Source organism: Hyla sarda, chromosome 3, assembly GCF_029499605.1.
Source record: "Hyla sarda isolate aHylSar1 chromosome 3, aHylSar1.hap1, whole genome shotgun sequence".
Taxonomy (NCBI): domain Eukaryota; kingdom Metazoa; phylum Chordata; class Amphibia; order Anura; family Hylidae; genus Hyla; species Hyla sarda.
Genome location: NC_079191.1, coordinates 48,384,910 through 48,456,998, shown reverse-complemented (window position 1 = coordinate 48,456,998; position 72,089 = coordinate 48,384,910). Strand labels below are relative to the sequence as shown.

Genomic DNA, 72,089 nt, shown 5'->3' with positions numbered 1-72,089 from the left:
TATATATATATCTCACACACACACACACACACACACACATACCATATTGTACAGTCATGGCCGTAAATGTTGGCACCCCTGAAAATTTTTCAAGAAAATGAATTATTTCTCACAGAAAAGGATTGCAGTAACACATGTTTTGCTATACACATGTTTTTTCCCTTTGTGTGTATTGGAACTAAACCAAAAAAGGAGGAAAAAAAGCAAATTAAACATAATAATTAAAGGGGTATTACAGGAAAAAACGTTTTATAAATCAACTGGCTCCAGAAAGTTAAATAGATTTGTAAATGACTTCTATTAAAAAATCTTAATCCTTTCAATAATTATCAGCTGCTGAAGTTGAGTTGTTTTCTGTCTGGCAACAGTGCTCTCTGCTGACATCTCTGCTTGTCTCGGGAACTGCACAGAATAGAAGAGGTTTGCTATGGGAATTTGCTTCTAAACTGGGCGGTTCCCGAGACGGGTGTCATCAGAGAGCACTTAAACAGAAAAGAACAACTCAACTTCAGAAGCTCATAAGTACTGAAAGGATGAAGATGTTTTAATTGAAGTAATTTACAAATCTTTTTAACTTTCTGGAGCCAGTTGATATATATAAAAAAGTTTTTTCCTGGATAACCCCTTTAATGGTATGGAGAGGAATGTGCCCCTCACTGGTTCAGATCACAATTCTGCGCTTCAAGGTAGCTGCCTGTCACAGATGCATGGAGGGCAGCAAAGGTATATCCAACGGGTTTATAAGGAATAAAAGCATGAAAGGACAACGCGTTTCGCAAGGAACCCCTTGGCTTGTCAGGTCTGAAGTGTTATGACAAAAGGAGGGATTTAAATATTTTAAAAAGCTTGGGAGTGCTCAAATGGGTGGTGATGTCATGAACAGATCGGGAGACATGCGCATTGTCATATGAAATAAAAAGCAGATAAAAATATGCATTTTCATTTATTTTTAATATGGTAAAATACAATAAAATTAATTGTAAACATCTACAAATAAACATTTGAAGTGATGTTTTTCACAGAGGTTATAGTTGTAAGGATATGCGATGTCACACCAAACTCCAAAAATGGTCTGGACAAAATTATTGCCACCCTTAAATTATTTGGTTACACACACTTAAAATAACTGAAATCAGTCACTTCCTATAACCATCAATAAGCTTCTTACACCTCTCAGCCAGAATGTTGGACCACTCTTCCTTTGCAAACTGCTCCAGGTCTCTCTTATTGGAAGGGCGCCTTTATCCAACAGCAATTTTAAGATCTCTCCACAGGTGTTCAATGGGATTTAGATCTGGACTCATTGCTGTCACTTCAGAACTCTCCAGCGCTTTGTTGCCATCCATTTCTGGGGGCTTGACGTATGCTTGGGAAGACCCAAGATCTCAGACGCAAACCCAGCTTTCTGACACTGGGCTGTACAGTGCGACCCAAAATCCATTGGTAATTCTCAGATTTCATGATGCCTTGTACACATTCAAGACACCCAGTGCCAAAGGCTGCGAAACAACCCCAAAACATCATTCTTTGCAGGCCTCATTCCGTTTTTGGTAAACAGTAGAATGATGTGATTTACCAAAAAGCTCTATCTTGGACTCATCTGTCCACAAGACGTTTTCTCAGAAGGATTTTGGTTACTCAAGTTCATTTTAGCAAAATGTAGTCTTGCTTTTTTATGTCTCTGTGTCAGCAGTGGGGTCCTCCTGGGTCTCCTGCCATAGCGTTTCATTTAATTTAAATGTCGATGGATAGTTTGCGCTGACACTGATGCTCCCTGAGCCTGTAGGACAGCTTGAATATCTTTGGAACTTGTTTGGGGCTGCTTATCCACCATCCGGACTATCCTGCGTTGATACCTTTCTTCAATTTTTCTCTTCTGTCCACGCCCAGGGAGATTACCTACAGTGCCATGGGTTGCAAACTTCTTAATAAAGTTGCGCACTGTGGACAAAGGCAAATCTAGATTTCTGGAGATGGACTTGTAACCTTGAGATTGTTGATATTTTTCCACCATTTTGGTTCTCAAGTCCCCAGACAGTTCTCTTCTTCTCTTTCTGTTGTCCATGCTTAGTGCGGCACACACAGACACATAATGCAAAGACTAAGTGAACTTCTCTCCTTTTTATCTGTTTTCAGGTGTGATTTTTATATTGCCCACACCTGTTACTTGCTCCAGGTGAGTTTAAAGAAGCATCACATGCTTGAAACAATCTTATTTTTTCACAATTTTGAAAGGGTGCCAATAATTTTGTCCAGACCATGTTTGGAGTTTGGTGACATTATGTCCAATTTGCTTTTTTTCCCCCTCCTTTTTTGGTTTAGTTCCAATACACACAAAGGGAATAAACATGTGTATAGCAAAACATGTTACTGCAATCCTTTTCTGTGAGACATACTTCATTTTCTAGAAAAATGTCAGGGGTGCCAACATTTACGGCCATGACTGTATATGGTATTTTTTCAGTACTGTATACCCAAGGTAATTTGCAGTTTGGGAGGTGGGATGCCATTCTGCAATTACATTTAGTAATGATTCAGTCCTATGATTATGGCCTTTATTGTGTTGCCAAGCAAGTTAATGGGAACACGGTGCATAAACGTAACTATGACAAGGCTCCACTGGAAAACATTTTCTTTTAATCAACTGGTGCCAGAAAGTTAAACAGATTTGTAAATTACTTTTATTTAAAAAAAAATCTTAATCCTTCCAGTACTTATCAGCTGCCATTTGATCCACAGGAAGTTCTTTTCTTTTTGGATTTCCTTTTTGTCTGTCCACAGTGCTCTCTGCTGACACCTCTGTCCATGTCAGGGACTGTCCAGAGTAGGAGCAAATCCCCATAGCAAACCTCTCCTGCTCTGGACAGTTCCTGACATAGACAGAGGTGTCAGCAGAGAGCACTGTGGTCAGACAGAAAGGAAATAAAAAAAGAACTTCATGTGGAGCAAATAGCAGCTGATAAGTACTGGAAGGATTAAGATTTTTTTAAATAGAAGTAATTTACAAATCTGTTTAACTTTCTGGCACCAGTTAATTTTAAGAATTTTTTTTCCAGCAGAGTACCCCTTTAAAACACTTTAGATGTCATGTGTACATACCTCTATGACAGTGTGACAGCTTTTGCAGTAGTACTTGCATTCATCACTGATCCCCCAGTTAACTTCTGAACATTGAGGACATGGTTCCTTATAAGAGCTCTAAAACAGAGAGATTTTATAATAGATTATAATTCCATTGCATTACTTAGGATAGAGGAAAGTTCATTATATTCTGTCCTATTAGTAGAGAGACCTGGCAGGGCCACTCATACAGCAGAGACATATGGGGGGGATTTATCAAAACCTGTCCAGAGGAAAAGTTGCTGAGTTGCCAATAGCAACCAATCAGATCGCTTCTTTCATTTTTAAAGAGGCCTGTGCAAAATGAAAGAAGCAATCTGATTGGTTGCTATGGGCAACTTTTCCTCTAGGCAGGTTTTGATAAATCTCCCCAATAGTTTCTACTGACATTTTGCAGAAAAAGAAATGCGGCCTATTGAGTATCCAGGAAAAAACTTAGATGAAAAACTTTTTATTTTTTTTAAATCAACTGGTGGCAGTTAAACAGATTTGTAAATTACTTCTATTAAAAAATCTTAATCCTTCCAGTACTTATTAGCTGCTGAATACTACAGAGGAAATTATTTTCTTTTTGGAACCCAGAGCTCTCTGCTGACATCACAAGCACAGTGCTCTCTGCTGACATCTCTGTCCAGAGTAGGAGAAAATCCCCATAGCAAACATATGCTGCGCTGGACAGTTCCTAAAAAGGACAGAGATGTCAGCAGAGAGCACTGTGCTTGTGATGTCAGCAGAGAGCACTGTGTTCCAAAAGGAAAAGAATTTCCTCTGTAGCATTCAGAAGCTAATAAGTACTATAAGGATTAAGATTTTTTAAAAGAAGTAATTTACAAATCTGTTTAACTTTCTGCCACCAGTTGATTTAAAAAAAAAAAATTTATATATATATATATATATATATATATATATATATATATATATATATATATATATATAAGTTTTCCACCGGAGTACCCCTTTAAACAGATTTGTAAATTACTTCTATTAAAAAGTCTTAATCCTTTCAGTACTTATGAGCTGCTGAAGTTGAGTTCTTTTCTGTCTAAGTGCTCTCAGGTGACACCTGTCTCTGGAACTGTTTAGAGTAGAAGCAAATCCCCATAACAAACCTCTTCTACGCTGTGCAGTTCCCGAGGCAGACAGAGGTGTCAGAAGAGCACTGTTGCCAGACTGAAAAGGAAAACTCAACTTCAGCAGCTAATAATTATTAGAAGGATTAAGATTTTTTTAATAGAAGTAATTTACAAACCTGTGTAACTTTCTGGAGCCAGTTGAAATTTTTCCCTGGAATACCCCTTTAATGATACGTTCACACGGCGGATCCACGGCGTACTTTGCGCTGCGGATCTGCCACTGAAGGACCATTTGTATTCTGCCTTCACATGCGCCTGCAAACACACTGAAACGATATGCGAGTCGCCGCGCATGCGCGGTGTACTCGCACTCATCGCGGCCGCTCCCCCTGCTCAATGAGCTAGGCCAAGAGCTGCCGCGATGTGAGAGCATGCTGGGAGTTGTAGTTTTGCAACAGCTGGAGGCAGCTCGGTTGGGAAACACTGCATTACACCATCAGTCATTCATTTCAATGTAATATTCCATTTCCGCTGTGGTGGTCGTACAGCCCATGGGAACTTTTCCCAGTATAGTTTTTTTTAAGACAATCCCTATACACAAAGAAAAAAAACAAAATGAGCATGTAGAACCGGCCTAGCACAATAAGTTAAAACTTCTTTAACTTTATTAATGATAATATCAGAACTGTAATAGTGTGTAAGTAATATCCACAACCCTGTGCCAAGAGTAACACAATGATTAACTGAGGACACTGATGGGATAACAACACATAACATCAGAACTGCTGTGGCCAAAAGTTTGGTTTCCATGGTTACTGAAGAACAATCGAAAGCGTTTCCGAAGTCTTTACGTTTTTATTGAGAAATCATGTCTATGGAATGGCTCGATATTCACATTGGTGATCTTTTTGTTTTCAAGATTTCTGAAGATAAAGGGGTGATCCGCCCCTAGACATCATATCCCCTATCCAAAGGAAACAGTATAAGAGGTCTGATCGTGGGGGTAGAGCTGCTGGGGACCCCAGAGATCTCTCCTGCTGCACCTCCGTACATCAGCAGCCCGGATCTATGTTTGCTCCGCGGGTAATGACTGGCGATACAGGGGACGGGGTATCGTGATGTCACGGCCCTGTCCACTCAATGCAAGTCCGTGGGAGGGGGCGTGACGGCCGGCACCATACCCCGTCCCCTGTATCGCCCGTCATTAGCCGCGGAGCAAACGTAGATCCGGGCTGCTGATGTACGGAGGTGCAGCAGGAGAGATCTCGGGGATAAGATGTCTAGGGGCGGAGTACCCCTTTAACCCTGGCATGCTGGATATGAGTGTGTGTGGTCATTATCCTGGATGATGGCAACCCATTTATGCTTCACACTCTTTATAGGGGGGGGGGTGCGCTCTACGCCTCACACTCTTCATAGGGGGGCGCTATACACCTCACACTCTTTGTGGGAGGGGGGGGCGCTCTACGCCTCACCCTCTTTGTGGGAGGGGGGGGGGCGCTCTACGCCTCACCCTCTTTGTGGGAGGGGGGGGAGCTCTACGCCTCACCCTCTTTGTGGGAGGGGGGGGCGCTCTACGCCTCACCCTCTTTGTGGGAGGGGGGCGCTCTACGCCTCACCCTCTTTGTGGGAGGGGGGCGCTCTACGCCTCACCCTCTTTGTGGGAGGGGGGGCTCTACGCCTCACCCTCTTTGTGGGAGGGGGGCTCTACGCCTCACCCTCTTTGTGGGAGGGGGGCTCTACGCCTCACACTCTTTGTGGGAGGGGGGCTCTACGCCTCACCCTCTTTGTGGGAGGGGGGCTCTACGCCTCACACTCTTCTAAGGGGGCGCTCTAAGCCTCACACTCTTCATGGTGGGTTCACTACACATCACACTCTTCTAGGGGGGCGCTCCATGCCTCACACTTCATGGGGGGGGGGCGCTCTACGCCTCACACTCCTTGTGGGGGGGGGGGGGCGCTCTACGCCTCACAATCTTTGTGGGGGGGGGCGCTCTACGCCTCACACTCTTTGTGGGGGGGGGCGCTCTACGCCTCACACTCGTCGGAGGGGGGGGGGCGCTCTACGCCTCACACTCTTTGTGGGGGGGGGGGGCTCTCTACGCCTCACACTTTGTGGGGGGGGCGCTCTACGTCTCACACTTCATGGGGCCTGGGGGGGGCCGCGCTCTACACCTTACACTTCATGGGAGGGCGCTCTACACTTCAATTTTCAATGGGGGGCGCTCTAAGCCAAACACTCTTCATGGGGGGGGGGGGGGCGGCGCTCTACGCCTCACACTCTTCATGGGGGGGGGGGGGGGCTGCGCTCTACGCCTTACACTTCATGGGGGGGGGCGCTCTACACTTCAATTTTCAATGGGGGGCGCTCTAAGCCAAACACTTGATGGGGGGGGGGGCGCTCTAAGCCAAACACTTCATGGGGGGGCGCTCTACGCCTCACTCTCTTATTAGGGGGGGGGGCACTCTAGATCTATATGACATTGCCAGTATTCCAGGCTGTGCACAGCAACCACGCTACCACGTGACTTAAGACATGGCGCGCATCTATGACGTCACTACGCGAAACTCACTGTTTGCTCTTCGTCCATAATGCACCGCGCCTGTATCCGGGGACTTCTCCAGCTTTATCCTAGAGATACGCGCGCACTGTCCGCTACCTACATCACCGAATAACCGGCTCCGCAGCAATCTGTCGCCTATAATAATGCGTCACATCCGCCCGGCAGATATAGACACGTGACACCGGATAGCGGCTGCTCGGGGTCACGAGGTCAGCCATGTTGTGGAGTGCAGTGTAGCGGTGATTCTTCCTGAACAGCAAACTGTGGCTTCCCAGTTCTGGCAAAACTACAACTCCCAGCATGCCTTGGAAACACTCTCCTATTGCTAAACCCAGGATAAGGATGCAGAACTACAACTCCCAGAATGCCTGAACAGCCAATGGGTTTCCTGGGCATGCTGGGAGTTGTAGTTTTGCAACAGCTGTAGGCACACTGGTTAGGAAACACTGCCCTATTGACAAATCCAGGATAAGTGTGAAAACTACAACTCCCAGCATACCAGGACAGGCTTTGGCGGTCTGTGCATGCTCGGAGTTGTAGTTTTGCAACAGCTGGAGGCACACTGGTTAGGAAACACTGCCCTATTGACAAATCCAGGATAAGTGTGAAAACTACAACTCCCAGCATACCAGGACAGGCTTTGGCGGTCTGTGCATGCTCGGAGTTGTAGTTTTGCAACAGCTGGAGGCACCGTGATTGGGAAAAAGTGCCCTATTGCAAAACCTAGAATAAGGTTGTGTGAAAGGAGTACTCCAGCGAACACTAGCTTATCTGCTATCCACAGAATAGGGGATAAGTATCTGATTGTGGGGGTCCAACCTCTGGGATCCCCCACAATCTCTGGGAGGGGACCCCAGCTCTCTCAGTGAGGAGCGCGTGTTCTCTACGGTAGATGGCACACCCTCTATTGAATTCTGTGGGAGCTCCGATGATGTCCGAGTACTGTACTCTTTTTCGGTGCTCCCATAGAAATGAACGGCGCGCATGCAGGGTCCCGTCCTGGAGATCGCGGGGGGCCATAGTGGTCGGACCCCCTCCCCCCCCCCCACAATCAGCTACTTATCCCCTATCCTGTGCTTAGGGGATAAGTTAATGTTTGCCATAGTTCTCCTTTAATACACAGCAGATTTTCTGCAGAAATATTTGGGAACCCAGCAGTCGGACCTCGGCGATCAGCTACTTATCCATTCTGTGGATAGGGGATAAGTTTACTTTTGCCAGAATTCCCCTTTAAGCTAAAAACAGCTCTCAGTAGATAGAGTCTGAGTATACAGTACGCAGACTGTAAAATGGAGACCACAGTAGATCAAAGCATGTACACAGTCAATTGACTACAACCCTCAATAGATGAGGTCTCTGTATGCAGATCATTACGTGCAGACCACAGTAGATAGGTTCTTAGTATGAATACTGTCCATGACATGTAGCCCACAGTATATAGAGTCTTAGTGTGCATGCATACATTTAAATACTGACCGTAGTAGATGGAATCTCAGTATGCATACAGTCTATTAAATGCAACCCTAAGTAAATATAGTTTTATACAATCCTCAATAGATTGAGTGTTAGAATGGACAGTCGAATACATTTGGCTCTCGGTAGATAGGGTCTCAGTATACACACTGTCCACTGAATGCAGCCCTGCATAGATAGCATCTGTCACTGCTGCCACCCTCCCTCCTGCTGCACCTCCTGTCACTGCTGCCACCCTCCCTCCTGCTGCAGCTCCTGTCACTGCTGTCACCCTCCTTACTGCTGCACCTCCAGTCACCCTCCTTCCTGCTACACCTCCAGTCACCCTCCTTCCTGCTACACCTCCTGTCACCCTCTCTCCTGCTGCACCTCCAGTCACCCTCCCTCCTGCTACACCTCCAGTCACCCTCCCTCCTGCTGAACCTCCAGTCACCCTCCTTCATTCTGCATATCTAGTCACCCTCCTTCCTGCTACATCTCCAGTCACCCTCCTTCATTCTGCATATCTAGTCACCCTCCTTCCTGCTGCACCTCCGGTCACCCTCCTTCCTGCTGCACCTCCAGTCACTCTTCTTCCTGCTGCATCTCCTGTCACCCTCCTTCCTGCTGCACCTCCAGTCACTCTTCTTCCTGCTGCATCTCCTGTCACCCTCCTTCCTGCTGCACCACCAGTCACTCTTCTTCCTGCTGCATCTCCTGTCACCCTCCTTCCTGCTGCATCTCCTGTCACGCTTCTTCCTACTGCACCTCCAGTCACTCTTCTTCCTGCTGCTTCTCCTGTCACCCTCCTTCCTGCTGCACCTCCAGTCACTCTTCTTCCTGCCGCACCTCCAGTCACTCTTCTTCCTGCTGCTTCTCCTGTCACCCTCCTTCCTGCTGCACCTCCAGTCACTCTTCTTCCTTCTGCATCTCCTGTCACCCTCCGTCCTGCTGCACCTCCAGTCACCCTCCTTCCTGCTGCTTCTCCAGTCACTCTTCTTCCTGCTGCTTCTCCAGTCACTCTTCTTCCTGCTGCACCTCCAGTCACCCTCCTTCCTGCTGCACCTCCAGTCACCCTCCTTCCTGCTGCACCTCCGGTCACCCTCCTTCCTGCTGCACCACCAGTCACTCTTCTTCCTGCTGCATCTCCTGTCACCCTCCTTCCTGCTGCACCACCAGTCACTCTTCTTCCTGCTGCATCTCCTGTCACCCTCCTTCCTGTTGCACCTCCAGTCACTCTTCTTCCTTCTGCATCTCCTGTCACCCTCCTTCCTGCTGCACCTCCAGTCACCCTCCTTCCTGCTGCTCCTCCAGTCACTCTTCTTCCTGCTGCTTCTCCAGTCACTCTTCTTCCTGCTGCACCTCCAGTCACCCTCCTTCCTGCTGCACCTCCAGTCACCCTCCTTCCTGCTGCACCTCCAGTCACTCTTCTTCCTGCTGCACCTCCAGTCACCCTCCTTCCTGCTGCACCTCAAGTCAATCTTCTTCGGGCTGCTTCTCCAGTCACTCTTCTTCTTGCAGCATCTCCTGTCACCCTCCTTCCTGCTGCACCTCCAGTCACTCTTCTTCCTGCTGCTTCTTCAGTCACTCTTCTTCCTGCTGCTTCTCCTGTCACCCTCCTTCCTGCTGCACCTCCAGTCACTCTTCTTCCTGCTGCATCTCCTGTCATCCTCCTTCCTGCTGCACCTCCAGTCACCCTCCTTCCTGCTACACCTCCAGTCACCCTCCTTCCTGCTACACCTCCTGTCACCCTCTCTCCTGCTGCACCTCCAGTCACCCTACCTCCTGCTACACCTCCAGTCACCCTCCCTCCTGCTGAACCTCCAGTCACCCTCCTTCATTCTGCATATCTAGTCACCCTCCTTCCTGCTACATCTCCAGTCACCCTCCTTCATTCTGCATATCTAGTCACCCTCCTTCCTGCTGCACCTCCGGTCACCCTCCTTCCTGCTGCACCTCCAGTCACTCTTCTTCCTGCTGCATCTCCTGTCACCCTCCTTCCTGCTGCACCTCCAGTCACTCTTCTTCCTGCTGCATCTCCTGTCACCCTCCTTCCTGCTGCACCACCAGTCACTCTTCTTCCTGCTGCATCTCCTGTCACCCTCCTTCCTGCTGCATCTCCTGTCACTCTTCTTCCTACTGCACCTCCAGTCACTCTTCTTCCTGCTGCTTCTCCTGTCACCCTCCTTCCTGCTGCACCTCCAGTCACTCTTCTTCCTGCCGCACCTCCAGTCACTCTTCTTCCTGCTGCTTCTCCTGTCACCCTCCTTCCTGCTGCACCTCCAGTCACTCTTCTTCCTTCTGCATCTCCTGTCACCCTCCTTCCTGCTGCACCTCCAGTCACTCTTCTTCCTGCTGCATCTCCTGTCATCCTCCTTCCTGCTGCACCTCCAGTCACCCTCCTTCCTGCTGCACCTCCAGTCACTCTTCTTCCTGCTGCACCTCCAGTCACTCTTCTTCCTGCTGCACCTCCAGTCACCCTCCTTCCTGCTGCACCTCAAGTCGATCTTCTTCGGGCTGCTTCTCCAGTCACTCTTCTTCTTGCAGCATCTCCTGTCACCCTCCTTCCTGCTGCACCTCCAGTCACCCTCCTTCCTGCTGCACCTCCAGTCACTCTTCTTCCTGCTGCTTCTCCAGTCACTCTTCTTCCTGCTGCACCTCCAGTCAGCCTCCTTCCTGCTGCACCTCCAGTCACCCTCCTTCCTGCTGCACCTCCAGTCACCCTCCTTCCTGCTGCACCTCCAGTCACCCTCCTTCCTGCTGCACCTCCAGTCACCCTCCTTCCTGCTGCACCTCCAGTCACCCTCCTTCCTGCTGCACCTCCGGTCACCCTCCTTCCTGCTGCACCACCAGTCACTCATCTTCCTGCTGCATCTCCTGTCACCCTTCTTCCTGCTGCACCACCAGTCACTCTTCTTCCTGCTGCATCTCCTGTCACCCTCCTTCCTGCTGCACCTCCAGTCACTCTTCTTCCTGCTGCATCTCCTGTCACCCTCCTTCCTGCTGCACCTCCAGTCACCCTCCTTTCTGCTGCTCCTCCAGTCACTATTCTTCCTGCTGCTTCTCCAGTCACTCTTCTTCCTGCTGTACCTCCAGTCACCCTCCTTCCTGCTGCACCTCCAGTCACCCTCCTTCCTGCTGCACCTCCAGTCACTCTTCTTCCGGCTGCTTCTCCAGTCACTCTTCTTCCTGCTGCTTCTCCTGTCACCCTCCTTCCTGCTGCACCTCCAGTCACTCTTCTTCCTGCTGCATTTCCTGTCATCCTCCTTCCTGCTGCACCTCCAGTGACCCTACTTCCTGCTGCACCTCCAGTCACCCTACTTCCTGCTGCACCTCCATTCACTCTTCTTTCTGCTGCACCTCCAGTCACTCTTCTTCCTGCTGCTTCTCCAGTCACTCTTCTTCCTGCTGCACCTCCAGTCACCTTCCTTCCTGCTGCACCTCAAGTCGATCTTCTTCCGGCTGCTTCTCCAGTCACCCTCCTTCCTGCTGCACCTCCAGTCACTCTTCTTCCTGCTGCTTCTCCAGTCATTCTTCTTCCTGCTGCTTCTCCTGTCACCCTCCTTCCTGCTTCACCACCAGTCACTCTTCTTCCTGCTGCATCTCCTGTCACCCTCCTTCCTGCTGCACCTCCAGTCACCCTCCTTCCTGCTGCACCTCCAGTCACTCTTCTTCCTGCTGCTTCTCCAGTCATTCTTCTTCCTGCTGCTTCTCCTGTCACCCTCCTTCCTGCTTCACCACCAGTCACTCTTCTTCCTGCTGCATCTCCTGTCACCCTCCTTCCTGCTGCACCTCCAGTCACTCTTCTTCCTGCTGCATCTCCTGTCACCCTCCTTCCTGCTGCACCTCCAGTCACCCTACTTCCTGCTGCTCCTCCAGTCACTCTTCTTCCTGCTGCTTCTCCAGTCACTCTTCTTCCTGCTGCACCTCCAGTCACCCTCCTTCCTGCTGCACCTCAAGTCGATCTTCTTCCGGCTGCTTCTCCAGTCACCCTCCTTCCTGCTGCACCTCCAGTCACCCTCCTTCCTGCTGCTCCTCCAGTCACTCTTCTTCCTGCTGCTTCTACAGTCACTCTTCTTCGTGCTGCTTCTCCTGTCACCCTCCTTCCTGCTTCACCTCCAGTCACTCTTCTTCCTGCTGCATCTCCTGTCATCCTCCTTCCTGCTGCACCTCCAGTCACCCTCCTTCCTGCTGCACCTCCAGTCACTCTTCTTCCTGCTGCACCTCCAGTCACTCTTCTTCCTGCTGCTTCTCCAGTCACTCTTCTTCCTGCTGCACCTCCAGTCACCCTCCTTCCTGCTGCACCTCCAGTCACCCTCCTTCCTGCTGCACCTCCGGTCACCCTCCTTCCTGCTGCACCACCAGTCACTCTTCTTTCTGCTGCATCTCCTGTCACCCTCCTTCCTGCTGCACCACCAGTCACTCTTCTTCCTGCTGCATCTCCTGACACCCTCCTTCCTGCTGCACCTCCAGTCACTCTTCTTCCTGCTGCATCTCCTGTCACCCTCCTTCCTGCTGCACCTCCAGTCACCCTCCTTCCTGCTGCACCTCAAGTCACTCTTCTTCCTGCTGCATCTCCTGTCACCCTCCTTCCTGCTGCAGCTCCAGTCACTCTTCTTCCTGCTGCACCTCCAATCACCCTCCTTCCTGCTGCACCTCCAGTCACTCTTCTTCCTGCTGCTTCTCCTGTCACCCTCCTTCCTGCTGCACCTCCAGTAACTCTTCTTCCTGCTGCATCTCCTGTCACCCTCCTTCCTGCTGCACCTCCAGTCACTCTTCTTCCTGCTGCACCTCTAGTCACCCACCTTCCTGTTGCACCTTCTGTCACTGCTGTCACCCTCTCTCCTAAAAAGTGATATATATATATATATATATATATATATACCCCATAAAAATTAAAATCGCCTTTTCTCACCCCCCCCCCCCCTCCACACCTGTCCACAACCTCAAACAGTCACACTCCAAACTCCATTATGGCCAAGACCAAAGAGCTGTCGAAGGACACCAAAAACAAATTTGTAGACCTGCACCAGGCTGGGAAGACTGAACCAAGCAGCTTGGTGTGAAAAAAATTGTGGGAGCAATTATAAGAAAATTGAAAACATACAGGACCACTGATAATCTACCTTGATCTTGGGATCCACACAAGATCTCACCCCATGGTGTCAAAATCATCACAAGAACAGTGAGCAAAAATCTCAGAACCACACGGGGGGACCTGCAGAGAGCTGGGACCAAAGTAACAAAGGCTACCCTCAGTAACACACTACACCGCCAGGGACTCAAATCATGCAGTGCCAGACATGTCCCCCTGCTTAAGCCAGTACATGTCCGACCCGTCTGAAGTTTGCTAGAAAGCATTTGAATGATCCAGAAGAGTATTGGGAGAATGTCATATGGTCAGATGAAACCAAAGTAGAACTTTTTGGTAAAAACTCAACTTGTCGTGTTTGAAGGAGAAAGAATGCTGAGTTGCATCCAAAGACACCATACCTACTCTGAAGCTTGGGGGTGGAAACTTCATGCTTTGGGGCTGTTTTTCTCCTAAGGGACCAGGATGACTGATCCGTGTAAAGGAAAGAATGAATGGGGCCATGTATCGTGAGATTTTGAGTGAAAACCTCCTTCTATCAGCATGGGCATTGAAGATGAAACGTGGCTGGGTCTTTCAACATGACAATGATCCAAAAAAAAACACCGCCCGGGGCAACGAAGGAGTGGCTTTGTAAGAAGCATTTCAAGGTCCTGGCATGGCCTAGCCAGTCTTCAGATCTCAACCCCATAGAAAACCTTTGGAGAGAGTTGAAAATCCGTGTTACCCAGCAACAGCCCCAAAACATCACTGCTCTAGAGGAGATCTGCATGGAGGAATGGGCCAAAATACCAGCAACAGTGTGTGAAAACCTTGTGAAGACTTACAGAAAACGTTTCACCGCTGTCATTGCCAACAAAGGGTATATAACAAAGTATTGAGATGAACTTTTATTATTGACCAAATACTCCTTTTCCACCATAATGTGTAAAAAAAAAAAAATTCTTTAAAAATCAGACAATGTGATTTTATGGATTTTTTTTCTCATTATGTCTCTCATAGTTAAGGTATACCTATGATGAAAATTACAGGCCTCTCTCCTCTTTTTAGGTGGCAGAACTTGCACAATTGGTGGCTGACTAAATACTTTTTTGCTCCACTGTAAAAGTTTTTTGTTAATGACAGGTACACTTTAAGTTATTACAGAACATACGCACAGAGTAAGTCCATCTGATCTTGTTCGGTCAACTACACATATATATATATTTTTTTTCAAGCCTATTGAACCAATTGCTATAAGCAAATCACCCCCTGGCACACTGAGATACCTGAGATACTTTGCATCTTTGATTTTTGCAGATTTTACTCTCCAAATGCTGTTGCTTTTACTTCCTGCAGGGGGCATCAAAGCACTGTCTAAAGCGAGCTACAGCAAGATGAATACCAAATCACATCATAGCTAAAAATATTTCACCCATGCTTCCTTTTTTTCATGCCTAGAAAGCGACCAGAAAGCCAAGGATTATTAGTAGGTCTTAAGGGTCTCTCTGATCACAGTAGAATAAAGGCTGAAAAGCTGGACTAAAGCGTTGGTAGTTATCCGCAGTCCCCCGGGCGCCTCTGTTTCCTTTATCCTACTGACTGACACATCCTTCCCTCTTTTGCTTTAGGGAATTGTTCTAAGGAATAACATTGTGGAAAACATGCCATGCCATTGGTCAATTTTGTCGATAACGTATGCAGGCTGACTGACACTGTTGGACTGGACTAAAATGTGAAAAATAAAATATCTTGTCTTATAAACAGATTTCTATGGCCCGCTAGTAGGATTCTAAGAAGAATACAAGATGGTGCAAATTTTTTAAAGGAAAATTCCGCCTTTTCAACAACATTTAACAGTATAAAGACTCCTTCACATGGTCAGATTAAAGGGGTATTCCGGGCAAAAACATCTTATCCCCTATCCAAAGGATAGGGGATAAGATGTCTGATCGCGAGGGGCCCGCCGCTGGGACCCCCCGCGATCTCCCTGCAGCAGCCCGCATTCTATGCGTAGCATAGAATGCGGGCTGCTGCAGGGAGATCGTGGGGGGTCCCAGCAGCAGGCCCCCCGCTATCAGACATCTTGTCCCCTATCCTTTGGATAGGGGATCAGACATCTTATCCCCTATCCTTTGGATAGGGGAGAAGATGTTTTTGCCCGGAATACCCCTTTAAAGCTCTGTATAAGTGCCAAGTTACATGGATCTATGATACAGTATTCATAGAGATATATGGAGCCATTCCGTTACTGCATATGCCTATTATTTCTTAGGCTATGTTCACACAGTGTATTTTTTACCGAATGTCCGACCGGAAAATTTCTGGTAGACATTCTGCAGACAGCTGGTGTCGGCAGAACATGCTGCTCCTATACGGCAATGCTTTTCGGAGCGGATTTTACTGAAAGAATTGACATGTCAATTCTATCCGCAGGGGCCGGAATTAGAATTTTCATGCCAGATGTTTCTGGCGTTTATATTCTACAGTGTGCACGGTGCAGCAGAATCCCATTGAAAACAAAGCCAAAGGTTGCACCAACCTATCAGCGTTGCATTTCAGCTGACCATGAAGATACAAGGATTCAAAGCCTTGTCAGGGACCCCCTATATGAGGGCTTGACAAATCCCAGGCGTCAGGTCATTATAGCTATTAAGGATTGTATCCTGGCGCCTAGGTTTATGTCAGCTCTTTCTATTGACCCCTTTCCGACGCATACATTTACATTATAGGTCGGATGAGCCTTTGGCTGTCTGGACATGCTGGAAGTTTTCACGCCCCCTCAATGCAAGTCTATGGGAGGGGGCGTGACATCCGTCACGCCCCCTCCCATAGATTAGCATTGAGGGAGCATGTCCGTGATGTCACGAGCCTCCGGTGCTGCACCCGACACTAAACGAACGCCGGGTGCAGCAGGGAGATGGGGGATAAGATGTCTAGGGGCGGAGTACCCCTTTAAGGATTAAAAAAAAGAACAATATCCCTTTAAGCAGGCCCATTCAATAAAGTCAAGCATTTTAACACTTTTTCTCTCCTGTGGTTGTGAAAAACGACGCATAAATCTTTAATGCTAATTAAATGCACTGTGAGAAACTAAACGTCTTATAAGGAGATGATAAAACTCATATTACGATATCCTCTAGATGAAGTAAAATTTTACGTAGTTTGCATTATGCTCTTTCTATCAGTATTTCTCATGGCAAGAATTTTATATTCTGAAGGAATAGTATGATCGGGCAAAAAAGTGATTGACCCCATTATAAGTCAGTGGTTTCTGCCATTGGTTTCTGAGCTTTCATACCTGCTATGGCCTCATTGTGTAACCCAAGGTTTCCCAACCAGTGTGCCTCCAGCTGTTGCAAGGCTACAACCCCAAGCATGCCCAAACAGCCTTTGGCTGTGGGGGTCGCCTACCTACTACTATATATGGGGGTATGGAGAAGAGGGTGCCTACAACTATATTGGGGCACAGAGGGGACATATAATTATAAATGGAGGCAGTGTGGGGACCTACAACTATATATGGGAGCAGTACAAGGGCCTACAACTATATATGGGAGCAGTATTGGGGCCTACAACTATATATGGGAGCAGTATTGGGGCCTACAACTATATATGGGGGCAGTACAAGGGCCTACATGTATAAATGTAAGCAGTGTGGGGGCCTACAACTATATATGGGAGCAGTACAAGGGCCTACAACTATATATGGGAGCAGTATGGGGGCCTACAACTATATATGGGCGCAGTACAAGGGCCTACAAGTATATATGGGAGCAGTAAAGGGGCCGACAACAATATATTGGGGCAGTATGGGGGCTTGCAACTATATATTGGGGCAGTATGGGGGCCTATAACTATATATGGGGGCAGTATAAGGGCCTACAACTATATATGAAAACAGTGTGGGGGCCTACAACTATACAGTACAGTGACCCCCCCGACCTACGAGGGCCCCAACATATGATGGCCTCTCAGAGGCCATCGCATGTTGATGGCAGCATCAACATACGATGCTTTTGTATGTCGGGGCCATCGCATAAATGGCTATACTGCAGCACAGACTGCTTCAGCTGCCACCGGATAGCCGTTTAAGGTGCCATGTGGCCCGGTGATGATCACTCATCTGTCCCTGGCGCTCCGGACCGTCGTCTTCAGGATCCCCTGCATCGCTGTCACTCTCCTTTGTCGTCATCACGTCGCCGCACACGCCGTCCCGTCAGGGACCAGGGACCACTGTATATGGGGATAGTATAGGGGCCTACAACTATGTATGGAAGCACTATAGGGGCCTACAACTATATATGGGAGCAGTATAGGGGCCCCAAAACTATATGTGGTGGCCTAGCACAGCCCCCCCCCCCCCCTGTACTTGTGTCTTATGTATTTCCCTAAGTGCCTATGTTATATGGTGTAATGTACATATAATGTTATATACCTTTAAGTGTTGTTGTCATGTGATTGTAACCAGGGAAGGTACCAGTGACCATGTGACCTACAGGGTGACCTATGGGACCTCTCCAGAGTCTCCCCCATATAAGCCCTGGGTGGAGCTTCCTCAGTCTCTTTTGTCTCTTTCAGTCTTTGCTGAGTTGCAGTGAGGTCAAGTCTGGAGAGAGTGTCTGGTGTCCTAAAGAGGCCTAAAGTCTACCACGGATCCACAAGTCCACTACTCCCCAGGTCCAAGTCAAAACCTGGTCATCTACAAACGGGGTAAAGAAAGTATAGTCAAGTCAGTCAAGTATTCTTATAAAGTCAGCATGGCCCTGCATCAAATTGTCCAAATCCACTACAAGTCCCAGCGAGCTCTGTGGTCTCTGAAGTCACTGGTCACCTCCATGGGCCTAGCCAAGCTGTATAGACTGTTACATCTGTCTGACTCAGTAAAGCTGCCGTTGTTCCGTAACTTGGCGTTGGAGTCATTATTTGCCCCTATGCCTAGCCCAGGATCCAGTTGTATACCGGGTGGTGTAGAGGATAAACCACGCCTTGGCATCAAGAACACAAGGGGTTAATGCCATCTGCCCCTAGGGTAATTCCATCATCACACCCTCACCACATATATATGGAAGCACTATAGGGGCCTACAACTATATATGGAAGCACTATAGGGGCCTACAACTATCCATGGGAGCAGTATGGGGCTTAAAACTATATATGCGAGCAGTATAGGGACCTACAAGGGGACTAAAGGGACATAACAATATTTTGGGTGTATAGGGGCCTACAGCTATGTATATATATATATATATATATATATATATATATATATACAGTGGCCCCTCAACATACGATGGTAATTCGTTCCAAACGAGCCATCGTTTGTCGAATCCATCGTATGTTGAGGGATTCGTGCAATGTAAAGTATAGGAAGCTGTACTCACCTGTCCCCGCCGCTCGAAATGGTGTCCCTGCCGCTCCTGATGGTGATCCCGGGCCTCCGCTGGGCTCTCCGCTGTCTTCTCCGGTCCTCTTCTGTCTTCTCCGATCCTCTTCTGTCTTCTCCGGTCCTATTCTGTCTTCCGCAAGGCCTTACTGGGCCTGCGTAGCGACGTCATTACGCCGCTGCATACGCCATACCTATTGGATGGCGTGCGCAGCAGCATATTGACATCATCGGAGAGGGCCGAGAAGACACCGGAAGACCAGCGCTGGACCCGGAGGGCACCCCGGAGCATCGTGGAGGGGTAAGTAATACTTACCGCACCACACGGGGAACATTAAGCTGCTATCCGGCAGCAGCTTAAGCATTTGGCGCTGCCAGCACAAGGATATAGGTGAAACATGAAAATGCAGTTAAAACATGGAGAGCTATACAATAGCCATAGCCATAGCTGTATAGCTCTCCATGTTTTATCTGCATGTTCATGTTTCACCTATATCCTTGTGCTGGCAGTGTGCTGCTGCATTCTTCTGTTGCTGTATATCTAGCCTAGTAGCATGCACCTGTAGGCCAGGTCCATATAATAGTTTGGTATCAACTAAAGTGCTGGCTGACTAATTCTTTGTCTGGACCTACAAATATATATGGGGCAGTATAGGGGACCTACAAATATATATGGGGCAGTATAGGGGCCTACAACTATATATGCGGCTGTATAGGGGTTATCAACTATATATGGGGCAGTATAAGGGACCTACAAATATATATGGGGCAGTATAGGGGGCTTACAACTATATATGGGGCAGTATAGGGGACCTACAACTATATATGGGGCAGTATAGGGGACCTACAACTATATATGTGGCTGTATAGGGGCCTACAAATATATATGCGGGCAATGTAGGAGTAGGGTTGCCATCTGGCCGATATTTTACCAACACAGCTGGTATTTTGGACACCCTGCCGCTATTTTGATATTAAAAATATTGGCCATGCAATGCCGATATTTTTCCAACCAATCCTCAAATTCATAGAATGTTGCACCATATACTATACCAGTGTTTCCCAACCAGAATGCCTCCTGTTGCAAAACTACAACTCCCAGCATACCCAGACAGCCAACGGTGTCTAAAGTGAAAGTGAAAGTATGCCGGTTAGCTCAGGGAGCTGTTCGGGATAGCCGCGGCGGAATCGCGACATCCCGAACAGCTTACAGGACAGCTGGAGGATCCCTACCTGCCTCCTCGCTGTCCGATCGCCGAATGACTGCTCAGTCCCTGAGATCCAGGCATGAGCAGTCAAGCGGCAGAATCATCGATCACTGGTTTCTTATGAGAAACCAGTGATCAATGTGAAAGATCAGTGTGTGCAGTGTTATAGGTCCCTATGGGATAACAATGATCAGTGTGTACAGTGTTATAGGTCCCTATGGGAGCTATAACACTGCAAAAAAAAGTGTAAAAAAAAGTGAATAAAGATCATTTAACCGCTAAAAACTTCAGATCACGGCGCAAAAAATTAGCCCTCATACCGCCCCATACGCGCAAAAATAAAAAAGTTATAGGGGTCAGAAAATGACAATTTTAAACGTATAAATTTTCCTGCATGAAGTTATGATTATTTCCAGAAGTACGACAAAATCAAACCTATATAAGTAGGGTATCATTTTAATTGTATGGACCTACAGAATAAAGATAAGGTGTCATTTTTACCGAAAAATGTACTATGTAGAAACGGAAGCCCCCAAAAGTTACAAAACAGTGGTTTTTTTTTTCAATTTTGTCTCACAATGATTTTTTTTTCTGCAAAATGACTGACGTCATTACAAAGTAGAATTGGTGGTGCAAAAAATAAGCAATTATATGGTTTTTAGGTGCAAAATTGAAAGAGTTATGATTTTTTAAAGTTAAGGAGGAAAAAACTAAAATGCAAAAACGGAAAAACCCTCGGTCCTTAAGGGGTTAACATCAGTGTTGAGGGACAGCCAATGTCATTGTATACATCTACCACAGTAGTGCACCTATATTCCTGTATTGTGATAAATGGAAACCTTGACACAAGTGTGAATGGAACCATATGGGCTCTTAATCCCGATGGCACTACCACTTTTACTGTGATTATAGCAATTTTTTTATTCATACTCTAAGGACTTTTGCAGGTTTCTGCATACAATCTATAATATTATGCGATATATTAAAATACAATATATAATATAATATATAATCATATATATATATACAGCAACAGAAGAATGCAGCAGCACACTGCCAGCACAAAGATATAGGTGAAACATGAATATGCAGATAAAACATGGAGAACTATACAGCTATGGTGTAATAGATGCAAATGTGAAACTATGAAATAGTGAGGAACTTAGCTCGCAAATTTGTCTCCGCCGGCGGTCAAATAGCTTGGACCGTCCCACCGCAATAAGGTGGCCTCATTGGGATGGACCCTACACTGTGAATATGCCTCTGTGTGAACAGTTCAGTAAGCATGGCAGGGTCTGGAACATCCAAGACACCTTATATACACACCTGATAGAGGTGGGTGGGGTGCAAGGCCAACATGGAGGTAGCCACTCCCCCGTATGTGTAATACAGACAAAGAATAAGTCAGCCAGCACTTTAGTTGATACCAAACTATTATATGGACCTGGCCACAGGGGAGTGGCTACCTCCATGTTGGCCTTGCACCCCACCCACCTCTATCAGGTTTCACCTATATCTTTGTGCTGGCAGTGTGCTGCTGTATTCTTCTGTTGCTGTATATTTAGCCTAGTAGCGTGCACCTGTAGGCCAGGTCCATATAATAGTTTGGTATCAACTAAAGTGCTGGCTGACTTATTCTTTGTCTTAATCATATATATATATATATATATATATATATATATATATATATACAGCAACAGCAGAAGAATGCAGCAGCACACTGCCAGCACAAGGATATAGGTGATATATATATATATGTACAACCTCACAGTTAAAGGGCAATAATATAACAACCACATATTATTATTATTTTATTTATTTTATGAATTTTTTGCTTGTTTTATAGCTATTATAACCCACAAAATGGCTATTTTCATATTTGGGCATATTTTGGACCGTTTAAAGGCCACAATAGGTGCCACAATATGACCCAAAAACTGATCGATTTTGAGCTGTGGAAGGCTGAAATGAAAGGCCTGACACCTATTTTTATTGAGGAAAAAATGGGCTATTTTTCTTGAGTTATAGTTTTAAAAGTAGAATATGATGTTCTTGTACAATTTGCCAAGTTCCTTAGAGTTACATGATATTGTGCATAGTCTATATAGGGTCCACAGACATGTGGCTATACTCACCTTCTCCTTCCCACCAGATATCATATTGAGCAACAACCTTGTTATCCAAACTGTGGATCTCCAGATTTTGCAAAACTACAACTCCCAGCATGCCTTAATCTGTTGGCTGTCTGGGCATGCTGGAAGTTGTAGTTTTGCAAGATCTGGAGGCCCACCGTTTGGAGACCATTTCTCTGTAATATGAACATATACAATATAGTAAAGATAAACACAATTATAAAAAGTCTGTAGTCACACCAAAAAAAGTTAAACATGTGCAATGTCCCAGTACAGAACATGGTCCTGATCTACAGTTAGGCCCTGTCAGGTTGAGTCCCTTGGTGACCCGGAGACTCTCCTGTAGGGTCTCCCCCTGCTGTTTCTATAATGTTATTTATCCTACCTTATGTGTAGTCAGTGTCCTAACGTATAGTCTAAAGGACCTGCGAGTTGTCTAAAGGACCTGTGAGATTGTCACGTTATGTTATCTTGTCACATGATGTTTCCCGCAGCTTGACCAATGGGCCTTAGTCCAGCCCCCCACTATAAAAAGGGGTGGCCATTACAATTCGCTCTCTTCTCTTCCTTTACTGAGAACCAGCAAGTGCAGATGTCTCAGTGCTAGTGACTAGAATCTGGAAGGCCACAAAGCTACAGTCATTCCAGTAAGTCAAAGTCTGCTGTCACTACAAATAGTCAAGTCCTGCATATAGTCAAGCTGCAAGGTCCTTCTGGGTCCTGGCCACCTCTCTGGGAATCTGGCCTAGCTGTGAAGATAATCCCATCTGTCTTAACTCAGTAAAGCCTCCATTAAACCATAACTGGTTGTGGACTCTCCTTTCCTTAACTAGCCATTGGAATAGCGAAGATATCGTTGGTGTGGTTCCGGTACCCGAAAACCACTCTGGCGTCAGGAACACTAGAGGTTAATAACATCTTTCCCCATGGGTTAATACCATCTGGCCCCACCACCTACACCGCTACACCCCGTGGTCCCGCCATACACCGTTGATCCACCACACATGGATCAGGACTTCACCCAACTGGCCTCTTTTGGGACTGCTTAGTATTGTGCATCTTTCAGGAACCTTTAGAAGATACCAGCAGAGACGTAGAGACGATTCAGATGTACTTTTTTAAGTAAAAAAAACAAACATAATTTTTTGTGTGAATAAGTGATATGCTGTGTTTGATTTTATAAAAGCTCCAGGAAGTTGCAGTCTATTACTCATTGGCGTAGTCTGTACTATGTTATTCTAATATGCATTTGCTATATTATGGTCTTCTCATTGTTGACTTAACCCCTTAAGGACCAGCTCATTTTACACCTTAGTACCAGAGCATTTTTTGAACATCTGACCACTGTCACTTTAAACATTAATAACTCTGGGATGCTTTTACATATCATTCTGATTCAGAGAATGTTTTTTTTTGTGACATATTCTACTTTAACATAGTGGTAAATTGCATCATTTCTTGGTGAAAAATTCAAAAATTTGATGAAAAAATTCAAAATTTAGCATTTTTCTAACTTTCAAGCTCTCTGCTTGTAAGAAAAATGGATATTCCAAAAATGTTTTATTTTTATTCACAAATACAATATGTCTACTTTATGTTTGCATCATAAAATTTATGAGTTTTTACTTTTGGAAGACACCAGAGGGCTTCAAAGTTCAGCAGCAATTTTCAAATTTTTCACAAAATTTTCAAACTCACTATTTTTCAGGAACCAGTTCAGTTTTGAAGTGGATTTGAAGGGTCTTCATATTAGAAATACCCCACAAATGACCCCATTATAAAAACTGCACCCTCCAAAGTATTCAAAATGACATTCAGTAAGTGTTTTAACCCTTTACGTGTTTCACAGGAATAGCAGCAAAGTGAAGGAGAAAATTCAAAATCTTCATTTTTTACACTCGCATGTTCTTGTAGACCCAATTTTTGAATTTTTGCAAGGGGTAAAAAGGAGAAAATTTTTACTGGTATTTGAAACCCAATTTCTCTTGAGTAAGGACATACCTCATATGTTTATGTTAATTGTTTGGCGGGCGCAGTAGAGGGCTCAGAAGGGAAGGAGTGACAAATGGTTTTTGGGGGGCATGTCACATTTAGGAAGCCCCTATGGTGCCAGAACAGCAAAAAAAAAAACACATGGCATACCATTTTGGAAACTTGACCCCTTGGGGAACATAACAAGGGGTAAAGTGAACCTTAATACCCCACAGGTGATTCACGACTTTTGCATATGTAAAAAAAAATAAAAAACATTTTTACCTGAAATGCTTGGTTTCCCAAAAAAATTTACATTTTTAAAAAGGGTAATAGCAGAAAATACCCCCCAAAATTTGAAGCCCAATTTCTCCCGATTCAGAAAACACCCCATATGGGGGTGAAAAGTGCTCTGCTGGTGCACTACAGGTCTCAGAAGAGAAGGAGTCACATTTGGCTTTTTGAAAGCAAATTTTGCTCTGGGGGCATGCCGCATTTAGGAAGCCCCTATGGTGCCAGAACAGCAAAAAAAAAAAACACATAGCATACCATTTTGGAAACTAGACCCCTCGGGGAACGTAACAAGGGGTAAAGTGAACCTTAATACCCCACAGGTGTTTCACTACTTTTGCATATGTAAAAAAAAAATTGGTTTCCCAAAAATTTAAAATTTTTAAAAAGGGTAATAGCAGAAAATACCCCCCCCCCCCCAAAAAAAAAATTTGTAACACAATTTCTCCCGAGTACGGGGATACCCCATATGTGACCCTAAACTGTTGCCTTGAAATACGACAGGGCTCCAAAGTGAGAGCTCCATGCGCATTTGAGGCCTAAATTAGGGACTTGCATAGGGGTGGACATAGGGGTATTCTACGCCAGTGATTCCCAAACAAGGTGCCTCCAGCTGTTGTAAAACTCCCAGCATGCCTGGACAATCAGTGGCTACCTGGCAATACTGGGAGTAGTTATTTTGCAACAGCTGGAGGCTCAGTTTTGGAAACAGTGGCGTACCAGACGTTTTTCATTTTTATTGGGGAGGGGGGATGTGTAGGGGTATGTGTATATGTAGTGTTTTTTACTTTTTATTTTATTTTGTGGTAGTGTAGTGTTTTTAGGGTACAGTCGCACGGGCGGGGGTTCACAGTAGTTTCCCGCTGGCAGTTTGAGCTGCGGCAGAAAATTTGCCGCAGCTCAAACTTGCAGCCGGATACTTACTGTAAACCTCCGCCCATCTGAGTGTACCCTGTACGTTCACATTGGGGGGGGGGGGGGGGGGGGGAACATCCCCCTGTTGCAAAACTACAACTCCCAGCATGTACAGTCTATCAGTGCATGCTGGGAGTTGTAGTTTTGCAGCAGCTGGAGGCATACTACTTTGGCTGGGAATGCTGGGGATTGTAGTTATGCAACAACTGGAGACACACTGGTTTTCTACTTAACTCAGTGTTTCACAACCAGTGTGCCTCCAGCTGTTGCAAAACTACAACTCCCAGCATGTCCGGTGCATGCTGGGAGTTGTAGTTTTCAACAGCTGGAGGCACACCGGTCGTGAAACACTGAGTTAAGTAAAAAACTCTGTGTTTCACAACCAGTGTGCCTTCAGCTGTTGCAAAACTACAACTCTCAGCAGTCACCGACAGCCAACAGGCATGCTAGGAGTTGTAGTTATGCAACCAGCAGATGCACCACTACAACTCCCAGCATGCACTTTAGCTGTTCGTGCAAGCTGGGAGTTGTAGTTATACAACAGCTGAAGGTACACTTTTCCATAGAAAAAATGTGCCTCCAGCTGTTGCAAAACTATAAGTCCCAGCATGCCCATAAGGGAATGCTGGGAGTTGTGGTGGTCTGCGTCCTGCTGTTGCATAACTACAGCTCCCAGCATGCTCTTTATGCATGCAGGGAGCTGTTTCTAAGCAACAGCAGGAGGCTGTCACTCACCCAACTCCTGATCCACGCTGCAGGTCAGTCCCTTGCCACCGCTGCTGCTCCTGGGGCCCCGATCCCAACATTGACGTCGGGGATCGGGGTTCCCAGCTCCCGGGGTCCACGTCCCGCACCCGCTCATGTCCTCCGGAAGAGGGGCGGAGCGGGTTGCGGGAGTGACACCCGCAGCAGGGGCCCTGATTGGTCAGCCGGTAAACCAGCCGACGAATCAGGGCGATCGTGAGGTGGCACCAGTGCCACCTCACCCCTGCTGGCTATGGCTGTTCGGGGCCATCTCTGATGGCCCCGATCAGCCAGTAATTCCGGGTCACTGGAGACCCGATTGACCCGGAATCCACCACAGATCGCTGGACTGAATTGTCCAGCGATCTGCGGCGATCGCCGACATGGGGGGTCATCATGACCCCCCTGAGCGATATGCCCCGGTGCCTGCTGAATGATTTCAGCAGGCATCGGGCACCGGCTCCGCTCCAGATGGCTGCGGGGGGCCGGGAAAGCACATGACGTTCTCATACGTCATGTGTCCTTAAGGACTCGGAAATGGAGACGTATGAGAACGTCATGTGTCCTTAAGGGGTTAAAGGGGTACTCCGGTGGAAAATATTTTTTTTAAATCAACTGGGGCCAGAAAGTTAAACAGATTTGTAAATGACTTCTAATTAAAAATCTTAATCCTTCCAGTACTTATCAGCTGCTGTATGCTCAGAGGAAGTTGTGTAGTTCTTTCCAGTCTGATCACAGACAAATCCCCATATCAAACCTCTCCTGCTCTGGACAGTTCCTAAAATGAACAGAGGTGTCAGTACAGAGCACTGTGGTCAGACAGAGAAGAAATTTAAAAAGAAAAGAACTTCCTCTGGAGTATACAGCTGCTGATAAGTACTGGAAGGATTAAGATTTTTAAATAAAAGTAATAGACAAATCTGTTTAACTTTCTGGCACCAGCTGACTTTAAAAAAGTTTTCCACCAGAGAATCCCTTTTAATGGACGGTATTTTTACCACCCCATCTCTTGCTGTCATATGTGACAGGCACTCTTATTTTTAAAGGGTTAAACCCTTATTTCATTTCAGGATATAGGGGCAGATTAACCATTGCTTTACTGGCTATTTTGCACCTGTGGATGGTTTGGATACATTGACCTCTGGGTTATGGGCCTAGCACGCTTCCACTGCGCCACTCTGCTGCTGTCTATGTGAAGGAGAAGAGAAGCATAACTACCCTCTGGTTCCTGTCAAGCTGCTAACGGGAAGGCGCTCTCTGCCGTGTCAGCAAGTTTAGCGGTAAAGCCAATTGTTATGGGCTGAAGTCCACCTGGAGGCCTGTATTTGGGTTTTCACTTGTGCCTAGTCACAAGCATGCAGCACCGTTGTCTCTGTGGCGCAATGGGTTAGCGCGTTCGGCTGTTAACCAAAAGATTGGTGGTTCAAGCCCACCCAGGGACGAGGGCCCCTATTTGTTTCGGTTGCACGTCACAGCACGCTTATCAAAGCGCTTATACATGCCCATATACAGAAAAATAAGTGTTATAGAGGTCAGAAGGTGACAATTTCAGGCATACTAATTTTCTTTCAAAAACTTATAATTTGTAAAAGTAGTAAAAAAAAAAACACATATCAATTGCGTATCATTGTAATTATTTGGACCTATAGTATATGTATCAAATGTATCATTTTTACCGAAAAAGTGCACTATGTGGAAACAAACCCCCCCCAAAATTTGTAAAAGGCCCGCTCAGCCAATCACCGGAACATCGCTGCGGCCAGTGATCGGCTGAGTCGACCTACACGTGCGTTCATCCAGGAAGGTGAGAGCCGTGCTGTTCTGAGGACATGTAAGTAGCCGGAGTCCCACACAGGAGATTGCAGGGGGTCCGACTGCTGGGACCTGTGTCTAAAAAGTTCAGTTGGACTACCTCTTTAAAGGGGGATTCTGGCCAAATACATTTTATCCCCTATCCAAAGAATAAGGGGATAAGATGATCAGACATCTCATCCCTATGCTTTGGATAGGGGATAAGATGTATTTGGCCAGAATACCCCTTTAAGGAGTTACTGATGGTGTTGATGTCTGTCAATGTTTGTAAGTTCCACAAAGGGCGTAAAGGTGTACTAAAGGTGTCTGATAGTGAGGTCCCACCTCTGTAACCCCTGAAAACTTTAAAACGGGGCCCCAAATGCATGGAGCCAGATTGAGACATTACTTCCCCCATCCTGTACTATAGCGCCAACCAAAACCAAGAACAATGCTTGTGCGCCGCTGGTATTCCAACTGAGAATGCATGGAGAGGCTTGTGGTTCTGGCCAGATTCCGGACCCCTTAAGCAGAACTTGGGGGTCACCCAGGTTAAACTTACCAAAAGTTATCCTATCCTGTGACTAGGGCATTTTTCTAGTGTTGAATTTATTTTTTAACCGTGATTTGAATCATAGATGTTCCCTCAGCTGGAGAAGAACTTTCCTCAAGACCAAATGTCAACTCAACAACAGAGGAACAGAACATGGCCGCACAGCCACAACTTTTACTATGATCTAAAATCTACTCAGCACAATGAAAATATATTACAAGTTGTGGATGTGCGGCCATGTTCTGTTCTTCTATTGTTCAGACCCAATGTTAACACTTTTACATTTTGATAAAATAAAGTGTTGCAAGACACAACAAATTTGGCAGCAGAAAAGTGCTATCATGTCGGGGGAAATTTATCAAAACCTGTGCAAAGGAAAAGCTGCTCAGTTGCCCATAGCAACCAATCAGATCGCTTCTTTCATTTTTAACAAGGCCTCTGCAAAATGAAAGAAGGGATCTGATTGGTTGCTATGGGCGACTCAGCAACTTTTCCTTTGCACAGGTTTTAATAAATCTCCCCCTGTCAGACGGCCACTCAGTCTTGTAAAAACAGGGCAAAAAGCGGGTACCATGGCACGGCACGTTATTAGTGACTGACTTGAGATCTGGTTGCTGAACGTGCACTTTTTTTAAATAAATTTGGCGCAACACCATCAAAATACTAAAAAAAACTGTGCGTGAATCCATGATTGATAAATTCCCCCCAAAGTACCTATTTTTCCGGGCCTGTTGTGTAAGCGAGCGTTTAATGACTTCTTCAGAATGGCTTCCTGAGTTTGTTTCCCTGTCATATGTGGGAGGTCACCGTACTCCTACATAACAACTCCCGGATAGATGAATTTAATGTTGTTCAATTCCTCCTACTCAATATCCGCCCCCTCCACATTGCATCAGCGCAGTTCTTTATCTCCATGGGAACCATTACTTGTGATGACCTCATCTGATGGAACCACGTTTTTCCCCGATTGTCTTACTTAAAATGTAACCCCTTAGCTGATGATAAGCTGGAACATAGGAACAGCTTTTCTTTATTTATTTTTTTCTTATATAACTTTTTCTTTTTTTTGTTTTCTTATATAACTTTATGTGCTTTTAGGCTGCTAGTAAACATAGATTTTTTTTAAATGGATAATGTCTCTTTAAAATGATGCCGGGGTCAAGACAATAGCTAAGCACCTGCTCTTCCTTTTGAACCTCAGATATTCAAGGCTATGAAAGAAAAATATAATTTTATGTATACAGCTGTCCCATCTCCCATGGTGGAGTACAATGGTGGTATTTAGTAAGTATATAAAGATGCATCAAGAATTCCCAGCAGTCTTCTTCTAGTCCACATATCAGAAGAGCAATGAGGGCAACCAGGTGGCACTCTACCCTACAAACCTTACTTTTCCTCTTATGTTATCTAGATATCCTTGGCTTCCTGAATGCTCCCTGTCACTGAGTCACTACTCGGATGTTCTCCTGTCACCTGGTCTCAGCTTGGAGGCTGCAGTGTCACCTGGTCACTGCTTGGATGTCTCGCTGTCACCTGGTCACTGCTTGGATGTCTCGCTGTCACCTGGTCACTGCTTGGATGTCTCGCTGTCACCTGGTCACTGCTTGGATGTCTCGCTGTCACCTGGTCACTGCTTGGATGTCTCGCTGTCACCTGGTCACTGCTTGGATGTCTCGCTGTCACCTGGTCTCAGCTTGGATGCTGCACTGTCACCTGGTCACTGCTTGGATGTCTCGCTGTCACCTGGTCACTGCTTGGATGTCTCGTTGTCACCTAGTCACTGCTTGGATGTTTCGCTGTCACCTGGTCACTGCTCGAATGTCTCGCTGTCACCTGGTCTCAGCTTGGATGCTGCACTGTCACCTGGTCACTGCTTGGATGTCTCGCTGTCACCTGGTCACTGCTTGGATGTCTCGCTGTCACCTGGTCACTGCTTGGATGTCTCGCTGTCACCTAATCACTGCTTGGATGTCTCGCTGTCACCTGGTCACTGCTTGGATGTCTCGCTGTCACCTGGTCACTGCTTGGATCTCCTGCTGACACCTTGTCACTGCTTGAATGTCTCGCTGTCACCTGGTCACTGCTTGGATGTCTCGCTGTCACCTGGTCACTGCTTGGATGTCTCGCTGTCACCTGGTCACTGCTTGGATGTCTCGCTGTCACCTAATCACTGCTTGGATGTCTCGCTGTCACCTGGTCACTGCTTGGATGTCTCGCTGTCACCTGGTCACTGCTTGGATCTCCTGCTGACACCTTGTCACTGCTTGAATGTCTCGCTGTCACCTGGTCACTGCTTGAATGTCTCGCTGTCACCTGGTCACTGCTTGGATGTCTCGCTGTCACCTGGTCACTGCTTGGATGTCTCGCTGTCACCTAATCACTGCTTGGATGTCTCGCTGTCACCTGGTCACTGCTTGGATGTATCGCTGTCACCTAATCAGTGCTTGGATGTCTCGCTGTCACCTGGTCACTGCTTGGATGTCTCGTTGTCACCTAGTCACTGCTCGAATGTCTCACTGTCACCTGGTCACTGCTTGGATGTCTCACTGTCACCTGATCACTGCTTGAATGTCCCGCAGTCACCTGGTCACTGTTTAGATGTCTCACTGTCACCTGGTCACTGCTTGGATGTCTCGCTGTCACCTAATCACTGCTTGGATGTCTCACTGTCACCTGGTCACTGCTTGGATCTCTTGCTGTCACCTGGTCACTGCTTGGATGTCTCGCTTGCACTGCTTGGATGTCTCGCTGTCAACTGGGCATTGTCAGCATTTCAGCTCATCTTCAATGCTCCCATTATTTCCCACCTTCCTTTATGGCTTTCCCATATCTATTTAAGAAAATGATAGTTATTATGTATACAGCTCCATCATCTCATATGTGCAGTACAATGTGGCACTTAGTAGGTGGGCAGTAGTAGGCAGTCTTCTTCTAGTACATATATTAGAAGAGCAATGAGTGCAGCCAGTAGGCACTCTATCTTTTTCGCTTATGTCATTATCTAGCTATGTTTGGCTTTTTGATAGTTATGTTTGGATATCCTTTTGTCCAAGCAGTGACCTGGTGACTGCTAGGATTTCCCACTGTCACTTGGGAATTGTCTGATCCTCCAATGCCCCCATTACTCCCATCCTTCCTATATGACAGATGCAGCAGGGCAGGTACCATGTATCTCTTTATTGCATTGTTCACATATTTCTGCTGTGGAGGGAGAAGAGGCTACTGATGCACTGGTGTTACAAGGTGCTGTATAGCAGAAATAAAAGAAATAGCAGCAGCACTGAACTACTAATGAGATGAGAAGGAAGTCTTGATTTACCTTTCAGGGACAGTGAGGATCCTCTGTAAGATGGAGACAGGCTCACACATAGCACATACATAGCCAAAGCTCTCTTCTCCACTCCAGCACATGCCAAGCTCTGCCCCCACCTCCTGTTTTCTGTCCTTGTTCTGTATCTGGCAGTGAACAGCAGATTTCAGCCAAGATTTTAGAGCAGATTTTCACATTTTCTGGCTTATGGAATCATTGTGGATAAATGAAATGCAAACATACAAATGGCGGGAAGGTGTTTGAAATGGCAGTGATCATTTCATGAGTATTAGTGGTTTATTCCCACAGTACTTGATTGAATAAATGTGCAGGTTCGGCCAAATCTAGCATGAAACAACCTTTTTAATTGTGAGGTCTTTGTGATTATTATGTTGTGGGTGTTTATGGCATGAAAGCGAGATCTCATTAAAGGGATCGGGTATATGTCCATTGAATATTTGCGCCGTCTGTGATTTTTGGTTCACTTGTCCAGAAAGGAGGAGGTGGGCACCAGAGCATTGCTCATCCATGGTGCTCCAACAATTCAGGGCTAGCCTCGCTAAAATCTTTATTCTCTGGCTGTGTGAATATAGAAGCGGGTTGTTATCCAGTAGACAGATCGTTGTCTGTACCTGTCAGTCTGATGGTTATGGCTTCATGTCCTTTGTTTCACCTACCAGCTCTACCGGTCAGTGTCTATTCCAGGGTTTCCCAACCAGGGTGCCTCCAGCTGTTGCAAAGCTACAACTCCCAGCATGCCTGGACAGCCAAAGGCTGTCCAGGCATGCTGGGAGTTGTAGTTTTGCAACAGCTGGTGGCACCCTGGTTGGGAAACACTGGTCGACTCCGAGCATCCTCAAGGTTAACGCAATAGTTTGACAAATAATTCCCTGAATTGCTATTGCAGGTCAGGTGATTTAAATTATTGTATTGTATAAGAACCTGTATACAGATTTTATATATAATTGTTTTGTATACAGATTATATAGGAGTATGTTTCGCAGCAGTAGGCAGATGACAGATATAACGCACATTGAGAGTTGATCGCTACTTGTGCGCTCAGAAATTAGTTTTTTTTACCTGAGATTCAGATCGTCTGGGTTTTTGTTCACCTTCTTCTTAATCATCCAGTGGTGGCTCTATAGGATCACACTCCACTGGAACTGACAAAGAGACTGCACAAGCAGTCTATATAATAGGGGGAATCTGAGCAGCAGTCTATATATAATAGGGGGAATCTGAGCAGCAGTCTATATGGTGGGGGAATCTGAGCAGCAGTCTATATAATAGGTGGATTCTGAGCAGCAGTCTATATGGTGGGGGGAATCTGAGCAGCAGTCTATATAATAGGTGGATTCTGAGCAGCAGTCTATATGGTGGGGGAGAATCTGAGCAGCAGTCTATATAATAGGGGGAATCTGAGCAGCAGTCTATATAATAGGTGGATTCTGAGCAGCAGTCTATATGGTGGGGGAGAATCTGAGCAGCAGTCTATATAAAGCAGCAGTCTATATGGTGGGGGAGAATCTGAGCAGCAGTCTATATAATAGGGGGAATCTGAGCAGCAGTCTATATAATAGGGGGAATCTGAGCAGCAGTCTATATAATAGGGGGAATCGGAGCAGCAGTCTATATAATAGGGGGAATCGGAGCAGCAGTCTATATAATAGGGGGAATCTGAGCAGCAGTCTATATGGTGGGGAGAATCTGAGCAGCAGTCTGTATAATAGGGGGAATCTGAGGAGCAGTCTATATAATAGGGGGAATCTGAGCAGCAGTCTATATAATAGGGGGAATCTGAGCAGCAGTCTATATGGTGGGGGGAATCTGAGCAGCACTCTATATGGTAGGGGGAATCTGAGCAGCAGTCTATATGGTGGGGGAAATCTGAGCAGCAGTCTATATGATAGGGGAATCTGAGCAGCAGTCTATATAATAGGGGGAATCTGAGCAGCAGTCTATATAATAGGGGGATCTGAGCAGCAGTCTATATAATAGGGGGAATCTGAGCAGCAGTCTATATAATAGGGGGAATCTGAGCAGCCGTCTATATAATAGGGGGAATATGAGCAGCCATCTATATAATAGGGGGAATCTGAGCAGCAGTCTATATAATAGGGGGAATCTGAGCAGCAGTCTATATGGTGGGGGGAATCTGAGCAGCAGTCTATATAATAGGTGGAATCTGAGCAGCAGTCTATATAATAGGGGGAATCTGAGCAGCAGTCTATATAATAGGGGGAATCTGAGCAGCAGTCTATATAATAGGGGGAATCTGAGCAGCAGTCTATATAATAGGGGGAATCTGAGCAGCAGTCTATATAATAGGGGGAATCTCAGCAGCAGTCTATATAATAGGGGGAATCTGAGCAGCAGTCTATATAATAGGGGGAATCTGAGCAGCAGTCTATATAATCGGGGGAATCTGAGCAGCAGTCTATATAATAGGGGGAATCTGAGCAGCAGTCTATATGGTGGGGGGAATCTGAGCAGCAGTCTATATAATAGGGGGAATCTGAGAAACTGTCTATATAATAGGGGGAATCGGAGCAGCAGTCTATATAATAGGGGGAATCTGAGCAGCAGTCTATATGGTGGGGAGAATCTGAGCAGCAGTCTGTATAATAGGGGGAATCTGAGCAGCAGTCTATATAATAGGGGGAATCTGAGCAGCAGTCTATATAATAGGGGGAATCTGAGCAGCAGTCTATATAATAGGTGGAATCTGAGCAGCGGTCTTTATGGTGGGGGAGAATCTGAGCAGCAGTCTATATGGTGGGGGAGAATCTGAGCAGCAGTCTATATGGTGGGGGGAATCTGAGCAGCACTCTATATGGTAGGGGGAATCTGAGCAACAGTCTATATGGTGGGGGAAATCTGAGCAGCAGTCTATATGATAGGGGGAATCTGAGCAGCAGTCTATATAATAGGGGGAATCTGAGCAGCACTCTATATGGTAGGGGGAATCTGAGCAGCAGTCTATATGGTGGGGGGAATCTGAGCAGCAGTCTATAAAATAGGGGGAATCTGAGCAACAGTCTATATAATAGGGGGAATCTGAGCAGCAGTCTATATAATAGGGGGGATCTGAGCAGCAGTCTATATAATAGGGGGAATCTGAGCAGCAGTCTATATAATAGGGGGAATCTGAGCAGCAGTCTATATAATAGGGGGAATCTGAGCAGCCGTCTATATAATAGGGGGAATATGAGCAGCAGTCTATATAATAGGGGGAATCTGAGCAGTAGTCTATATAATAGGGGGAATCTGAGCAGCAGTCTATATAATAGGGGGAATCTGAGCAGCAGTCTATATGGTGGGGGGAATCTGAGCAGCAGTCTATATAATAGGTGGAATCTGAGCAGCAGTCTATATAATAGGGGGAATCTGAGCAGCAGTCTATATAATAGGGGGAATCTGAGCAGCAGTCTATATAATAGGGGGAATCTGAGCAGCAGTCTATATAATAGGGGGAATCTGAGCAGCAGTCTATATAATAGGGGGAATCTGAGCAGCAGTCTATATAATAGGGGGAATCTGAGCAGCAGTCTATATAATAGGGGGAATCTGAGCAGCAGTCTATATAATAGGGGGAATCTGAGCAGCACTCTATATGGTAGGGTGAATCTGAGCAGCAGTCTATATGGTGGGGGAAATCTGAGCAGCAGTCTATATAATAGGTGGAATCTGAGCAGCAGTCTATATAATCGGGGGAATCTGAGCAGCAGTCTATATAATAGGGGGAATCTGAGCAGCAGTCTATATGGTGGGGGGAATCTGAGCAGCAGTCTATATAATAGGGGGAATCTGAGAAACTGTCTATATAATAGGGGGAATCGGATCAGCAGTCTATATAATAGGGGGAATCTGAGCAGCAGTCTATATGGTAGGGGGAATCTGAGCAGCAGTCTATATGGTGGGGGGGGGAATCTGAGCAGCAGTCTATATGGTGGGGGGAATCTGGGAAGCAGTCTATATGGTGGGGGGAATCTGAGCAGCAGTCTGTATGGTGGGGGGAATCTGAGCAGCAGTCTATATGGTGGGGGGAATCTAAGCAGCAGTCTATATGGTGGGGGGAATCTGAGCAGCAGTCTATATGGTGGGGGGAATCTGAGCAGCAATCTATATGGTGGGGGGAATCTGAGCAGCAGTCTATATGGTGGGGGGAATCTGAGCAGCAGTCTGTATGGTGGGGGGAATCTGAGCAGCAGTCTATATGGTGGGGGGAATCTGAGCAGCAGTCTATATGGTGGGGGGAATCTGAGCAGCAGTCTGTATGGTGGGGGGAATCTGAGCAGCAGTCTGTATGGGGGCCTTAGCAGAAGTCGCTGTACACCCAGAGGAAGAAGAGGATTCACAGTAATTGGGGCAGCATAGAGAGTCTGTAAGAGGGGGTATGGAGACTAATATCTCTGACTCAGTACAGCCCTTTATCGCAACTACTGGACGATTAAACAACCACTTTGACTGGCTTTTTGCTTATATGTTTTGCCAGCTTTACTTGAATTTTGGGGGACTTCTAGCCGACAGTGTCATAATGTACCCCAAACTCTGCATTAATACTGTATAGGTGATCATGGTTCCAGTCTATGCGAGTTATGGGGATGTAATTATCTGAAGCTGGTAAACATGAAGAACTCGGGAGATCTTGGTTTTGCAGAAGCCCAGGTATGTTGGCTTTTAAACTTACCTTTTAAATGTACTCTTGCTTAATATAACACCTTTTTTTGCTTTTTCTATTTACAGCTGCTTGCTTCAGCCAACGTTGATTAACAAATAAGAAAAAGAAAGTTATTGGTTTAAGAAAAAAGTTTGCGCTAAAAGCCCTGTATTAGTGTTTCGTACATTTGGTGTGTGGGCGTTTCACCAGTCAGGCGTTTCAGGTCAGTGAGGGGAAAACTTATAATGAAGCGAATGCTGTTAAGTAAGAGTGTGGAGCTACAGTACTTATTAGCAGCAGGTTCATACAGCGGAGAGAATGCCTAAAATTGGTTGTATTCAATTATTGGGATTTAACAGATAAATCTGTTTACTAAAACAGATTTTTTGTTTTCTTAATTTTTTTTTATTTCTTCATAGTTTTTTCTGTTTTTTTCTGTAAAACCATTTTTCTGTAGGTCTTTTTTTTAATTGCTCAGTTTGTCTTCTGCAGCCTGCATGTCTACAGATATTGGGGGAGATTTATTAAAACCTGTGTAGAGAAATAGTGGTGCAGTTGCCCATAGTAACCAATCAGATCGCTTATTTCATTTTTTAAAAAGGCCTTTGAAAAATGAAAGAACCGATCTGATTGGTTGCTATGGGCAACTGTACCACTCCTCCTCTACCCAGGTTTTTATAGATCTCCCCCATAGTGCTCTATTCAATTTAGAGTGAAATCTCCCACAAGAGTTGCCTGAAAGCTCAAGTCTCCAGCCCAATTCTCTTCTCTCCTGAACGACCTTCTAAACTGATTGATGATGAAATTGAATGATAGTTAACCCTTAAAGCGTTACTGTGCTTATAAACAACTTTTAACAAGTTGATCAGGTATGTCAAATGTTATTGATCACACCAGCTCTCACTCCTGGGACCCGCTGCAAGCATGATTTAATAGCCAGGGAAGCGGGCAGCATTGCGCTCCGCTACCCAGCTGGATGAGAGATCCGTACATTTCTCTGCATAGACTTTTATGCATAGAAATGGATGGATCTCTTGGCTGACCGGGGAGCCGAGCGCAATGCCACCCAGCTCCCTGGCTATCAAGATTGAGTGACACCTGATATGATCAACAACTTTTTACATTTCTGATCAACATGTCAAAAGTTGTTTTTCAGCACAGTAATGATTTAAAGATTAACTATCACACGATTAGGTCACAAATCAGTTTAGAAGGTCATTCAGGAGAAAAGAGAGTTGGGCTGGAGACTAAGCTGTCAGACAGCTCTTGTAGGGGATTTCACTCTAAATTGATCAGAGCACTATAACTGGCTGCAGAAGAGAAACTGAGCCATTAAAAAAAAAAGACCCAAAGAAAAGTGTTTTTACAGAAAAAACTATGACACCAAAGTTATATAACCCTACATATATAGTAGGTAAGGGTACGTATTTAAACCTCTAACGCCAAAAAGAGAACCGTACCACAGCAACAAGAAAATAATAAGATTTAAAAGATAAACTTTATTAATGCAACACAGTAATGCCCGCAGACCCGACACCGCGCCCGGCCACCACAGTGCGGTAATGCCCGCGGATTCCACATCCCCCCGGCCACCCCAGTCATGCCCGCAGACCCCACAGCCCCCCTCGGCCACCCCCCGCCTCCTTTGGCTGGTCCCGCGGCACCGGCGGCAAGTTAGCTTACCGTAATTCAGCCGGGGCAGGGATGCTGATGTTCTAAAACGTCGGCGCGTATGCACGGCCGACGTCACGGACGTGTCCCTGCCCCCGGCTGCTAAGCAACAGAAGAAGATCTCGTCGCAGGGTACCATAAGGTATGAAAGTGAAATGAGTACCGGTACCCAAGTTTATTATGGCAGAGGGGTGGGGGGCACTGTAGGGCAGTGTTTCCCAACCAGTGTGCCACCAGCTGTTGCAAAACTACAACTCCCAGCATGCCCGGACAGCCAAAGGCTGTCCGGGCATGCTGGGAGTTGTAGTTTTGCAACAGCTGGAGGACATTGGTTGGGAAACACTGCTGTAGGGTACGGTAGTAGTGTGGAGGACGACAGGGGAAGGGGAGGATGGGGGGCTGCAGGAGTGTGGAGGATGCCCCCTATCCTCCACACTCCTGCAGCCCCCCATCCTCCACACTCCTGCAGCCCCCCATCCTCCACACTCCTGCAGCCCCCCATCCTCCACACTCCTGCAGCCTCCCATCCTTCACACTCCTGCAGCCCCCCATCCTCCACACTCCTGCAGCCCCCCATCCTTCACACTCCTGCAGCCCCCCATCCTTCACACTCCTGCAGCCCCCCATCCTCCACACTCCTGCAGCCCCCCATCCTCCACACTCCTGCAGCCCCCCATCCTCCACACTCCTGTAGCCCCTCATCCTCCACACTCCTGCAGCCTCCCATCCTCCACACTCCTGCAGCCCCCCCATACCATAAATAAATAAGCCCTACCCTGAAAATAAGCCCTAGTGTGTTTTTTGTGACTAAAATTAATATAAGACCCAGTCTTATTTTCGGAGAAACACGGTAGTATTCTGCTTTCCCCTCAGAACCCAGTGGCTCCTGTTCCTGTCCTCTCTACCTAACTTCTGTTCTCTTTGGTTCCCTCCCATCTCTGGACTCCTACTTCTTTTCCCCTTCCCCTTGTCTTGTCCCCTTGTGTTTGTACCCTTGTGCCCTTCTTGTGAACATCTTGTTACCTGGAATTTGTTATCAGTTTCCTTACTCATGTTGCGTACATGTCTGGCTGGACATGGTTTGGTAAATGTCATTAGAATTTTCCAGTGTGGCTTACTTCTCTTTCTCAGTTTGAGGTTTACTGAGATGCTTTATTGTTCCCTGATCAGGAGTTTGGTGATATGTAAAACCTGAACGTAAACTTGTCTTGCACCAGTATACTTGTAGGGTGATTGTACTTTATGTTTGTTTATATGTTTTTATTTGAAACTGAATAAAACTTTAATTGGAAAAAAAATCAGAGGCCGTATGATGCCCCTTTTCAAAATTGGCTATGGCGCCCCCTTTCTTCTATGTACACTAACTCAGCTGAGCATCTAGGCTCTACCCCAGAGATTGAGCCTTTGAGCAGATACCTGGTGAACAACAGATACCTGGTGAATGAATTTCACACTTTTTCATGTGGCATAGTAAAACCTTCTGCAGTGGTGTACAATAAGGCTAGGTTCACACTGCGGAATCTCTGGGCGCTAGGACCGTGCGGACACTGCAGTCTCCATTAGGCTGCAATGTGTTCTGCCAGTTTTTCCCCCTGAATAATGAGCAACGCCATTCACAAATTCCGCTTCACAAATTCTGAAGTGTGAATTTGTGAACGGAAACCCATTCACTATACAGTACATTTTAGTAAGCGGAATTTCTGCCTGCAATTTCAAAGCGGAATTGCAGACAGAAATTCCGTAGTGTGAACCTAGACTTAGAGTCTATTGACACAGCAGAATTTTCGCTTGTGGAATTCCTCCTCAAATAAAAAGCCCAGACTACGGAATTTCTGATTGTCTGCCTGGAAAATTTTGCGCTACTATTTTCCGCCTCCAATGGCGTTTTTCAGTTTCATGCGTAATTTTGTCATTTCCGTGAGTAATCCGCCGCTATTCCGAGCGGAAACGAAGCCACCAAATCCGCCTTAAATTTTTGCTTAAATTGGACGCCGAAAACAATGGGAGTGCACTGAGAGCCAAGTTCAGCCCCTTTTGGACCATGTGATCACATGACCCGACCCAGGTCCGTAAAGTTTTGCTGGGGAAGGAAGCTGCTGAGGTGCAGACATGAGCCGGCAAGCCTATTCCCGAATGTGTATAGGCACAGAGGATGTCATCACTGAGGTATAAACTATGTTGATACATTTGATATATTTGAGTTTTAAAGGGGTAGTCCAGTGGTGAAAAACTTATCCCCTATACAGTACTAAGGATAGGGGATAAGTTTGAGATCGCGGGGGGTCCGACCGCTGGGGCCCCCTGCGATCTCTCTTTACGGGGGCCAGGCTCTCCGGCCAGATAGCGGGTGTCGATCTCCGCACGAAGCGGCGGCCGACATGCCCCCTCAATACATCTCCATGGCAGAGCCGGAGATTGCCGAAGGCAGCGCTTCGGCTCTGCCATAGAGTTGTATTGAGGGGGCGTGTCGGCCGCCGCTTCGTGCGGAGGTCAACATGGCCCCATCCCGCGGGCTGTCAGGGCTCCGTACAGGAGATCGCAGGGGGCCCCAGCGGTCGGACCCTCCGCGATCTCAAACTTATCCCCTATCCTTAGGATAGGGGATAAGTTGTTCACCACTGGGTTTACCACTGGACTACTCCTTTAAGGTACAGTGTACTTTGAGTTTTAAGGTACATTTATCCAAGCACATGTTTCCAAATACCCAGACTTTGCTAATGGCAGCATGTACAGTGTAATACGGCCATTAGGAGATCTGCATGTAGCCCAGCACGTTTCCAAATACACCTAGTTTTATAATGGCAGCATGTACAGTGTACTATGGGCTTGAGGAGATTTGCATTTTGACAAGCACATGTAGTTCTAAAAATATGGTGAATCTGGTATTATTATTAATTTTTTTGTCCAAAAAATTTGGTTATAGGTAGAGTGTCGTCCCTGGATTTGGGATAAGGGCCATGGTGAATATTTGAATAGAACCAGACGTGAAGAAGCATGGCATGAGATTGCAGTAGCCTTATTTGACAACTTTGATCAAATGTCTTCTTCAATTCAGAATGAGATTTGTAAGTTTGGTATAATTTTTTTATTTATAACTTGTACAATTTAACAACATCAAATAATGAAAAGGATGCCAATCTAATTTTTCTAAGTAACATACATCTTTGTACTTTTAATTCCTCGTGTACACTTTTATCTTATGAAAAATTCTAAAGATAGTTGAAGTTGATCAAACTATTTATATCCCTATTTATCTTTTTGTTTATATTCTCTGTACACATGTACATTAATCATAGCCTTATATATTGCAAGACAGTCATCACTAATTTAGTTAACGGATGACTTTTCTTGAATTTTTGTACCTGGATCTTTGTTTATTATATTTTTACAAGATAACATTTTATTATTTTTTTGTTACATTTTAAAATACTATATAGTAAAGGACATCAGAAACCGATGGAAATCTGCAAGCGACTATTTTGTGAAGGGTATCAAGAAAGCAGAAAAAAGTGGGTCAGCTGGTGGCAAAAGGAAAAAAATACCCAATGAGAACCAACTTCAATTTTTATGCCCTAACAGAGTTTTCAGACTGTAAGTACATGTTGAATTTATGCATGCAGGTTTATCACCCATACTTCCCCTTCAAAAAATATCTAAGCTCCTAAAAATTTCACATCTGTTTATTCTAGAACTTCAACTTTCAGGCACCATCAAATACACAACAAGATGCAGATGAAGAGCCAAGGTTTGAGCCAGTACGTTCAGACACACCTTTGGAATCTGAAGCACCAGACCCATCCAATCCGTTGGAATATTTTGACCAACATCTGGATGTAGAGGAGGATGTGTCTAACCTTAGCAGTGATTAGCCCCCCAGTAGTACACCTACACCAGCTGCTGGTGAGATTGAAGAGATGGAAGAAGCCACAAACATCCCTTCTTCACAAACAACGACAAGACCACCCACAGAACGTAGATCCCTCCGAATAACTGATAGTCAGCTTGAGGTTGAAAGTCAAGCTCTATAATTTATTCGGAGGGTTGACAGCAGTGATGACAGTTCTAATTTTGGTTATGAAATGGCATCTTGCTGCCGTAAAGTGCCTCTTGACCACCAAAGCCATTTTAAAGCATACTGTCACGCTGTTGCGCAAGTCTTTCTTTCCCCCCAGGCCCTGCCTCCATTAGAGGATATGATAAAAAATGTGCACATCACAGCTGGACACAGGGCCCCCAGCCCTCCACCACCTGCACACAATATTTCCACACAAACCGAGGGTTTTTATGTGGGTATTTACAACCCCCCGCCTTCTTGGTCCTCTTCTGGGGTTTACCCCTACCATCCTCCCTTTCAGACACAATACCCTAGTAGCAGTGTAATTAGCCACCACAACCCCTCTGCATCATCTGCATTGGAGTCTTTTTCCTCAGAACCCACATATCACAATCTGTGATTTTTCCCATGAGCATCATTGAAGTTGGTCCACACATTTTCTTGTTGCATTGTTTGTACATTTTATGTCCAGATATTTATCTTGTAAAAATATATTTTGAATGCATTGTTGCTTTCAAATGTTAAAAAATGTTTATAAAGTGTAATTTTATGGCTAGTTCGCCAAATTTTCAACTACACAAAAAAAATTTAAATGCTGTGTCTGGTAATTTAATATCCAAATATAAGGAGATCCTCAAGGAGTTAGGGGGTCACTTAACTTGCTCTGGTCTTTTATATTGGGATATTGAGCTTACAACATATCCATGGTCAAGTATAGTTGATTCACCATGGGAATTGAATGTAGGTGGAAGATTTTAGATTCAATGACATTGTCATTATAATCAGTTTGCAAAATCATTACACTATAATCTAATCACATTGACCATTGATATTTTGTGGCAGGTCTATGGCAAAATATACTACTTTGAACTATTTTCCACACGGGACCTCAGGATGCCATGGTTAATACACACAAAATTTGTAATACATTTCTGTCTAATTTGGTTTGAAGAGTATGACAAGTAAAATACATCTCCAAATCAATTTGAAACACAATACAGAACGTTGAATACAGGATATGGTAACAAAATAATTTTAAAGACACTGAGGCAAATTATAATTTGAGTTTACTACTCATCCTTTTGTAAAAAAAAATAATAACACACAAAATTAGGCATGATCCAACATTTACAAATGGTGATGTTCTTCATATCTCACCCAAAAAATAAAAAAAATAAAAAATTTGCATCTTCTTGTGTGTAGAAGATATCTTCAAATGGCCAACCTGGTTATCAACAAAAGGCTGTCAATTTGTCCAGGGAACGGCACCTTCAGTAGATAGGAAATAGGAAGTGAATTCTTCTCTAACCACAATCGCTTGTTGAGCTGTGCGGCCAGAACCCCATGACCCAGCAGACTCACCCCACGAAACATGTTCCTCCTCTTCTATATCGGGGTTAGCATAGTCCAGAATATAGTTGTGGAGAACACATGTCGATTTAATGACTGAGTCTATTGTGTCAACATCCAACTGAATAGCAGTGCTCAAGATCCTCCACTTCCCAGCCATGATCCCAAATGCGCACTCCACGAAGCGCTGTGCCCGGGTAAGCCTCTGGTTGAACACTCGCTTCCGGTCATCAGGTTCGGCAGAAGTGGGAAAGCCTCATCAGAGACGAAAACATAGGGAAGAGAATTCATGGTACCAGGAAGTGGCTTTGGTGGAGGCAGAGTGACTTGATTTTGAAGGACATGACGGCCAAATTCTGAAGACATCAGCACCCGTGAGTCCCCGGTACTGCCATAGGCGCCAACTTCAATAGCAATAAACTTGTACTGAACATCAGCCACCGCCATCAGGACCACAGAAAAATACTTTTTATAATTGTATAAGCGTGATCCTGATCCCGGTGACTGATGTACACGAATATGCTTACCGTCGACAGCGCCTATGAAGTTGGGAAAGTGGGCAACAGACTGAAATCCTGATCCTGCCTGAAGCCATCTCTCCTGGTTTGGCTGCATGTATAAGACGCACCCTATTTTTAGGTGCAAAATCTAAAAAATTAAAGATTTTGAACCCAATAGTGGTCTTCAACCTGCGGACCTCCAGATGTTGCAAAACAGATTGAAGACCACTGCATAGGAGGTAATACTCACGTGTCCCCGCGCTCCGGACCCGTCACCGCTGCCCTGGATGTCGCTCCATCACTGTTGCCGTGTCCCCGTCGCTCTGCTGCCGGCCTGCTGCTGAACGTCTCTGCTGCCGGCCGGGTATCCTCGCTCTCCGTCGCCGTCATCACGTCGTTACGCACGCCGACGCACGTACGCGACGACGTGATGATGAGGAAGGAGAGCGCCGGCCATACAGGGGATCCCTGAACGGAGAAGACACCGAGGAGGCAGGTAAGGTCCCTCCCGGTGTCCTGTAAGCACTAACCAGGCTATTCAGTCGGGCTGTTCGGGACCGCCGCGGTGAAATCGCGGCGGTCCCGAACAGCCCGACTGAACAGCCGGGTTAGTGTCACTTTCCCTTCAGACGCGGCAGTCAGCTTTGATCGCCGCGTCTGAAGGGTTAATACAGGGCATCACCGCGATCGGTGATGTCCTGTATTAGCCGCGGGTCCCGGCCGTTGATGGCCGCAGGGACCGCCGCGATAGGGGTGTATTCGCGGTATAAGACGCACCGACTTTTTCCCCCCAGTTTTGGGGAAGAAAAAGTGCATCTTATACGGCGAAAAATACGGTAATACAAAAATCGTAGAAGATTTAGATTACATTTTAATGAGTTAATAATTAAAAAAAAAACATAAAATTAAAGAAGATAAAATACAATGTTTGATAATTAAATTCCACATAGGAATCAAAATAATACATTATATTTACCTCAAGGTGATCAACAGATGCACTATTGGTGAGATTGCTTTGCACAAATGTGTGTGTGGAAGATGTGGTCCAACAATGGCCAAAAGATTATCAAAGGCCTCCATTGGACAAAGTTATAGAATTTATCCATAAAACTACAATAGAAATTAAAAAATACATAAGTAACAAACACATAACAATTTTACAGGATACATATACATGAGCTCAGCATAACGATTACCAATATGACCACGGTCGTCACGCAGCAGATTTATGGGCTGAACCCGATAACGGCGAAGCCTCCTGGCTTCCAACTAAAAACAACATACAAAATGAAAGCTATTTCACATTGGTCCAACACATGTAAAGTTGATTAAAACATCCTTTTAAATTTACAAAGAAGTTTGACATTAAATTACCTGACGCTGCCTGCGACGACGCAAGACATTCACTAAAATGCTCATCAAAGCACGCATCTCAGGGGGGTTGCAAGTGCGTAATTGGTGGTTCCTCAGCAGGAATGATTGCAGGAGAAGCCAGATCCGACATTATATTAAATTAATGTGGAGAAAAAGCTGAAAGGAAGCCACAAGAAAAAGCACAACTCCTTGCCCAAAAAGAAAAATGGAGATTGCAAACTAGATAAGGGGCGTATTTAAAAGGAAGAATGTGGGCTAGTCCAAGAACCAGTGGGCTGATCATATTTACATTTCTGACTAAAATCCGTCCGGATTTTCCGCATATAATCCGCTTGCAATCTGCCTACGTTCCGCGTTCGATCAAAAATCCGCCGGGAAATGAGAGTCCCATTGAAGTCAATGGGGTTCTGCGGCGGAAATCCGTCTGAAGAAAGAGCACCTCCTTTCTTAAGGCGGAAATTTTCTAGTGGAAATTAGGATTGCAAATTCTGGCTGAAAAAATCCGAAGTATGAACAGGTGCACGGAAGGCTAGGTTCACACTACGGAATTTCCGCCTGTCTGCTTGGAAATTAATGCCTCCAAAGGCGTTTCTCGATTTCATACAGAATTTTGTCATTTCCACGAGCAATCCGCCACTATTCTGAACGGAAATTCCGCCCCCAATTGCAATCGTAAATTTGAAGCAGAAAACAGTGGGACTGCACTAAGGAGCCAAGTTCTGCCCCTTTTGGACCATTTGGTCACATGACCCGAACCAGGTCAGTCAACTTTTTCATGCTTGGCTGGGGAAGGAAGCTGCTGAGGTGCAGACATGAGCCGGCAAGCCTATTCCAGAATGTGTATAAGCACAGAGGACGTCCCCACTAGTGTTGCTCGCGAATATTCGCAATGCGAATTTTATTCGCGAATATCGCATATTCGTGAATTCGCGAATATTCGCGAATATAGCACTATATATTCGTAATTACGAATATTCGTTTTTTTTTTTTTTTTCACAGTACACATCACAGTGATCACCCCTCTCTGCTTCCAGCTTGTGTGGTGTAAAGAAGGCTCTAATACTACTGTGTGAGACTGGTGTGCGAATGTTCGCATATGCAAATTTTCGTATATGTTAATTTTCGCATACGCGAATTTTCACATATGCGAAAATAAAACGAGAATATTACGAATATGCGAATATTTGCGAATATATGACGAATATTCGTCCATATATTCGCGAATATTCGCGAATTCGAATATGGCCTATGCCGCTCAACACTAGTCCCCACTGAGGTATAACTATATAAACTAGTATTTGCTGTCCCAAAAGTCCACTTTGTATATTGCTTGGTGTTAGTAATGTTGGGACAGGTACAGTGTAGTGTGGCCATGAGGAGATATGCATTTTGCCAAGCACATGTGTTACGCCTAGCGCTCCGGGTCCCCGCTCCTCCCCGGAGCGCTCACGGCGTCTTTCTTCCTGCAGCTCCCCGGTCACTCCCGCTGACCGGGAGCGCTGCTCTGTCATGGCCGTTGGGGATGCGATTCGCACAGCGGGACGCACCCGCTCGCGAATCGCATCCCAGGTCTCTTACCTGACTCGCTCTCCCTCGGTCCTGTCCCGGCGCGCGCGGCCCCGCTCCCTAGGGCGCGCGCGCGCCGGGTCTCTGCGATTTAAAGGGCCAGTGCACCAATGATGGTGCCTGGCCCAATCTTCCCAATTTGCTTAATTGGCTCCCACCTGTGCACTCCCCTATATCTAGTCACTTCCCCTGCACTCCCTTGCCGGATCTTGTTGCACTTGTGCCTAGTGAAAGCGTTTCCCTGTCTGTTCCTAGTCCGTGTTCCTGACCTCCTGCCGTTGCCCCTGACTACGATCCTTGCCGCCTGCCCCCGACCTTCTGCTACGTCCGACCTTGCTTCTGCCTACTCCCTTGTACCGCGCCTATCTTCAGCATCTTCAGCAGCCAGAGAGGTAAGCCGTTGCTAGTGGATACGACCTGGTCACTACCGCCGCAGCAAGACCATCCCGCTTTGCGGCGGGCTCTGGTGAAAACCTGTAGTGGCTTAGAACCGGTCCACTAGCGCGGTCCTCGCCATCCCTCTCTGGCACAGAGGATCCACTACCTGCCAGCCGGCATCGTGACAGTAGATCCGGCCATGGATCCCGCTGAAGTTCCTCTGTCAGTTGTCGCTGACCTAACCACGGTGGCCGCCCAGCAAGCCCGTCAGATCGCCCTTCTAACCCGTCAGCTGTCGGAAATGTCCACCATTTCGCACCAACTTCAGTCGCAACTTCTCCAGCAATCTTCTCCTCCGCCAGCTCCTGCACCTCCTCCGCAGCGAGTGGCCACTCCTAGCCTCTGCCTGTCCTTGCCGGACAAATTTGATGGGGACTCTAAGTATTGCCGTGGCTTTCTTTCGCAATGTTCCCAGCACTTGGAGATGATGTCGGACCAGTTTCCTACTGAAAGGTCTAAGGTGGCTTTCGTAGTCAGCCTTCTGTCCGGAAAAGCCCTGTCATGGGCCGCACCGCTCTGGGACCGCAATGACCCCGTCACTGCCTCTGTACACTCCTTCTTCTCGGAAATTCGAAGTGTCTTTGAGGAACCTGCCCGAGCTTCTTCAGCCGAGATTGCCCTGCTGAACCTGGCCCAGGGTGTTTCTTCCGTTGGCGAGTACGCCATTCAGTTCCGTGCTCTTGCTTACGAGTTGTCCTGGAATAGTGAGGTTCTCTGCGCGACCTTTAAAAAAGGCCTATCCAGCAACATTAAAGATGTTCTGGCCGCACGAGAGACTCCTGCTGACCTACATGAACTCATTCATCTAGCCACTCGCATTGACATGCGTTCTTCCGGATGGCGTCTGGAGCTCCGCCTGGATATGGACTTTGTTCGCACGAAGCGTTTTTTCTCTCCGGCTCCTCTCTCCTCTGGTCCTCTGCAATCTGTTCCTGTGCTTCCCGCCGCGGAGGCTATGCAAGTTGACCGGTCTTGCTTGACACCTCAAGAGAGGACACGACGCCGCATGGAGAATCTTTGCCTGTACTATGCCGGTACCGAACACTTCCTGAAGGATTGTCCTATCCGTCCTCCCCGCCTGGAAAGACGTACGCTGACTCCGCACAAAGGTGACACAGTTCTTGATGTCAACTCTGCTTCTCCACGCCTTACTGTGCCTGTGCGGATATCTGCCTCTACCTTCTCCTTCTCTACTATGCTCTTCTTGGATTCCGGATCTGCAGGAAAATTTTTTTTGGCCTCTCTCATCAACAGGTTCTACGTTCCTGTGACCAGTCTCGCCAGACCCCTCTACATCTATTGTTTTTACAATAAAAGATTGGACTGTCTCGTACGTTTCCACACAGAACCCCTCCTAATTTGCATCGGACCTCATCACGGAAAAATTGAGTTTTTTTTCCTCAGGTTCTTTGGCCCCAAGAAGAGGGGGAGACCCAAGGGGGGGGGGTACTGTTACGCCTAGCGCTCCGGGTCCCCGCTCCTCCCCGGAGCGCTCACGGCGTCTTTCTTCCTGCAGCTCCCCGGTCACTCCCGCTGACCGGGAGCGCTGCTCTGTCATGGCCGTTGGGGATGCGATTCGCACAGCGGGACGCACCCGCTCGCGAATCGCATCCCAGGTCTCTTACCTGACTCGCTCTCCCTCGGTCCTGTCCCGGCGCGCGTGGCCCCGCTCCCTAGGGCGCGCGCGCGCCGGGTCTCTGCGATTTAAAGGGCCAGTGCACCAATGATGGTGCCTGGCCCAATCTTCCCAATTTGCTTAATTGGCTCCCACCTGTGCACTCCCCTATATCTAGTCACTTCCCCTGCACTCCCTTGCCGGATCTTGTTGCACTTGTGCCTAGTGAAAGCGTTTCCCTGTCTGTTCCTAGTCCGTGTTCCTGACCTCCTGCCGTTGCCCCTGACTACGATCCTTGCCGCCTGCCCCCGACCTTCTGCTACGTCCGACCTTGCTTCTGCCTACTCCCTTGTACCGCGCCTATCTTCAGCATCTTCAGCAGCCAGAGAGGTAAGCCGTTGCTAGTGGATACGACCTGGTCACTACCGCCGCAGCAAGACCATCCCGCTTTGCGGCGGGCTCTGGTGAAAACCTGTAGTGGCTTAGAACCGGTCCACTAGCGCGGTCCTCGCCATCCCTCTCTGGCACAGAGGATCCACTACCTGCCAGCCGGCATCGTGACAACATGTTGTTTGTAAAATTGTGTGCTTATGGTATTATTTTTAACCAGTTGCCAACGAAGGACGAGCCAGCTCGTCCTGAGCCGGCAACCGTTATATGACGTGGGCTCCTGCTCCTGCGATCGGCGCTGCGTGCTATTAGCGGCGGGTCCCGACTTCACTATGACGCCGGGCCCGCCGTGATATGATGCGGGGTTACCGTGTAACCCCGGGTTATATCACGGGAGCAGGAACAAGGATGTACCTGTACATCCTTGGTCCTTAAGGGGTTAAAACATAAATAACTTGAAAATGATAAATCTCTTTGTCATAGAACTTCGGGCAACTTTCAGGCATCATCCAGGACACTACAAGATACAGATGAAGTGGTAAGGTTTGACCCAGTACGTTCAGACAAACCTTTGGAATCTGAAGCACCAGGCCCATCCAATCCGTTGGAATATTTTGGCCAACATGTGGATGTAGAGGAGGATGTATCTAACCTTAGCACTGATCAGCCCCCTAGTAGTACACCTACACCAGCTGCTGGTGAGACTGAAGAGATGGAAGAAGCCACAAACATCCCTTCTTCACAAACAACGACCAGAACACCCACTGCTAGGAGGAGCCATAGATCCCCCCAAATAAGTGATAGTCAGCTTGAGGTTGAAACTCAAGCTCTGAAATGTATTCAGAGGGTTGACAGCAGTGATGAGAGTTCCTATTTTGGGTATGAAATGGCATCTTGCTGCCGCAAGGTGCCTCTTGACCGCCAAAACCATTTAAAAGCATAGTCATGCAGTTGCGCAAGTATTTGTGGCACCCAAACCGAGGGTTTTTATGTGGGTACTTACAACCCCCCGCCTTCTCTGTCCTCTTCTGGGATTTACCCCTACCATCCTCCCTTTCACCCACAATACCCTAGCAGTGGAATTATCCACCCCAACCCCTCTGCCTCATCTGCTTTGGAGTCAATTTCTTCCGAACCCGCATATCACAATATGTGATTTTTTTTCAGGAGCATCTTTTAAGTTGGTAAACATATTTTCGTGTTGCCTTGTTTGTATGTTGTTGCTCAAGCTATTTATGTTGTTAATTTATTTCTTGGAGCCATTGGTGCTTTAACCCCTTAAAGACCAGGCCAATTTTTACTGTAGGACCAGAGCGTTTTTTTGCACATCTGACCACTGTCCCTTTAAGAATTAATATCTCTAAAACGCTTTTACTGAATATTCTGATTCTGAGATAGTTTTTTCGTGACATATTCTACTTTATTTTGGTGGTAAATTTTCGGCGTTACTTGCATCCTTTTTTGGTGAAAAATCCCAAAATGTCATGAAAATTTTGTATTTTTCTAACTTTGAAGCTCTCTACTTGTAAGGAAAATTGATGTTCCAAATAAATTTTATTTTTATCCACAAATACAATATGTCCACTTTATGTTGGCATCATAAAATGGACATATTTTTACTTTTTGAAAAAATTAGAGGGCTTCAAAGTAGAGCAGCAATTTAAAAAAAATTCATGAAAATTGCTAAATCTGAAGGGACAGATGTTACAGAACTACAACTCCCAGCATTCCTGGGCAGTCTAGGCATGCTGGGAGTTGCAGTTTGGCCTTCCCAGTGGTTGCCACAGTAAAGATCACATTACTTTCACTTTCATTCCCCCCCACCCACCCAGTCGCTTCCCTACCTGACCCAGGATCCAGCAGTCTCCAGCGACGATTGGCTCTTCCCAGGCATCTTCTTGTGCAGGTACCGACCTCCATATTCTCCCCATGTTCCCCGCGACATCCAGGGGTGGGCAGAACGGGACCCACTGTCCTGCTCTGCCATTGGTCACAATCAGTTCTGACCAATGGCAGGGGATAGGAGGAGATCGCAGCACTGCAACCTCACTCCTACCCTGCAAGATGATCGGGGCTGTCACTGACAGGTCAGATCATCACTATTTTCCGGGCTGATCGGGTCACCAGAGACCCAATCAGCCCGGAATTGCAGAAAATCGCATGTCTGAATTGACATGCGATTTTCTGCGATCGCCGACATGGGGGGGGGGGGGGGTCCTTAAGACCCAGGGCGCAGGGACGTACTCATACGTGCCTGGTCCTTAATGGGTTAAATTTGAAAATGTTTACAAAGTCTGATTTTTCAGGCTAGTTCGAAAATATTAAAATTACCCTCAAAAACATTGTTGTCTGTCCGCTAATTTATCTGAAAACATAATGAGATCCTCAAGATAGTACGGGGTCTACAAACGTGCTCTGGTGTTTATCTTGTGATATTGAGCTTACAACACATCCATGGTCAAGTGTAGCTGATTCCACATGGGAATTTGATGGAGGTGTCTAAAATTACATTGTGAATATCAAGGAATCGCTCATAAAATACCTTAGACTATAATCCAGAACACTGAATACAGAATATGGTAATGTTTTTAAAGGCATTGAGCCAAATGAAATTTTGAGCTTACAACTCATCCATTTATACAATTATAATAAGAGGGAAAATAAGGTATGAAACTAAATTTACAAAGAGTAATGTTCTTCATCTATAACAAAAGTACATAAAACATAAAAAGGCACAACAATGAACATCTTCTTGGGTCTTGTAGCCATCTTCCAATGAACAACCTGTTGATCAGCAAAAGGCTGTCAATTTGTCCAGGGAACGGCACCTTCGGGAGACATGAAATAGGAAGTGAAGGCTTCTTGAACCACTAGCGCTTGTTGAGATGTGCGTCCCGAACCCCATGACCCAGCAGACTCACCCCATGACACATGTTCCTCCACTTCTATATCGGGGTTAGCATAGTCCATAATATAGTTGTGGAGAACACATGTAGCTTTAAGTCTACTGTGTCAACATCCAACTGAATGGCAGTGGTCAAGATCCTCCACTTCCCAGCCATGATCCCAAAGGCGCACTCCACGTAGCGTCGTTCCTGGCTCAGCCTCTGGTTAAACTCTCGCTTCCGGTCATAAAGTCCCCTTTGGGGGTATGGGTGCAGCAGGTTCGGCATAAGTGGAAAAGCCTCATCCGATACCAAAACATAGGGAAGTGGATGCATGGTACCCGGAAGTGGTTTTGGGTGGAGGCAGAGTTACTTGATATTGCAGTACATGACGGCCAAATTCAGAAGACATCATCACCCGTGAGTCCCCGGTACTATCATAGGCGCCAACTTCAATAGCAATAAACGTGTACTGAACATCAGCCACCGCCATCAGGACCACAGAAAAAGACTTTTTGTAATTGTAGAAGCTGGATCCTGATCCCGGTGGCTGATGTACACGAATATGCTTACCGTCGACAGAGCCTATGCAGTTCGGGAAGTGGGCAACAGACTGAAAGCCTGGTGCTGTCTGAAGCCATCTCTCCTGGGTAAGACTGGGCAAGGAAATTGGCTGCATAAAACAACAAAAAGCTTAAAACAACACAAAATACATCATGAAAAATTAATGCATGATAAACATGTTTAAACCATAAGGTCACATAAAAATATATGTCGACATTATAAAATAATAAAATATATTTTTAAAAAGGTATCCATGTGTGCAAACTTTAGATTAGATTCTAATGAGAAAATGGAAAACAATACCCCCCCCCCCTCAAAAAAAAAAAAAACATTAAACAACAACATTGTTAGAAAATTGAACTACATATATTACTTAAAAAATATATGACATTTGCCTCAAGGTGGTCAACAGACGCAACATTGATGGCTTTGCGCAATTTTGAGTTTGAACGCTGAAGATGTGGTTCCACAATGAACAAAAGATTATCAAATGCCTCCATTGACATATGGACAAAATTGTAACATTTCTCGGGATATCTACATTTTATATAAATAAAAAAATATATTTAAAAACATAGCAAAAACAATAGAACAAACACATAAAAAAATAACATGAAACATATCCACACATACCGTCTGAGCTCAACATAATGATGACCAATATGACCACCGTCGTCACGAAAAAGATTTATGGGGGGAACCCAATAGCGGCGATGCCTCCTGGCTTCCAACTAAAAACAACATACAAAATTAAATATACCGTATATACTCGAGTATAAGCCGACCCGAGTATAAGCCGAGACCCCTAATTTCAACCCAAAATCCCAGGAAAAGTTATTGACTCGAGTATAAGCCTAGGGTGGGAACTACATCATCCCCCCCTGTCATCATCCAGACCCGTCATTAACATCCTCATCATCATCACCGCCTGTCATCATCCAGACCCTCATCATCATCACCTGTCATCATCCCCTTGTCATCATCCCACACATCCCCCATTCATCATCCCCTTGTCATCATCCCCACCCCCCTTTATCATCCCCTTGTCATCATCCCCACCCGCCTTCATCATCCCCTTGTAATCATCCCACACCCCCCCTTCATCATCCCCTTGTCATCATCCCCACCCCCCTTCATCATTCCACCCCCCCCCCCTTCATCATCCTCTTGTCATCATCCCCCCCCCCTTCATTATCCTCTTCTCATCATCCGCCCTCAGTGGTCTTCAACCTGCGGACTTCCAGAGGTTTCAAAACTACAACTCCCAGCAAGCCCGGGCAGCCATCGGCTGTCCGGGCTTGCTGGGAGTTGTAGTTTTGAAACCTCCGGAGGTCCGCAGGTTGAAGACCACTGCGGCCTTCGACATCATCCAGCCCCCTCTCACCCCCTTTAGTTCTGTACAGTACTCACCTCCGCTCGGCGCTGGTCCGGTGCTGCAGGGCTGTCCGGTGAGTAGGTCGTCCGGTGGGATAGTGGTTCCGGGCTGCTATCTTCACCAGGGGCGCTTCTTCTCTGCGCTTCCGGCCCGGAATAGAGGCGTTGCCTTGACAATGACGCAGAAGTACGTTGGCAATGAACGTACCTCTGCGTCGTTGTCAAGGCAACGTGACTATTCTGGGGCCGGGCCCGAAGCGCTTAGAAGAGGCCTCCCCGGTGAAGATAGCAGCCCGGAACCACTATCCCACCAGACCACCTCCTCACCGGACAGTCCTGCAGGACCGGACCAGCGCCGAGCGGAGGTGAGTACTGTACAGAACTAAAGGGGGTGAGAGGGGGCTGGATGATGTCGAAGGCCGCAGTGGTCTTCAACCTGTGGACCTCCGGAGGTTTCAAAACTACAACTCCCAGCAAGCCCGGACAGCCGATGGCTGCCCGGGCTTGCTGTGAGTTGTAGTTTTGAAACCTCTGGAGGTCCGCAGGTTGAAGACCACTGCGGGTCGAGAGTTCACTTGAGTATAAGCCGAGGGGGGTGTTTTCAGCACGAAAAATCGTGCTGAAAAACTCGGCTTATACTCGAGTATATACGGTAGTTCTCATTGGGCCAACACATCTAAAGTTGATTTAAACATCCCCAAATTTACAGATAAGTATGAAAAACATTGTTACCTGACGCTGCCTGCAACGACACAATACATTAAAGGAGTTATCCAGGGAAAAACTTTTTTTTTATATATCAACTGGCTCCAGAAAGTTAAACAGATTTGTAAATTACTTCTATAAAAAAATCTTAATCCTTTCAGTACTTCTGAGCTTCTGAAGTTTAGGTTGTTCTTTTCTGTCTAAGTAATCTCTGATGACACGTGTCTCGGGAACCACCCAGTTTAGAAGAGGTTTGTTATGGGAATTTGCTTCTAAACTGGGCGGTTCCCAAGACACGTGTCATCAGAGATTACTTAGACAGAAAAGAACAACCCTAACTTCAGAAGCTCATAAGTACTGAAAGGATTAAGATTTTTTAATAGAAGTAATTTACAAATCTGTTTAACTTTCTGGAGCCAGTTGATATATATAAAAAAGTTTTTTCCTGGAATACCCCTTTAACCAAAATGCTCATCAAAGCACGCATCTCAGGGGGTTGTAAGTGCGTAATTCGTGGTTCCTCAGCAGGAACGAGTGCAGGAGAAGGAAGATCCGTCATTATTTTACATTGTTTTTTGTAAAGCTGCAAGGAAACAAAAAAACAAGCAACCAGAAAAAGCACAATTCCTTGACAAACAAGGAAAATGAAGATTCAAAACTGGATAAGGGGCGTATTTATAGGAAGAATGTGGGCTAGTCCAAGAACCAGTGGGCTGACCAAATAAAAATTTCTGACTAAACTCCGTACGGAATTTCCGCCTATCATCCGCTTTCAATCTGCCTACATTCCGCAGATTGAAAGTGGATAATGGCCCAGAATTATCTGCCTTAAAATGAGAGTCCCATTGAAGTCAATGGGATTCTGCGGCGGAAGAAAGAGCGCCTCCATTCTTCATGCGGAAATTTTATGACGGAAATTAAGTACGCAAATTCTGATTCAAAAAATCAGAAGTGTGAACAGGTGCACAGAAATCCCATTGACTAACTTTTTAGCAAGCAGAATTTCTGCCTGCAATTTCAAAGCGGAATTTCGGGTGGAAATTTCGTAGTTTGAACCTAGTCTTAGCTTCTACCTGCCACCAAGCACAGGGTGTGTGCCGCTCTTCTATAGTGTCTATTAACCGCTTTGTGTGAAGCAGACGACTGTAGTAAAGGTAACAACACCCTGTTAACAAAGAAAAAGTAAACTACGTCAACCTAAGACCGCTCCCTGCAGAGATTAATAGTTAACCGTGCCCCAGAACACACGTCTTCTGCCAGAGCTTGTCTGGAAACACATGGTAAGCGCAGGCACTGAATAAACTTGAAAGAAAGAAAAGACTGACTTGTGTCGGCATCACTTCTAGTTCTATGCATCAGAGAGCCATTCACATACAGTTAGCATAGGCTGGTCTCTATAACAAAAATGTCTGCAAGACTGGTCAAAGATCTAATGTGTATGGACACAGCCCAAAAGTCTCCTGAGGAAAGGCGGCTCCATCTTGGATTTCATCCTGCTTATTCCGATATTTATCAGGCAAGTAGACCCTTGATGGAGGGGTCTGAATATGGCTCGTTCCACTTTTTCTATTAAAATATAGTATAATTATCGGAGAGAGTCCAATGAAAATAGTTTTCCTACCTAAACAAGAAAAACTGTACTTTCCTCCCTTGGTCCTCCCGTAGCCTCTGATATAGCTGCTCCTGGTCTCTGTCACGTTCCACTTCCAGGTACTGGACTGGGGGGGGGGGGGGGGGTCAGATTCCCAGTCAGCCAATTACTGGCTGAGGTGGGGCACCACTAAATGTATTGTGCCAACCCCAGCACCCGGTCTCGGTGAACTTCACTTCCTGGTACTGGGTGTCAATATGTTGCTTTGTCACTTAGCCAATCACTGGCCGCAGCAGTGTCCCCCCCTTAGACAGTGATTGGCTGAGCAGCACTCTGATGCACTGACCCCAGCACCAAGAAGTGGTGGATAGCACAGACCAGAGGCTATGGGGACCGAGTGAGAAGTAAGTATAGTTTTTTTTTTGTTTTGTTTTGTTTAAAGGGGTACTCTGGTGGGAAACTTTTTTTTTTTTTTTTTTTTTAAATCAACTGGTGCCAGAAAGTTTAAAAAAATAGTTTAAAAAATAGATTTGTAAATTACTTCTATAAAAAAAATCTTAATCCTTCCAGTATTCTGATTACGACAGAGGAAATTCTTTTCTTTTTGGAACACAGAGCTTTCTGCTGACATCTCTGTCCATTTTAGGAACTGTCCAGAGTAGAAGAAAATCCCCATAGCAAACATATGCCGCTCTGGACAGTTCCTAAAATGGACAGAGATGTCAGCAGAATGCTCTGTGTTCCAAAAAGAAAAGAATTTCCTCTGTCGTAATCAGAGTACTGGAAGGATTAAGATTTTTTTTTATAGAAGTAATTTACAAATCTGTTTAACTTTCTGGCACCAGTTGATTTAAAAAAAAAAAAAGTTTTCCACCAGAGAACCCCTTTAAGCCGGCAGCCTGGCTATGTTTGTAGAAAAACGATTTTAACCATACAACCCCTTTATTATGATTGTCCCTTGACCATAAGCTGATCACACTTGTAAATGGGTTTTTCCAAACTGATCAACTCTTTACTCTAGTCACAGCCATAAAATGGACTCCATATACAAAAGTCATCTGTAATACTATGGACTTATTGGAATCATATACAGTGGTTCCTCAACATATGATGGTAATTCGTTCCAAACGAGCCATCGTTTGTCGAATCCATCGTATGTTGAGGGATTCGTGTAATGTAAAGTATAGGAAGCTGTACTCACCTGTCCCCGCCGCTCCCGATGGTGACCCCGGCCTCTGCTGGGCTCTCCGCTGTCTTCTCCGGTCCTCTTCTGTCTTCCGCAAGGCCTTACTGGGCCTGCGTAGCGACGTCATTACACCGCTGCGTACACCTTCCTATTGGATGACGTGCGCAGCAGGGTATTGACGTCATCGAAGAGGGCCGAGAAGACACCGGAGGACCAGCGCTGGACCCGGAGGGCACCCCGGAGCATCGTGGAGGGGTAAGTAATACTTACCGCACCACACGGAGAACATTAAGCTGCTATCCGGCAGCAGCTTAAGCATTTGGCGCTGCCGGATAGCACTTAATGCGATGGCATCATAGTTCGGGGGGTCACTGTACTTGTCACTATAATATGGTATATGGATTCTTATATGATCCCTTACTGTTTACACAGGCCCCAGGGTATACATTGTACTATTAGGATTTCATAGGTAAGACAGGAGATGGAGGAAGCTGATCCTGTTACTTTCTTCTACAGAGTGTTCGTAAAAAATGTGAAATAATAAAAATAATTACTGTCAAATCTGTTACTACATGTATATATATATATATGCAGTTTGTAGGGAATTAAGAAAGGAGTTCCTCCAGGGTTACAAGGATTTATCATGGTGAAAATATGTGAAACTCCACTTTCCTATGTACAATAAATTGTTAACCCATTGCTGGAAATTGCTGCATAATTGTTAGAAACATAGGAGCCTTTCAATAATAAAATGCAAATTATGCAATAGACTTCACATAAGTGATAAAAGCAATTGTAGGCATAATGGGGTTGCTATTTTGACTGAAGTCTCATCCAGATCCCAATCATTAAAATAATTTGTAATGATAATATCCGAAATAATCACTTAGACGTAAATGTGTTAGGTCCCACGTCAGACCACGCTTAAGAGTAATTCCACCCAGCATTCAGATATATCAAAAGAACAAAAAATATAAAAGTGTTCAGGGTAGTGCCTAATAGGCACTACCCTGAACACTTTTATATTTTTTGTTCTTTTGATATAATGATAATATCCCCATGTTAAAGGGGTTTTCTTATCTCATTACGTTATGCCTTAGGATAGAGATAAGGCCATGTTCACATCTCGGAAAGTCTGCACTGAAAATCTGCATGCCAGGACCGCACGGGAATACGCCGTCTCATAGACCCCTATGCATTCCCTGCAGAGTCCACAAAAAGAATGAACCTGAATTCGGAAACGGACACATTTGACAGTTATCATCACAATTTGCTGGTTTTCTATTGATCATAATGGTAATCGGCTGGCAGTGTGAATGCAGGAAAAGATTAATGATAAGTCTATAGCTGATCATGATTGATCACAACCCCATAATAAGTATTGGTGCCAATTGTCGCTCATAGTAAGCTGAGTTGTTGTTAGGCGGCAATGACGCAGCGAGCACCACGATTATGGAAATGTTCATCAGGTCATTGCCAACGATTTCTTCAAACCAATCAATTTGCCGCTGGATGGAGAAATGGTTGGGAGAAGAACGGCTATTACATTGTGTCCTGCAAATTGTCTTAAAACGCACATGTCAGGAACTGTCCGGAACCGTAGAGGTTTGCTATGGGGATTTGCTCCTGCTCTGGACAGTTCCTGACATGGACAGAGGTGTCAGCAGAGAGCACTGTGGTCAGACAGAAAACAACTCAACATCCTCTGCAGTATACAGTAGCTGATAAGTACTGGAAGTGTTACATTTTTTTAATAGAAGTAATTCACAAATCTGTTTAACTTTCTGGAGCCAGTTGATATGAAACTTTTTTTCCCACCAGAGTACCCCTTTAAAGCTACTTACTGCCCATTGACTTCAATGGGATTCCACTGTCCCATTCGCACAACAGAATTTCCGCAGTGACGATTCTGCAGTAGAAATGCTGCATTCTGCAAAGTTTAATGACCTGTACTTAATTTTGCCAAAATCCGCAGCAGAATTCCATTGAAATGAATGGGGGGCTTTCAATTTCAGCAGAATTCTGTGTTTTGAGAATTACAACAGGAATTCCGCAAAAATTCAGCTGCAAGCTTTGCAGAACGAAAAATTGAGCGGAATTCCACATGTGAACATAACGGGACATTCCTGTCAGTCTACCATGTTAATGGACCTAGGACCACCTCCCCTCCCCCTCCCCCCTCTTTTCCCATTACCTTCCTTACAGAGACAATAAAGGCTATTATTGGTAGATTTCTTGATACTTTTCTCTTACATTATGCAAATGAGGCTTAAAAGCCCAAGGGGTGTTTCCCAGCTAGGCAAGAGGCCAGGTAAGTCCATTCCATGACCTTTTAGTGGCTGTCAAACAATGTAGGCGGATGCAAACTGGGCTTTGGGTGGTAATAAAGAGGACATGGGCTCAACTTACCTGGGCTCATGAACACTTTTTGGGCTTGGAGCCTCAATTGCATAATATGCCCAGAATACTGACAACTTGCCCTATGTATCCATGTGCTTCTTTTCAGCCATGTTTTTGTGTTTATAGTTCTGCATTTGTCCATTAATTGGGAATACCCTATTCTCCTGCAATGTTTATATGGGCACTGTCATTAAACATGATTTTTATTATTTGATTCCTTATGCCAAATAAATAACTTTTGTAATTGGCTTCCATTAAAAAGAAAAAAAAAACTTTTATGTTAGTTTTTTTTGCTGTATACTTCTGGCTACCAGGGGTCTCCCTTCTTGGCCAGAACACATTCTGTCTGGTCAAAATCTTAGATTTTGGTCTCCTGCTTGTAATGGCAATAGACCAAACTCATGGAGTGCTTCTCTGCACTGAGCTTGATTGACAGCTCCAAAGAGCCTCACTGAAAGCTGCACAGATTAAAATCTGAACAGAGCCTCACTGAAAGATACAAAGTCTGAAAACTGAACAGAGCCTCACTGAAAGATACACAGACTGAAAACTGAACAGAGCCTCACTGAAAGATACACAGATTGAAAACTGAATAGAGCCTCACTGAAAGATACAAAGTCTGAAAACTGAACAGAGCCTCACTGAAAGATGCACAGACTGAAAGCTGCTGCACAGAGCATGAGGTCTTCTATTCATCACAGCACTGCAACGATGTGAGGGCAGAAGTGGTCCCCAGCAAGCTTCAGTGATGTCATGCCTGCTGAGAAACACACACTTTCTTCTGCTGGATGATTTCACTATGTGAACAAGAAGAAAGGTAAGATACAGAGCTTTTTAAAGCTCAGATTTTTTTTCTTCTAAGGGTGGTAGGGGTGTACAGAGTAGTTACGGAACATACCCTGAGTTAGTTTAGGAAAGTTTATTTAATGACTCTTTAAGGGGTATTCTTTTAGTACTTACCTGCCAGACAGTAATGGACATGCTTAGGAATGATCTGGGCTTGTCTTGGGGCAAAAATGGCTATGTTGTTAGTCCACCATAACACTGTGACTATCTTTTTGTGAAATGGCTATTTCCTGTAGGAAATCCCTCTGACAAACTACAAGTCCCGTAATACCTTCTTTGTAAGTATCAGGTCATTTTACTTCCTCAAACACATCAGCCACCGCACCCATTGAAGCACAAATGAGCTGCCTTCCATGGTTTGCTGTGAACAATAGACCAGTGTTTTCTAACCAGCGTGACTCCAGCTGTTGCAAAGCTAAAATTCATTGCAGAATGATCTCCTTCCCACTCAGCGGTCGCTCCACCCATTGAAGCAGACAGGCTCCCTTGAACACCTGACTACTGATGTAATGTCTCAGGCCGAACTGCAACCTGGGAAAACCTGAGACAACAGCAATTTTGTATGTTGTTAAAAAATAAACATTGTGGCAAAGATCATATAAGAATTGCGAGATCACCATCAAACACAGGTATTGATGGACTACAACTAAGTTTACAGCCCCTGTAGCATAGTCAAATAAAAAAAAATCCTGGAATACCCCTTTAATCCAGAGGAAGGCAAAACCCCACATAAAGCAGATGTTGTCCACAGAGGAGTGTCTGATTTGACTTACAGGGTGCTGCCTAGGGGTGGCACTAGAGAGGCAGTTTTTCTTTACTTATTTTTTTTACGCTTTGCCCATCTTCATACACCAGCTGGATCTCCTCGATGAAAACCAGTGTTGGCATGCTGGGAGTTGTAGTTTTGCATCAGCTTGATGCACACTGGCCAGGAAACATTGGTGTAGACCAATGTTTCCCAACCAGGGTGCCTCCAGCTGTTGCAAAACTACAACTCCCAGCAGGCCCGGACAGCCAAAGGCTGTCCGGGCCTGCTGGGAGTTGTCGTTTTGCAACAGCTGGAGGCACCCTGGCTGGGAAACACTGGTAAAGACCCTATCAACGCCACAGGGATCTGCACATCTGAGAAACAAGGTGGACTGGAAGGGGGAGATAGCAGAACTTGTCCTGGGGCCCATAGCACTCTGTATCTCAATATCCCTAGAGCAGAGTACATCATGTTCCCAGGCGTTGCATTAGCTCTTCAGAATGGATAAAATCAAGAGTGAATCTTACTCCGCGATCTTGCCTGTAAAACTTGTTTGTCTTCATTTAAGAAGTAAAGATCTGCGATGTAATTCCATGCAGAATAGAATGTTATCTAGCAGTGTCCACTATGTGGCAGTCATGAGTCTCTGGTGATGAGTATGTCCAAGGTCTCGGCTTTTATCCCAAGTATAAAACGCTGGAAAAGCCCTGCTTAGCCCTGTCTGTGTTAGGATATGATCACATTAGTCTTTGTGAAAATGTCCTGTTAATGTTCCATTAAAGGGGTACTCCCCTGGGAATTTTTTTGTTTGTTTTTTAAATCAACTGGTGCCAGAAAGTTAAACAGATTTGTAAATGACTTCTATTTTAAAATCTTAACCCTTCCAGTAATTATCAGCTGCTGTATGCTCCAGATGAAGTTCTTTTCTTTTTGAATTTACTTTCTGTCTGATCACAGTGCTCTCTGCTGACACCTCTGTCCAGATTGGGAACTGTCCGGAGCAGGATAGGTTTGCTATGGGGATTTGCTCCTACTTTGGACAGTTCCTAAAATGGAGCAGAGAGCACTGTTTTCAGACAGAAAGGAAAAAAAAAAAAAGAACTTCCTCTGGAACATACAGCAGCTGATAAGTACTGGAAGGGTTAACTTTCTAGCACCAGTTGATTTATATTAAAAAAAAATTATATAAAAAAAAAAAATGTTTTCCAGTGGAGTACCCCTTTAAAGTGTAACCTCCTTTAAAGTGTAACCATAGGTACCCATTCACCTGATGATGGCCAGAAGGATGTCCATTTTTCCCCATGTTGGGGTGAAATGCGTCAGCACACTTTATATATATATATATATATATATATATATATATATATATATATATATATATAGATATATATAGTTTTTTTTTTTTGCTGTATTAAAAGCACAGCAAACTGCACTTTATACAGCAATCCATTTTAAAACAAATGGATTCCATGCAATGCACATGTTATGGTTCCATTATTACCAATGGGCGATGTATGCTTCTGTATGGCATACATTGGCACATGTCGTGACTGTACAGTCAGCTCATATGTCTGCAGATTTTCACATGCTGAACATCCAGGGAAAATGCAATGTTAAAAGAGACTTGGCTTGTCATTGTTTTTGGTTTACAATAGGAATAAATGCAATAATAATATATATATATATATATATATATATATATATATATATAAATATATATATATACACCTCAAAGGTGGAGAATGTTAAGTTATTAGACAGATACACAAACAAGAGGCCTGCCAACGGCACCTTATACCTCACTGCCACCCACCTCATCTACGTTGATGCTGTTGCCGGTGTACGCAAGGAAACCTGGCCCGGCCCACTAGTCCTCTAAGGATTGGACCTGAGGAAGAGGGGAGCGTGTCCCTTCGTAACATGTAGTCCAAATTGATTCTGAATAAAGATGCCTTTACTTACCATCGGCTCTTGAACTCCATTCCTGCCACACAGGTGAGCGACGCAACAGGATCGCTTCTTTTTCATTACTGAACACTATATATATATATATATATATATAGATAGATAGATAGATAGATAGATAGATAGATAGATAGATATATTGTTCTATAGTTACAGTGGCATGCTATCTTTATTCTGTAGGTCAATTCAAATACAATGATAAAGGTTTGGTTTACTTCTTTTAAAAAATGATAACTTTATGGAAGAAAATGGGTGTACTTAAATTTGTCCTCTTCTGACCCCTATAACACCTTTATTTTTACTTTTTTATAGCTTTTTATTCACTTTTTGACTTGATCAGTGTTATCGGTGCTCTGCTTATGCAGGCTGCCTGTATCTTCAGAGCGCTGATCGGACAGCATGGAGGCAGGCGAGGGCCCTCCAGCCATCATGTCAGCCATAATCATGACGCCTTGATACCCTTAAGCTAGCTGGCACAAGATTTTGATTGCAGCATCTGAAGGGATAATGCCAGGCATACTGTTAGGCTAGAATTACATATGTCCGGTGCCCAGCTCAGTTAAAAATCAACACAATTAATACCAGAAGTCCATCAGTTGGCAACAGTTGTTTAGGATCTGGCATTAATTATTGTCCTTGCCGGACAGGGGAACGCGGCAAGATGCATTTCCCTGTTTGGCAGCCATGCGGCATGGACTGTCCTATTCAAATGAGGGACATTGTCAAAACCTGTGCAAAGGAAAAGTTGCCCAGTTACCCATAGCAACCAATCAGATCGCTTTTTTCAATCTGCAGAGGCCTTGTTAAAACTGAAAGAAGCGATCTGATTGGTTGCTATGGGCAACTCAGCAGCTTTTCCTCTGGACAGGTTTTGCTTTATCTCCCCAAAAGTTTGTTCAACTTACATGTACGCATTGTGTGGTTAAGGTGATAAAGTAAAGACTGAGATTTCTCCTCTTTAAAAAATCCTTTTCTGTCTTTGTAATTGGAGATTTTCCTAGCCTCGGTGCTGGAAAATATGGACAGGAGGCTAATATTATGCTTAAATCTCTCAATTACTACTTCAGAGCAGCAATAGTTAATTAAACAGATGAAAAGAAAAATGCAATCAGAATGATGTCATGCATGTAAATGAGTATCACAGCCAATCAACATTCAGCAGAGTTGATATAATGAGTCTCTTCATGTAAAACTTCCTCTTTCATTGTTGTGTAGAATAACCGAACAGCATAGAACATAACTTTTTTAAACGAAGAAGAGAAACTGGAAGACCTTTCGGTGCAACTGTTCCATCAACAGGATTTTAGTAGGCTGAAAAATACAAAATATATAAAAATAATAGTCAAGTGTAACGGGTTGGGTAAAGGGTGGGATAATATTTGCCTCCTGTCTTTAATAAAATCCATATTTTCCAGCACCAAGGCTTGGGAAATCTCCAATTTTATGGCAGACAGGAGGCTTCATATTATGCAAGTTTAAAGCTAGCATATGTAACATTATAATAAAAATAAATAGAAAATAAATTTAGTATAGACATGGAAACATGAGAATCAGGTTTAAAGTAAAAGGTTTTAAAAGTGGACTCAGAGGACCAATTGGCTGCCTTAAAGAGGTTATCCAGGAAAAAAACTTTTTTTTTATATATCAACTGGCTCCAGAAAGTTAAACAGATTTGTAAATTACTTCTATTAAAAAATATTAATCCTTTTAGAACTTATGAGCTTCTGAAGTTAAGTTTGTTCTTTTCTAAGTGCTCTCTGACGACACGTGTCTCGGGAACCACCCAGTTTAGAAGAGGTTTGCTATGGGGATTTGCTTCTAAACTGGGTGGTTCCCGAGACATGTGTCATCAGAGAGCACTTAGACAGAAAAGAAAAACCTTAACTTCAGAAGCTCATAAGTATTGAAAGGATTAAGATTTTTTAATAGAAGTAATTTACAAATCTGTTTAACTTTCTGGAGCCAGTTGATATATAAAAAATATTTTTTTCCTGGATAACCCCTTTAAGGATGTCGGATAAAGAATCACCTGCTTGCATCACCTTAGTTGACATAGCACCTCGAGATGAGTGTGCTCCAAAGATAGAGACGTCAATGCCAGCTAAGTTCATGGATTGTTTGACCCATCTAGCTAACGTAGGTGAAGAGACAGGTACGATTGACAGTAAGAAATGAGTAGTTGGGAAAAAGAAGGATTTCTGAGGCATTCAGTTCTTTTCTCATAGGATCTCAGGCAACAAACTACACATAATTTATCCTGATGAGGGAATGCAGGATAAAAAACTGATTGTAAATTCGTTTTTGTCCATCTGTAAACCTTGAAAATAACACATTGGGGAGAATATTGTCTGTGAAAGATGTCTAGAGCTCTAACATCAGACAGACACTCTTTTAATGTAGATCAAACAAAGTAAGGTAGTGAGTTTAAAGGACAGAAGTTTTAAGGATAGGGAATCATTATCATCCCAAGATACAAACAAATCTAAAATTTTATTCACATCCCAGGTTGAAGGGTATTTTGGTAAAGGAGGTCTTTTGAAGCGAATGCCTTTCATGAGTCTACAAACTAGACAGTGTTTGCCTACCGGAATAGACTCAATCGGGATATGGTTAGAGGAAATGGCCGAATGGTAAACATTTAAAGTTCTATATGCTTTCCCTGAATCTAAAGATTCAGAGAGAAAGTTCAAAATTTGAGCTAAAGGGGCTATAGGGGATCCAGATTCTGTTGTGCGCACCAATGAGTCCAAATTTTCCAGGCTGATTGGTAAGCAGTTCTGGTACTCGGAGTCCAGGCTTCTGCCAGGATGTTTTTAGTTGATGATGAAAATTCTGAATCAGGTTCTGTTGTCCTGATATTTACCAAGCCACTAGGGGCAATTGTCCTGAGATGATCAGCGGGTGAGGATTCCCTGAAGGATCTTGAAGAAAATAATGGTAAGATTCTTGGAATATCTATCGTCATTCCCAGAATCTGAGGGAACCACGATTGTGTTCCGTCACCATGGGGTGGTAAGAACTAAAATGGAATTCTGATTCAGGGTTTGTGAAAGTACTCTGGAAATCATTGCAAACGGAGGAAGAGCAGATAGAGTTTGTGGAGGCCAAATCTGAAGAAATGCATCTAGACCTTATGCTTCGGGATCTGGTCTCCAACTGAAGAATCATTGAAGTTGACGGTTTCGTTTTGATGCAAAGAGGTCTAGGTATAATGGACCCCAAAGAGAGTTGATTTGTTGAAAGATGATTTGATCCAGTTTCCAGTCGCTGGAATCTGTTAAGAAATGAGAGTTCCAGTCTGCCACCGAATTGGAAAGACCTGGTAGGTATTCCGCTTTCAGGATTATATTCTTTTTCAGGCAAAAATGCCAAAACTCTTTTGATATGTCCGTCAGAAGTTTTGACTTTGTACCTCCAAGTCTGTTCACATATTGAACTGCTGAGATGTCCATCCTCAAAAGAATGCAACATTTAGATTTTTTCTTCACAAAGCTCTTGAGTGCGAATGAACCTGCTAGAAGTTCTAGACAGTTGATATGTAGTTGCGATTCTTTTGCAGAACATTTCCCTCCTGTGAATAGGTGTCTGCAACGAGCACCCCAACCTAGTTGGCTTGCATCGGATTCAATGATGAGATCCGGTTTGGAATGGAATATCATTTTTCCATTCAATTCTTAGATGTAACGAAGCCACCAGAGTAACTCTTATCTGAACTCTGGAGAGAGGGATATTTTGTATGAATATCCTAATCCGTTTCTCAGGTGATGGGTTTTTAGTCGTTGAAGCGCTCGATAATGTAGAGGGGCCGGAAATATAGTTTGGGTGGAAGCTGAAAGTAACCCTACATTCCGAGCTATCAATCGCAATGAAATAAGATCCTTGTTTAAAATGGAAAGGATTTATTTCCGAATAGTCTTCAGACTTCTGTGGGGAAGACTCAGCATGGCAGATTGGGTGTTCATAATGAAGTCTAGAAATTCTACTTCTTTTGAAGGAGCTAAAATTGACTTCTTGTGATTTATCAAAAATCCTAGATTGACAATGTCAATGTCCATTGATGATGGAGTCGGATAAGAGGAAGAGAATGGGCCATGATGAGAATGTCGTTTAGATAGATTATTAGACGAACACCCCGACTTCTCAATGTAGCCACAACCGGTTTCAACAGTTTTGTAAAGCCCCAGGGGACTGAAGAAAGTCCGAAGGGGAGGCAAGTGAATTGCCATTTCTGATTCTTCCAGAGGAATTGAAGGTATGGCTGATGAGACAGATAGATAAGAACCATTAGATAAGTGTCTTTTAGATCTATTTTTATCAGCTAATCTTCTTGAAGGAGCAGAGCCTTCAAAAGTTGTTCTGAATTTTTAAGTTTATTACCGGTTGGAAACCTCCATCTTTTTTCTTTACCAAAAAGAGATTGTTCAGAAAACCTGGAGATTGGAGAGGAACTGGTGTTATAGCTCCTTTGATTTTTAGGTTATGATCTAGAATAGAGAACTGGATAGAATAAGTGAGGAGAAGGTTGTATTGTAGGACAAGCAAAGTCTATTTGGTAACCGCTGATTGTGTTGAGGATCCATGAATCTGAAGTAATCATTTCCCAGTTGTGGTAAAAATTAATTAGTCTTCCTCCTAATGGAATTTGGGAGACTCACCTGTAGGATTTCTGGTTCTGGGAAAACCACAAAGTCCTCTGGTCCTCCACGGACGTCCCCAGTATGGAAAGAAGGGGGGGGATTGGAGTGGAGGGATTGGGAAAGCCTGTCTCTCTGGTTGAAGGGGACCTCTGTACTATTGTCTAGGTTGTGTAATAGGGCTGGAAGAGAATCCCCTTACTCTTCCAGCCATGCCAAAAATTCTACTGGGGAAGACCTTTTTTAGGAAAGATTGGGCTTGATCTAGGGAAGAGAATAAGCCCACATATTTACTTATCTCTTTTATAAAAGAGTAACAAAATAGAAGGCCTTCTGTGGGAGTCTCAGATTCTGTGGTGGCTAGGTGTGATAGTTGGGGATCCAGTTTCATTAGAACTGAGCGACGATGCTCAGTGCAAACAGTGGCGTTGGCGTTGCCAAGAGTACGTATGGCTCTCTGAGCCATCCCCGTAATATGTTGACATCTACCGGATTGCTAGAGGAATAAGCCTCCTCAGAAAGATCTTAGTGAGAGGTCCCAACAGGTCTAACAGTTTGTCTTGACATAGTTTAAAGGATCGGTCTACCCCTTTCTTAGGATTTATTCTCGATTTTAAAAGGTATTTCACCAAAATAGGGTCAAGTTCAGGTGTTTCAGCTGCTTTGGATGGCAAAGATGGTCTTTGGCATTCTGCCCGTAATTAATTTCTAGTGGCTTTATCTAATGCTCGTCTGATCCATATAGTCAGGTATTTAGCCACATGAGATTGAGGAACCCATTCGTCCGAGCGAGGGTGTTTAATGTTAGCTGGGTCAGTGAAAGGGTTACCTTTACTATCTAAGACCACAGTTTTAGGAATTTCAATAGAGGGGTCAATAGTTTCATATTCATCAGAAAAATCCTCGTAATTATAAGAATCATCAGGATCAGAGTCAGATGTATCAGAGGATGACTGGCCTGAGACTTCCGCATATGAGTCTGGTTTGGATCTCTTAGAGGTTTTAGCCCATTGCAAGTGCTTTTCCTTTCCTCAGGTGTAACTGTATGACACCTGAATCATGGCTGCACTGGGGAAGTGAGCTCTCTGAATGAAACTGACCTTCTCCCTTTATATCTATTTTCTTAGGTTTTGGGGAGGTATGGTCGTCATGAAAGTGCATCTTTTTTGCAGATATTTTAAGGCCTTTAGCTAATTTAGATGTTGAATCTTCAGCGGACCAAAAATGCGGACTGATATTAACCTGAATTTGTGGTATATATCATAATAAGTCTGTAGAGTGAGGTGTGACATGTCCTTTCCGCGTCTGAGGAGAATATGACGGCGCGCGAAAACAGGATGTAACTGAGAACCAGTTGAAGGGGGGGGAGGGAAGTCTCGCAATACTTACCGCGGAACGCAGGGGAAAAAGAAAAAGAACGGCGGGTCGGAACAGCAAGACGGCGCGAGGCTGAGGGCTGAGGACAATGGGGTATAGGTGATATAAGGTAGAAGAAACTAAGTAAGTAATTGTCACGGACCGACCAGGGGACAGGGAAAGTGAGCCCTAAACTGACCCTAAAACATCTCTCCCTGCCTACTTGCCTATCCATCCTAAACGATGGAGCGACAACTGGGAGCCGGTCCCTTCCTGCGCTTAAGTGACAATTTCACTGTGAGTACGGTGCAGCAGAATCCCATTGAAAAAATGGGCTGCTACAGAATTTTTTCGCCAGATTCCTCTCGGAAATGCCGCCATATAAACATGGCCTAATACTGCAAACAGCTGATTTTACATGAGGATATACAATGCTCAAAAAAATTAAGGGAAAACTAAGATAACACATCCTAGATCTGAATGAATGAACTAACCGTATGAAATATTTTTGTCTTTATAGTTGAATGTGCTGACAACAAAATCACACAAAAATGATGAATGGAAATCAAATTTATCAACCCATGGAGGTCTGGATATGGAGTCACACTCAAAATTAAAGTGGAAACCCACACTACCGGCTGATCCAACTTTATGTAATGTCCTTAAAACAAGTCAAAATGAGGCTCAGTAGTGTGTGTGGCCTCCACGTGCCTGTATGACCTCCCTACAATGCCTGGGCATGCTCCTGATGAGGTGGCGGATGGTCTCCTGAGGGATGTCCTCTCAGACCTGTACTTAAGCATCCGCTCACTCATGGACAGTGTGTTGGTGGATGGAGCAAGACCTGATGTTCCAGATGTGCTCAATCGGATTCAGGTTTGGGGAACGGCCAGGCCAGTCCATAGCATCAATGCCTTCCTCTTGCAGGAACTGCTGACACACTCCAGCCACATGAGGGCTAGCATTCTCTTGCATTAGGAGGAACCCAGGGCCAACCGCATATGCATATGGTCTCACAAGGGGTCTGAGAATCTCATCTCGGTACCTAATGGCAGTCAGGCTACCTCTGGCAAGCACATGGAGGGCTGTGCAGCCCCCAAAGAAATGTTGTCACATGTGCTCAGTGTGAACCTGCTTTCATCTGTGTAGAGCACAGGGCGCCAGAGGCAAATTTGCCAATCTTGGTGTTCTCTGGCAAATGCCAAATGTCCTGCACGGTGTTGGGCTGTAAGCACAACCCCCACCTGTGGACGTCAGGCCCTCATACCACCCTCATGAAGTCTTGAGTGGACACATTTGTGGCCTGCCGGAGGTCATTTTGCAGGGCTCTGGCAGTGCTCCTCCTGCTCCTCCTTGCACAAAGGCAGAGGTAGCAGTCCTGCTGCTGAGTTGTTGCCCTCCTACGGCCTCCTCCGCGTCTCCTGATGTACTGGCCTGTCTCCTGGTAGCGCCTCCATGCTCTGGACACTACGCTGACAGACACAGCAAACCTTCTTGCCACAGCTCGCATTGATGTACCATCCTGGATGAGCTGCACCACCTGAGCCACTTGTGTGGGTTGTAGACTCCGTCTCATGCTACCACGAGAGTGAAAGCACCGCCAGCATTCAAAAGTTACCAAAACATCAGCCAGGAACATAGGAACTGAGAAGTGGTCTGTGGTCACCACCTGCAGAACCACTCCTTTATTGGGGTTGTCTTGCTAATTGCCTATAATTTCCACCTGTTGTTTGTTCCATTTGCACAACAGCATGTGAAATTGATTGTCAATCAGTGTTCTTCCTGAGTGGACAGTGTGATTTCACAGAAGTGTCATTGACTTGGAGTTACATTGTGTTGTTTAAGTGTTCCCTTTATTTTTTTTGAGCAGTTTATATGGAACTCTCAGTTTGAATGGCTGAATTTGCCAGATCAAGAGCTGCTGATTATATAGGGGTTCCCGAGGAGGTCCCCCGTCCTATACATATGGACAGTATCTGTCTTTATTAATCAGCCCCTGTAATTATTAAAGCACGAAATCTATAATGTCCTTGATGACTAATGAGGTATATTTCAGGAAATCACAGGAAATATATCATAAAATGAACGTGTCATATCCCGTACCACAGAGCTTTTTTTTTTTTTTTTTTAAAGAGCCAGTTTTAATGTGTTACGGGTGTGTCCGATGCTGCATCACTTGGTGTTATCCGTCCTTGTGGAATGTTGGGGATTTGCATATGAAATCTGATAAATGTAAATGTCCTTGGCTCAGGTCTGAGCTGCAGACAAGACTTCTCTCCTCTGCACCAGCTCACTGCATTCTATTATGTCGCCTCAGGATTCTGCTGTAACATTGTCTGGAAGGAACGAGGAAACCTTCTTAGGCCGTGTTCACACGGTAAAAATTCCGCCTATCTGCATGAATTCTGCATCCGCATTAGTTAGGTGCAGATTTTGAACACATGCGGAATTGGTGCGGAATTTGTGTGGAATCCGTGTTTAAATGTTCGCACCGATTCTGCATGATTCCGCATCTCATTACATTACTCTGCAGCCACCCGGGACTCTCGCAGTGCTGCTGTACTACTACTTCTCCCATCATGGAAAATACTAATTTTCATGATAGGAGAAGTAGTTGCCCTGGCTGCTGGCAGCTG

General features: G+C 45.2%; 1 protein-coding gene and 1 long non-coding RNA gene across 6 annotated transcripts in view; one reads left to right on the top strand and one right to left on the bottom strand.

The window, feature by feature from the left end:
- Positions 1 to 8,275, bottom strand: part of TAF1B (TATA-box binding protein associated factor, RNA polymerase I subunit B) — a 105,041-nt gene extending 96,766 nt beyond the window's left edge. For 2 of the 3 annotated variants that reach the window (XM_056564164.1, XM_056564167.1), the window contains exons 1-2: positions 8,234 to 8,275; positions 3,100 to 3,198 (exon numbers count right to left, since the gene is read on the bottom strand). In XM_056564164.1, coding sequence (XP_056420139.1) covers positions 3,100 to 3,198; positions 8,234 to 8,260 — 126 coding nt within the window. In that variant the 5' untranslated portion in view covers positions 8,261 to 8,275. Of the gene's footprint in view, positions 1 to 3,099; positions 3,199 to 6,766; positions 6,925 to 8,233 lie in introns of those variants that run through there. The other variant, XM_056564166.1, reaches the window with a different exon arrangement.
- A 20,549-nt stretch (positions 8,276 to 28,824) lies between these two features.
- LOC130361323 (uncharacterized) lies at positions 28,825 to 42,538 on the top strand. Of its 3 annotated transcripts, none has more exons than XR_008890962.1 (6): positions 28,825 to 29,006; positions 36,152 to 36,249; positions 36,328 to 36,464; positions 40,836 to 40,977; positions 41,350 to 41,503; positions 41,602 to 42,538. It is a non-coding gene; the product is annotated as an uncharacterized LOC130361323 (long non-coding RNA). The 3 variants fall into 3 exon arrangements; XR_008890963.1 differs by having other exon boundaries at positions 28,825 to 29,555; positions 41,617 to 42,538; XR_008890961.1 differs by having other exon boundaries at positions 28,825 to 29,555.
- Positions 42,539 to 72,089: the final 29,551 nt, after the last annotated feature.